The sequence below is a fragment of the Gossypium hirsutum genome, chromosome D06, assembly GCF_007990345.1.
Source record: "Gossypium hirsutum isolate 1008001.06 chromosome D06, Gossypium_hirsutum_v2.1, whole genome shotgun sequence".
NCBI classification, from domain to species: domain Eukaryota; kingdom Viridiplantae; phylum Streptophyta; class Magnoliopsida; order Malvales; family Malvaceae; genus Gossypium; species Gossypium hirsutum.
The window spans coordinates 8951137-9023225 of NC_053442.1; the positions used below are offsets into that span (position 1 = coordinate 8951137).

General features: G+C 32.9%; 3 protein-coding genes and 2 long non-coding RNA genes across 7 annotated transcripts; 3 read left to right on the forward strand and 2 right to left on the reverse strand.

Annotated features, from left to right (window-relative positions):
• Positions 1-3158: 3158 nt before the first annotated feature.
• Positions 3159-22310, reverse strand: LOC121202813 (uncharacterized). Its single transcript, XM_041095545.1, has 8 exons — positions 22257-22310; positions 18624-18876; positions 5447-5848; positions 4726-4790; positions 4523-4621; positions 4045-4301; positions 3815-3854; positions 3159-3485 (listed from the first exon to the last, which is right to left on the reverse strand). The coding sequence occupies exons 1-6, from the start codon at positions 22308-22310 to the stop codon at positions 4164-4166; spliced, it is 1011 nt and encodes a 336-aa protein (XP_040951479.1). The 3' UTR covers positions 3159-3485; positions 3815-3854; positions 4045-4163.
• Positions 22311-26647: 4337 nt separating this feature from the next.
• On the forward strand, positions 26648-27524 carry LOC121218282 (uncharacterized). Its single transcript, XR_005914475.1, has 3 exons — positions 26648-27044; positions 27179-27234; positions 27445-27524. It is a non-coding gene; the product is annotated as an uncharacterized lncRNA (long non-coding RNA).
• Positions 27525-27624: 100 nt separating this feature from the next.
• LOC107901291 (uncharacterized) lies at positions 27625-30613 on the forward strand. 3 transcript variants are annotated; one of them, XR_005914474.1, is made up of 9 exons: positions 27625-27709; positions 27793-27842; positions 27960-28000; positions 28452-28545; positions 29170-29227; positions 29462-29525; positions 29612-29675; positions 29802-29882; positions 30080-30613. It is a non-coding gene; the product is annotated as an uncharacterized lncRNA (long non-coding RNA). The 3 variants fall into 3 exon arrangements; XR_001685208.2 differs by having other exon boundaries at positions 29173-29227; XR_005914473.1 differs by lacking the exon at positions 27960-28000 and having other exon boundaries at positions 27663-27709; positions 28452-28471; positions 29173-29227.
• Positions 30614-31673: 1060 nt separating this feature from the next.
• On the forward strand, positions 31674-33204 carry LOC121218374 (serine/threonine-protein phosphatase 7 long form homolog). Its single transcript, XM_041095546.1, has 3 exons — positions 31674-31697; positions 32012-32086; positions 32197-33204. Exons 1-3 carry the CDS (start codon positions 31674-31676, stop codon positions 33202-33204), a joined length of 1107 nt encoding a protein of 368 aa, XP_040951480.1.
• Positions 33205-40050: 6846 nt separating this feature from the next.
• LOC107901290 (protein NRT1/ PTR FAMILY 6.2) lies at positions 40051-44099 on the reverse strand. Its single transcript, XM_041095244.1, has 6 exons — positions 43873-44099; positions 43644-43746; positions 41914-42131; positions 41275-41816; positions 40822-41168; positions 40051-40726 (listed from the first exon to the last, which is right to left on the reverse strand). The coding sequence occupies exons 1-6, from the start codon at positions 43873-43875 to the stop codon at positions 40179-40181; spliced, it is 1761 nt and encodes a 586-aa protein (XP_040951178.1). The 5' UTR covers positions 43876-44099; the 3' UTR covers positions 40051-40178.
• Positions 44100-72089: the final 27990 nt, after the last annotated feature.

Here is a 72089-nt window from a genome sequence, read left to right on the forward strand (position 1 = left end):
ATAATATTAATAAATTATTATTCTAATGTAGTTTAGTAATATAATTAACAATAAAGGATATTTTTGTCAGTTCAAAAGTTTTTTCAAGACTCGTGCTTTTATATATATTATAGATAGATATTTTTATGATTTTTATCGGAGATATGAAAGATTAAATCATAGCCTGTCATATTTCGTCATCTAATTGGTCTGTTAATTGATTTTAATGGTTAATGTAACGAAATATGAAAATTATTAATGTAAGAGCTTAATTAATTTTTCAGGTTAATGATAAGGGATCAACTGGGTTCAAATTAAGTCAAGGGGCTTAGTAACTTTTTTTGGTTTTTTCTTAAGGGACTATTATAGCAATAAGCCTTTGATAAATTTAGTAAATTTTTTTATTTAATAAACTATTCTCATCAAATTATCAAAATAATACTTAAAATGCGAATTAGTTTATACTTTTTTAAATAGCTTTACTTTAGTAAAATATATTTACTTTAATAATAAAATAAAGGGCTTTTATGAGTAAAAATCATAGATTAAGAGCTTATTTAACTACAAAAATAGGTTGAGGGCTTGTTTATTAAATAAAAAAGTGAGTTGAAGGGGAATAAAAAGAAAATAATAAATAAGGAGGGTTTAGAAGGTAATTAACCAAGTTTCAGCTTTGGCGCTGACACACACCAATTCACTTTCAAAATTCAAAATGGTAAATTTGCATGTCAGGTCATTGAAACTGCAGATAGTTACATTTTAGTCCTGTGCCGCCAATGGGAATGACACCACCGGTGTCGCCAATGAGAAAGGCACCACCGGTGCCGCCATTCCATTACCCTCCTTCAGCCGTCTTTTTTTTGTATTATTTTGGTAAATAATTTTTTTTGTATATTATTTTGGTAATTTTTTTTATTTCTTTTGTATTAGTTTAGTAAAAAACCCGCTGAATAGGCTGTAATAGGGGGGAGAAAAAAATCAAAAACAAAAAAGAGAGAATGAAATAGAAACAAAGATAAAAGTTTTAGTTTCCAAAACTTTTTTGTTCATTTTTTATTTTTACTTTTGTTTTGTTCAAAAATATATATGTATATACACATATGTAGCAAAAAAAATAATACCTTTTTTGAATTTTTCGGCCACCATGTACGGTGGCCGGCGCGACGGCGGCCATGGTGGTCATCGGCCGGGATCCAGGCCGGAGGTAGAGAGCCTGAAGGAGAATGAAATCTTTTTTCTTTTTCTTTTTTCTGGAAGAGGGAAGGGAAATGAGTATTTTTTTAAAAAAATTTACCTTTTATACTAGTATTGAAACGGTGTCGTTTCATTTAGAGACTTTAGGTGCCAAAACGGTGCCGTTTGGCATTTGACCCGTGACTCGGCCTGTCCGACCGTAGGATCCGCGTGTTTTCTGATTTGACGGGTTATTTGCGCAGGCGATCCCTCCGCTTTTGCAACATAGCGCGATCCGGTCCTTTTTGGTTTTTTTTTTCATTTGGGCCACGGATCTTGCTTCTATTTCGATTTGGTCCTTAGACCATGCGTCGTCCCCCGCGAAGCGCTGCGCACGGAGAGGCCTGGCATATTTGCTTGTTCGCCCCCTGATGCTTCTAGCGCATTATGAATCAGCCCTTTATCCCATATTTTTATTATTTCAAATGTATACCTTGAAATTTCGTTTAGCTTCAATCTAGCCCTCTATTAGTTATTTTATTACTAAATTAATTATTCTTACTATTGTTCTTATTATTATATAATATTATTACTAGAGTATGATTATTTTTATAGCCATGTATTTGCGCATACCATTGATTCAAAACTTTGTTGTATAAATATATACATGCATACTGTTAGTAATACACGCATACACACTTTATATTCCATATGCATACATACATTTTTGTGCTTTATAATTTTAATATATATATACATTTTATAATACATATGCACATATATTTTCATATTTTATAATCCTAAATACATGCATTCGTTCTTATAATACATATGTACATACATATATTCTTTTTATATGCATTTTATAATCTTAAAATATACGTATACTTATATATATTTTATAATACACATATGTACATATATCATAATTTATATACATATTCGTTATATTTCACAACTTTAAAATATGCACATCTTTGATTTATACACATATATTCTTATGCTTTTTATATTTTATAATTTATGTGTATATTATACATGTCTTTTATAACACACATATATACACCTATACGTACATATTTGTATAACCTATTTATATACATGCATATAAATATTTTTATATGTTTTATAATTTATACACACGACTATATATATCTACATACACATCTTCTTTTTCATAAATATATATATACCTATTTTTATATTCTTCATATTTTGAAATGTACCCTTTTTTATATATATTTCTATTTTTTATATATACGTATATCATTTATATATTTTACAATTTATAGACATACATATATACATATATATATACATATTTACGTATATCTTTGTTGTCTTGTTTTTATATTTTATAATTTCCACATACATATATATGTACACATTTATACTTTTATATTACTTTGTTCATGTTCATTTTAATTATTTATTCACGTTTTCACTATTATTTTTAAAAGAATATTTCAATCTAATTTGTTCATATGTTTGTTGTTCTACATGTTATTAATTTGTCCTCTTTATCCATTCATTTTTATTGTTGTTGCTTGTAACCTTTTTTACTATCACATTCAATATTGTGCTTTGTACGCATATTAACCTCATGTTTCATTTCCACTATTTCGAGTTAGATTAATTTGTCTTGACGCATAAGTTTTAACCACTACACCAAAATTGATTTTTAGCGGCATTTTTTTAGGCCTTTAGTGGCGCTTTTTAGCGTTGCTAAAAGTATTTGTGGCGCTTCCACAAGCGCCGCAAAAAACGCCGCTATTGACAACGTCGCTAGCACTAGCGGCGCTTTTATCAAACGCAGCTAAAAAGCATGACCTTTAGCGACGCTTTTATAGAAAACGCCACTAAAAGCATTTTTATTAAATGAATTTTTATAATAACAAATAGAATGGTCAATTTTTATTTTGAATGTATTACTTTTCATTAACAATAAAAGTAAAATAAATTATAGTAATAAATTTCAACATTCACCTATAATATGGCAATAAAAGTAAAAGAACATATATTCTTTTCATTAATATATAACAAAAATCAGTACTACAATACACGGTTATTATACATTCGCTTCCGTTTTCTTGCAGCGCTGAATTGATTGAACTGTACAAGTATATGTTACTTACAGGGAACAAAATTTTGGCTACATATTTAATTTCTCAATGTCGTCCTTATTTTTAGTCTAATAAAAAAAACATCACCTTAATTTTTCGTAGTGGTGAAACAACAAAAGAAAACTTTACTTATCACTCCATGTGTGACCAAAGAAAAATACATCCACGGCTTCTTGCAAATCCTCAGTAGCATCTGCCCTCTTTGAGTAACTACATGACAAAATTAGTATTATTTAAAAAGATAACTACAATTGTGTAGCAACTTATGCTTGGTGGTTTACATAGACTAGAAATTGCTGTTATATTATTATAATATAACTGAAATTCAGAAAGTTACTTTTTATTGGAAAAAAAAGTCTGAAAATAAACAATTAGTCTAGTTCTTCATCTGTAAGAAAAATTACTTCAACAACAATGTTCAAGAGGAGCATCCATGCACTCAAATGACCATTTTTGTGTGTGTGTGAGAGATAGAGGAAACGCAAATAGGTAAATACTATCTTGTGATTCTGCCAAATATGACAAGAAACAGAACTAACCTGAAAGTGCAGTTTTGTCGTCTGTTTCTAACCCAAGTTCCTGTACCAGAAAAAAAAATGAAATTCATTCCAATTTCTACAGAGGAAAGGTTGGAATAAAGAATAGAGACAAGAGTTCAAAGAAAATAAAATGATTATATGGGGGCATATTAGACTATATTTAAAGATAAATTGGTAAAAGCATTAGCAAGAAGAACATACATAATAATAATATATTGGAATAAAATTACCTTCTTTATTGCCTTGAGCTGCTCATTCAACGAGTATCAGCGTTGTTCACCACTTATCTTTTCCTCGATTGCTTTTGCAATTGAGTCCTAAAAGTATGCTTCAAATGATTTAGACCTACTCAAATCAAACAACAACAACAAAAAGGTTTAAATAACGTAGAGGTGCAAGGAGATTCAATGGCATCAAGTACCTGAATCTTGCTGATTTCCATTTCCTTTTTTACTAATTCCAGTGTAAGTTGCAACCGCTTATGCACCTAATGAAAACAGTACAGAACAGTTTAACAAGAAAAAAGGTAATTACTCCAATCTCCAAATATATAAAATCAAACAAACAGGTCAATGCCTATTCCAGGATAATTCACATACTAGATGTTTGAGACTTGTGATATCCTAATCAAATATAAAACCAACTAAACCAGAAAAAGATCTCAAAAAAGATCAGTAATCAATAATACATTGTATCCAGTGCACTTACATCCAACTCTTCAATAACTTGCTGGCATTGCAATTTGTTTGCACCAGATATTGCAGCTCCAAAATCTGCTAACCTTGGAAAATTGAAATCAACTATATGCTGCAAAACATTAAGAAGACAAAAAAGAAGAAATATTTCACAATTAAGTCGCTAAAGTTAATTGAACAAGCTAACAAATAGATTTTGATAGTGATATGATGTACATATAATTCATTAGAAGCAGGAAAAAGTGCTGCTAAAGACTTTGCCCTTGCATTGTCTCCATTCTCTGCCAGAATTACAGTCAAAATACAAGTATTATCATCTAAAGCCTTTTTTTAACAATACTAGAAATGAGCTACTGGTCTAACGTACACGCCCTCTAACTGGAAAACCTCAGAAGCGGGAGCAGTAGGTTCTGAGATTTCATTGCTGCATGGTAAGCAATGTTAATAACTTCTTTCTCTCAGCTGAACATTAGAAGAGTTACACTCAAAGGAAAATATCCATTCAACATAGAATTTTTAAGCCAAACTAACCTTGCTAAAGTTTGTGAAGTCCCTTACTAAAGTTTGCTTAATAAAACCTCCATGTTGTTTATAACAATTTTACTTCAAAATAGAAGTGTTCAGTAGGTATAACAGACAAGAAGACATAGTCCAGACTAAGGAGAAATATATCAGCACTAAAGATGAAATAAAAGACCTCCCTAAAATCCACCGAAATAGGAGAAAGGAAAATGAAAGAAAATCTCCTGGAAAGCACCCAAAATAGCTTACTGAACCCAAGAACCAAAAATAAATTATGAGATCCAAAATTGACGGGGGTGAAAGGATAAATTTAACATTAAACCAAGAACCAAAAAACAGAGATCTCAACAAAACCTATAGGTTAAAAGTGCTTTGGGGAAAAGAAAAAAAAGGGTCAAAGCTGTAGGGTTTATACCTTGTAAGCAATCACAATTCTCAGCCTCTTTCCTGACAACATCAAGAACAGAATCAATGAGCTCAGCTCCCTCCGTGTAATAACCCTTGGCCCAGTTGTTGCCAGCACCAGACTGTCCGAAGACGAAGTTATCGGGGCGAAAGGTTTGTCCAAAAGGACCAGATCTGATGGAATCCATAGTGCCCGGCTCCAGATCCATAAGAACAGCGCGTGGGACATACCTTCCACCACTGGCTTCATTGTAGTAGACATTGATGCGCTCCAACTGAAGGTCGGAGTCACCGTTATATTTTCCAGTGTTGTCAACTCCATGCTCCTCGCATATGACTTCCCAGAAATTTGCCCTGAGCTGGTTCCCACATTGACCACCTTGGATGAACGAACCATCCGATCTGCTCAAACCTCAAAGTGAAGAAGAAATTGGGAGAGGCGCACTTTAGGGTTTGGACTTGGTTGAAAAATGAAAGCGGGTTGTTTACGCGCTTTTTTTAAAGTAAAATGATTTTTTGTGGCGTTTTTAATAAAAACGCCACTAAAAATTAGAGTACTGAAAAGAGACAGCCCCGTTTTACTAAATTTTAATGCATAATTCTGACGTTTATGTAAAAACGCCACTAAAAATTAATTTATTGAAGATAAACTGTGGCGTTTTGATAAAAATTTTACCTAAATATCCATATCAATCTATTACATTTTTTAAACTTATTTATTAATTCTATTTAAACTAATATTTAAATATATCAAATGGTTTAGATTAAAATTTTTTTAAATATAAAAGCATTAATTAATTGTATAAAATTTTATCATTTAATAAATCTCAAGTAAACTTTAACCTTAAACCCTAAATTAACCATTCAATACATATAAAGTCTATCTATTATATATCTCTTAAATAATTTAAACTATACTCATAATTTCAATATATTAAATTTATTATTATCTCTTTTACAATTATATAAGAACATATTTAAAATATAAATTAAAAAGCTAATTAATCTAAACCCAAAACCCTAACTCGACCCCTGGGGCCTAAACTCTAAATCCTTAACTCTTAACCTCAAAATGTCTAACCCCTAAACCCTTAACCCCTAATTAACCTCTAAACCTTAAATCCCAATCCATAATCCCTAAACCAAACTCCATAAACCTTAAAATAGTAACTCCTAAACCGACCTTAAATTTTAAATTAATCATATACCCTAAACTAAAAACCCTAAACAAAGTTATTGTTATCTCTTTTACAATTGTATATATAAGAACATATTTAAAATATAAATTAAAAAAACTAATTAATCTAAACCCAAAACCCTAACCTGATCCCTAAATCCCTAAACCCTAAATCCCTAACTATTAACCCCATAGTGTTTAACCCCTAAACCCCTAAACCCATAACCCATAAACCTTAAATCCCAACCCTTAAACCATAACCCCTAATACATAATCCTTAAATCCATACTCCCTCAACCTTCAAATAGTAACTCCTAAACTGGCCTTAAATCGTAAATTAATCATATACTCTAAACCAAAAACCCTAAACTATAGTGATAATTAATTCAATATTTTAAATTTAATACTATTTCTTTTACGATTATATAAAAAAATTTAATATATAAATTAAAAAACAATCAGTAACCATATACCCAAAAAACTTTAAAATTATTTTAAATAATAGTATTTTAATTTTTCCATGTGTTCTATTTTCAAATTATTTCTACGTGTTATTATTTTTTTCTGAAGATTTTAAATATTCAATTAGAAATAAATTGAAATTTATTTAATTAATATAAATAAATCAAGTAAGATAAAATATTTTTAGCGGCACTTTTCTAAAAACGCCGCTAAAGCCCTTACCATTAGCTGCGCTTTTCCGAAAACGCCACTAAAGCCCCTACCATTAGCGGCGCTTTTTCCAAAAACGCCACTAAAAACCAGGCATTAGCGGCGCTTTTCCAAAAACGCCGCTAAATACCTGGGCATTAGCGGCGCTTTGCCAAAAACGCCGCTAAAGACTTGGGCATTAGCGGCGCTTTTCCAAAAACGCCGCTAAAGCCACGAAAGGTCAGAAAACGACGCCGTTGGGCTTATGTTTTTCGCGGTGTTTTTAAAAAAAAACGGCGCTAATGCTTATTTTTAGTGACGTTTTTTGAAAAATGCCACTAATGCTCAATCTTTAGTGGCGATTTTCATAAAGCGCCGCTAATTTTTACTGACATTTTTTGTCCAATCGCCGCTAAAAGTGCCACTAAAAGCCTGTTTTGGTGTAGTGAACTTTTGAATAAGCAAAATTTCGTGTTTAGATTTGAGAAGATTGAGCCCTAACGTATTGGGTTCCAATTTTCTTCGTTGAATCTAATAATCGAGAATGTTCTTTAATAAAAAAAATGAAAAGCTCATTATTGAGAATTCAATACGTTGTGTCCTAACGCATTGGATGTGACACGTTATTTTCTCGAGATGAAGATTTTTCTATAAATAAAGGCAATATTCAATGTTTAGTATTTTAAGAAATTGTACGCTACGTATTGGGTTGCAATTTTTATACGACTTAAATAATTGAATATCCTTTTAAATATTGTGCGAGCTCTTAGATAAGCTCATTTTTGGAGAGGCGAAATATCGTGCCCTAACTCAATGGGTGTGATATTTTCTCTTTTCGAAATGAGAGGATTTTAACGAGTATCTCGTTTCATATAAGTTTTAAAACAAAAGATTGTATTTTTAAATCTCTTTAAAGTTTTCAATTTTCAACACTAAGACATTAATTAATCAACTAAGTACCAATTTTGGGCGTTACGAGGGTGCTAATTTTTTCTCGTACGTAACCGACTCCCGAACCCATTTTTCTAAATTTCGTAGACCAAAACCGTTTTTTTAATAAAATTAAATTATTTATTAAAAACAACCACTTTACGAGGTGATCCGATCACATCTCATCAAAAAGGATTGGTGGCGACTCCCGTTTTCGTTTTCGTTTTTCAAAACTCAAGTCGACCCCGTTTTATACAAAAAAAAATGGTGTCAACAACCTTAATGTAATTAAATAAACAAAATGAGGATAAACATGAGACAAAATTGATCCCATGGAAGAATATTAATGCATATATAGTACCTGAATGAAATTCTCCCTTTAGTCTTCACTCCACATTTTACAGTTGTCGTTTTAACAGTCTCCGATCACTAAATCAACAGTCGGTGTTCTTTCTCAGAGAAAACAAACTTCAACCTCCTCATTACATCTAGGTAAGACGCTCAAAATCAATCCCCATAAGTAAACAACAATTATAACTTGCATTTTCTTAACCTATTTCAAAATAGAAAACAGTCAGACCTGAAGAAATTTAGGATTGAACAGAGATTAACACAGCTAGTCTTCTAGGCTTTTGCTTTCTCTACTGCCGAGGAAAATCTAAGATAAGATTTGGGTCTGATCAAGTGTAACATTTTCTAGACACCAAAGGGGAAAACTTAGACTATGAAAATCTTAAAAAAAATCCCTCCAAAATCATGAAAACAAAAAACACAAGTAAAGTCAAAAGAAAAGGAAGAAAACTTAGATTAGCATTTGATCTCTCAAATAATAATATAAAATTTCAACCTTAGTGAATAAACAAGACAAAGAAAGAACAAATGTAGAAAATAAAAATAAGGAAAGGAAGAAATAATATACCTAAATAGAAGGGCTTGAATAGATTTGATTAAATTACATAAATGAGACAAAATCTAATGTTGGAGTACGGTTCGGTGAGTGAGAGGCTTGATTTGATAAGGGTGAAGAATCAAAGAAAATGAGAAGAAAGATTGAGAGGTTCCTTTTTTCATAATCTCAAATTTAGTTTTTAATCTTTTTTTTTTGTCAATTTTACTTTTAATCTTTTTTTAGTTAAATTGAACATTCAATCTTTTAAAAAGATTCAAATTTAACCATAATTTTTTTTATAAAAGAATCGAAATAATGTTTTTTTAATGAAAATATTGATTTCATTGTTATTTTTTTAAACAAACAGTTTGCATGATAATCCACATGTATTTCATACTATTTTTTTTTGAATTTTTATGAACTTTTTATATTTTTAAAATTTTGATGTATTCTTTATTTTTATAATTTATGAATTATTTGTTCACAAATGATGTGCATATGGACTGCCATGTGAGTTGTTACACTAACAACATTAAAAATTAATGTTTTAATCAGAATTTCTATTAAAAAGTAATTTGACTATTTTTTGAAAGGTTAAGGGTTAAATTCATCATTATGTTTTTTTAATTTTAATTTTTTTATTTATTTAGGATTTTTTTACAACTTATTTAGGATTTTTTTAAATAATATAGTAACAATGGTGTTTGATTTCAACTTTTTTAAATGGGCTTTACTTTAAAATGGATTAGTCCAACACTAATTTTTTTTAAAATAGGTTTGTTTTATTTGATTTGATTTGGATAAATCAAGTTTTTTATGGAAAAATTGAATCCGAATCAAATTATTAGGTTTAGGTGACAACATGAATTTGAAACCAAACATAATATTCTATAACTCGAATTGAACCAAACTGAATGTATTAGTTTGAATCTATTTTTCTGTTTGTTCAGTTTCTGTACTTAGCCCTATCTATTGTTAACGCCGTTAGTGAATTTCTAAATCAACTAATGAAAATTTGATATGTAAATTTTTTTTCCAAATCATCAAATCCACGTTGAATAATATAACATCATGTGAAAAATTAAATGAAATAAAAAATTAATTAAATAACAAATAACAAAACATATAGTTAATAAAAAAGAAATAAATACTTACATGAAAGTACTTTCATGGATAATAAAAAATATTATTTTAAAATCAATTAAAAATATTACTTGAAATGGAAAACTCTTTGAAGAGATCACCATTTAATAAAATGGAGAAGATGATGTTTTTGCTTTTATAAGTTTTGTATTTACTTTTTTTTATTAATAATATGTTTAGTTATTTGTTTTTTAATTTAATTTTTTTTTGTTTTATTTAGTTTTTCACATAACGTTATATTATCCATGTGGAATTGATTTGGAAAAAAAATCACGTATCGAATTTTCTTGGTTGATTTAGCAATTCACTAATGGTGTTAATTCTATATACTATAATAAAACACATGTTGATAGTTCAAGTACTACATTATTAGACATTTTCAAAGTACAAATGCTACATTGGGTATTTTACGAAAGTGCATATACCATAAGAAATCACATATTGAAAGTTCAAGTACTATATTAGACATTTTCAAAGTACATATATCAAATTAGATATTTTATGAAAGTATGTGTATCATAATAAAACTAATATTAATAGTTCAAAGTACATGTACTACATTCAATATTTTATGAAAGTATAAGTAACGAATATGATATTATCCCAAAGAAAAAGTAAAAAATATATTTAATATTTATTTAATATAAAAATATGATTAAAATTAAAAATGAAATAAAGTTTTAACTTTCAATCCTGACACGTTCGACATGTAGGAGTTGAATGATTTTTATTTTGGAAGAATTTAAAAGTTTACGATTAGGTCATTTCCTACTTCATATATTTATACCATGGTCCTTAATTTGGTTTTAATTTATTTAATTTAATCTTTGACTTTATTTTATTTTATATTGAATTTCATTTATAGTTGATACGATGATTTGATTTATTATGCTCTTGTATGTGTTTAACCAAGATACCATTATTATATGATTTAGTTAGTTTGAGTTATATTTTGCATGCATGATTAATGATGGATATATAATTATTTATATGTACTTTAAAAAAATATTTATAAGGATAAATTACTTGGTTAATCAATTAATTTTTAAGGTGTTTTCATTTTATTAAAAAAAAATCCTTTCAATTTCTTTGTCGCTATTAGAAAATATTTTTATTTAATCACGTAAACATTAAATTCTCATTTTGCATGACACGTCCTCATTTTAAAATTATTTTCTTAACTCATTTTTTTTCTACGCGACTCTTTCACGCCCTTACGAAACTTGTAACTCATTTTGTTTGCTCATGTATGTAACTTGGCAACAAAATTATTTGGAATATGGACCATATGTTACTTCAAAAGAAGCAATTGCCATTTATACCACAACTGTGCATTGGTTGGAATCAAGAAATTTTTCTCCTATTCCATTTCTTCCTTTTTCTTACAAGTACGATACGAAGCTACTTATTCTTGCTCTAGAAAGGTTAAATGAACCTTATAGTGTGACGGTGGGATTAAACCAACTCCAAAGACAAGAATTGGGGCTAATTAAATAGGATTATGATAACCCTTTGTTGATATACAGTATCAATAGAGATCAAAATTGAAGGTCAAGATGGAGGGGATGGTGTTTTGATCCAGAAAATAGAGAAGAAGCCCCCTCAAATGAAATGCCTAAGGTTACTTAAACTATGGGTATTTTGAATCGGATAATCAGGTCGGATCCCGAGTGGAATTCTTATATACTTTTTTATAGTTGTATAACAATTTGTCCTCATCTTATCAAAGAAAGTTATAAAGTGACACAACTATAACAAAATATATAAGATCACTATTATGGGTAACTTTTATTTTGCATATGAACTTCTTTATATTTTATATCTTATTTGCAGGTTGGGATAGAGTTCATGGATTTGTGATTTAATTTTTATATTTTTATTTTTAATGATTTTATATTTTTATAAGAGGTGGGATCCAATTTATACTACTTTTTTAATATATTTTTTGTACAATTAATATTTTAACGATGCAACGTTTGAATTTATTGATATAATTGTACTTGTCATGCATGTAAATTTTCTAATTGATTCGATATCTCTATCATATCGATCTAAAATAATGTATAAATTAATATTTATTGAATGATTAAAGTTTTCTTTTACATAGAACAAATAGTTAGAAAATTTTAATTTATGTCAAATTTGACATACATAATCTATATGAATAGAATATGAAATATGACAGTTGGATCGTTAAAATATTAATCGTACAAAAATATATGATAGGATGTAAAACGTGTTTAGTTTTATATTGGTGTAAGTGGATCTCTTCCCTTCTTATAATGTTATTAATTAGTCAAAATAGTTAATATAATCAACTATTTCAATTAAATTGTTGAAGTAAAATTTTTAAGATACTATTCTAACAAAAAAGGTTCCATTTAGTATAATAAATGGGAGAAGTGTTTTTTTTTTCAATTTATAATAATAGAGGGACCAAATTAGGTCAAATAAAAATAAACAGATTAAATCATAAATTTAAGCATAGTAAGGTGATCAATACCATAATATAGTCATTGAATGTATAATAAAAATTTAATTATTCAATTTATTTTTTACGAATTTATATATTACATATTTGAATATTAAGAGTGTGTTTGGTAAATAGAGTTTTGAGCCTTTTTTTAGTTGATTTGGGCACAAATGGAGGATTGGGTAATCAAACTCTCTAATTGTAGTATTTGGTGAATAGAGGTTTATAAGAGCTTATTGAGCTAAAACCTCCAAATCAGAAAACGCAGGGATGGATAATTTTTTTCACAGTTGATAAGGGATGAGATATGTAAAATGACATATTTGACCATGCTTTCTAAAAAATTACTCCATTTACCACATGCTCTCAAACCTAATAGGGGTGCCAAGATATCACCAGCCTCTATTGTAAAAAATATTCACTAATTAATTTATATACTCCTAATTTATTTTCAATTTACTTGTATAAAATAATTTTTTATGCAACTTAATTCTTTGGTTATAGTGTTTTATTTCAATAATTTCACTCAATAAAGACTAAAGTATTATAAACAAATAAATACTTAACAGTAAAATGTGTCATGCCCTTATTTGTCATTTTACACATATCAGCTTTCAGTTATCAGCTAAGTTTTACCAAATATTTTTAAATAAACAGTTAATAGAATCAATTAGTCAAACCAACCATTGTAATCAACAATCAATTATCAGCTATCAGCCAATTGCCAAATAAAGCCTAAATTTATTATTTGGTATTAATTTATAGGGAGTAGGAATATAAAGCATAGACTATTAATTATTACTTAAATTTATTTTGATTTTAAAATAGAAGTTTGACAAATAAATTTCAAATATATAAAGAATATAAAGAATTAAAATAAATTGTACCATTTAATTTTTTATTCAATAATTCAACCAAAACAATTAACCTAATCCGAAGTTGAGAATCATATTAATCGTATTTTAAAAGAAAAGTTAATTAAAGTTACACATAAGTTGTTTAAATGAATAGTTAATTTTAATGGGGAGTTATTAAATATATAAATATAAATACCCTAATAATATTTTATTTTTATATTTTTAATTTATCATTCTTATATTATGTTTAATTATTGATATTTCCAACGTGATATTAAATTAAATAAAAAAATATTCTAATTGTGTAGATAAATAATAATATAGATTTAATATTGTTGAGGGGATTTATCTTTCGAGGGAGAAGTTTTCGAAGTATTGTTTTTCGAGAGTTGATGGACCTCTCAGTGTACTGATACTAGGCTGAAGGTGTCTACACTTGGTTTTATCCTTGAACTTTATATTCTACCTCCGCCAAGAACCTTGACGAGTTTACGAAGGGCTAGCACCTTCACCCACTAGCAAAATCACAAATTGGGCTTGGTGGGCTTTGAGCCCATGTCCTACAACTAGAATATAGGAGTTGAATGGAAAATTGGATACTAGCTCAAGTGGTAGCGTAATTACCCACAAGTGCCCTATATGTTGTAAGTACGAGTTCAAACCCTACCAAGCGCAAATGCTCATATTTCTTTGAAAGGAAGTTATGTGCTATGTACGGCCCAACCTGAAATGACACTCCCACTCTACTCAACCCCTTGCTTCTTTAGAAAACCTCAAGCACTCGGCCTTTCCACAAAGTTAGGAGGCAAAACCCTGATCAATGATAATACCAACACAGATGGATTCATATAATTCTTATATATATATAATTCATCCTAGGTCTTCCTGTTCCATTATTTGGCTTATGTTTTTCATGTAACATTCAGACTGAATGACTTTATATTATGGATAACATAGGAGACATCTCAATTTCCCCCCAGAGAATCTTTAGAATTACCTTTCAATTCGCCTCTGATTATCAAATGAAATGTGAATAACTCATCTTCTCTCTTTGAAACAAGGGGTGCTTTTGATTCTGTCAGTGCTTGAAACAATTTTGTCTTCTCCATATTACTATATCTCTAGAGTCAATAATTTTATATGAGAAACTATTAAACTCAATCACTTTATGTCGTTACTCTTCTATTTTTTTAAACATTTGTACTTGGTAAGATTTAAACCTGTACACATTTGTAAACAATTATACTACTCTCTACAAAAAAAAATGAAAGACAAAACCCGACCTAAGATAATATAACCTATTAAAAAATATATCAATTCTGAACAAACAATATGATTGACAAAAAGAAAACAAAAAACCACATAATCTTAAACATCCTTAAAAGGAATTCCCAAGATATGGCCACCCACTATCTATATCAGTGGCTGCAGTGCAGGCCATTAGACTAAGTGAAAGAACCCATTCCAAGATAATAATGTATCATCAACCGGCAAAGAAAGCAAATCAAACTGTCCATTTGTCAGTCGCTCTTTGTTTCACTAAAATTCAACAAAGCAGAATTTGTGTCATCATTAAAGTAATATTCAATGAATCTAACATTTTGAATATCAACCTCTGCACTCCATCCATTATAGGGTAATACAGATTTCATATTCCATGTCCCAGATGACTTTTTTCACATTCCATCATTTGAAATCATTAAGACAAGAGTAAACCAATTAAGTGAAATTGGATTCAATTCAAGGTGGTTTGAGTTGGATGGTCTTGAAGTTCAATAAGAACTTAAAAAGGGGGAGGGTTTAGTATATAGAAATGGTTGGATAAGCATGGCATCACCTAGATTGAGTGAAAAGAAAAACATATGTCAGCAAGAAGATCAATTTATTGGATTATTTCTTTTTGGCTTATGACGATTTTCTTAATTCGGATAACTTTTCTTTTTTGAATTTCGAGTAGAATCTAATGATTAAAACATGGTATGAAAGTAATTTTGTTTTAAATCAAAATATCATCATCTTCCTTTACATACATGCTTTTTTTTAAGATTAAATTAAGTTATTAGTCATTATACTTTCTAAAAATTATAGATTTAACCCTTATATTTTAATTTGATCAACTTTAGTCTTTATACTTTTCGAGTTAATTAATTTCAGTTCTTATACTTTTAAAAATTTAAAATTTTAGTCCTGACCCAAATAATAATATTTAAATCTGTTTGGTTAAATCCAATTACTAATCTAGTATATACACACAATTGTAGTAGATTTGGTCCATATTTCAATTGAATAATTTTAAATCCCTATACTTTTCAAATTTTAGAATTTCAATCTTAACACAAATGGCAATCATTAACCCATTAACTGAATTTTTAGTAAGTAATTTGTGGAAATAATAAGTTAAAATGGCATTACACATATAATGATATACTTAGCTCATCAGATTTTGAAAATAGTGAAGCTTAACTTAATTAATTTAACACTTATCGTTTGTTGGTGATTGAAATTTTAAAATTTAAAAAATAAAAAAACTAAGAATATTATTAAAATAGAAATATTAAATCTAATTAAAAAAAGTTAACTGTTTTAATTAACGGGTTTATATTTTTATTACGTTATTGTAAATTTTTTTATAATAATACGTTCTTTAAGATTTATTTTCTCAATATATATATTTTTAAGGTTAGTTGGAAAATAATGGATGCCATCACTTCTACACTTATGGACTCTTTGAATTTAAGTAAATTATTTGAAATGATTACATCACTTCCACACTTATGGGGTCTAATTCTTTTAAAAATATTTAAAATTTTTATTGTAACAATATGATATAATTTTTTAGCGGTCGGAATTTGATACTTATGGATATCAAACTCTTAGTAAAATTTAAAAAACATATAATTCATAATTCATAACCATTTATTTGAAGAAGAAATAGAAATTTTAATTGATCTTACCATATATGGGTGTTGAGATTATCTTAAAAATATTAATTTTAAAACTTATAAATAGGCCATCCAACTTCTTAGTTTTTAATAGAAAATCCAAAATATTCCTCCTCTACATTCTACACTATCCTACACACTTAAGTATTTCTAAACTCTAATTTCCAATCATATCGTAATGGTTGTCAACTTATTGAGACGCGAACAAGGACATGTTGCTCAGAATGCAACATAATTAGACTATTCTCTTATGGTTTGAGGTCACAATAATAAAATAAATTTGCCTAACAACAAAATATTCCCTTAATTAACACAAGTCGTTTTCTCCCAATCTAGCCAAATTGGACAAGTTGTTTTCTTGTCGACATTCATATCCGCTTTGATTGAGCGATAGAGACCTAGGGCCTATGTGATTCATCTCCCATGTTGGATCCAGTATGTCCAGTATGTTGGTTTAATAAAATTACCCATAAATTACTTAATACCCTTTATATATTGTCATCAATGATTTTTGCACGCAAAGACAAATGGAAGCAAATATTGGTTCACTGGTTATCTAATGTTTAACTAATACTAAACGATATTATATAGTTAGGTCGTAATATGGAAAGACAATTTATATTAGTAGATTGAACCTATACATGTTCTTAGCGTAATTGGAAATGAGCAAACCGATTGAAAGACTAATATGTCATATATCGAGTCCAATTAAAGAGATGTTTTATCTTGAGAATCGGAGCGGATGACTCCCAGAAGATAAATACATAAATGTTACTAACTAGACTAACAGTACATTGGATAGAACCCAAGTAGAATAGATTCTGAATCCGTTTATGGATTTATTCACTTGTGACGTTCATAGTGTGACATACATTAATCCTAAGTGGATGATGGACTATGTATGTGTGACTTGTATACTTTGGTGTAAGTAAGAGTCTGAGTTCAAATAGGTAATGAATCAAAAGTTGGTGCGTTAGGTATATGACTTCTGCAGTATATAACATCATTTAAAATAGTGGAATTCATAGCCCAAGAAATGGGTATATGATATCCTCTCATTGGCATTACATGATAAATGAAAAGTAAACGTGACCATAAGCCATTTGTCTTTGTAATAAATGATTTAATTACTATTTGATAGTAATTGACTTTTTATAAAGGAAGATGTAATGATTATCATGAGATAAAATAGGATCATATTGGGAGAATGGATTTATCCTAAAGAGATTAAGAGTATCCTATGAGGGTAACATACTTATGACAAGGTCATTGGGCGAATACTAATCGAGTAGCTTTTGTAATGATATGTAATTAAGGAGAGCTTAGTCACAATACTATAGTGGAATGACTTCGTGACTAAATAAGTTTATAATTCATAGGAAAAAACCTGGAACTTAATTAGAAATCATTTGAGCCCTAATTATATATGCCCAACCAGTCCCTTTGCTAGCTCATTGAAACAAAAAATGAATTGCATAAAGAATCAAATGAACAGAAATGGATGGAAACAATAGAGTTAAATAAATAGGTCACATTTGAAAATGAATGTGTTTTCTCACTAAGTAAAGAAATGACTTGAGAATTAATTTTGTAATAACCCATTTTGCCCGGGCCCAGAATTGATTAAACCCAATAATAATAAAAAAATAGTCTCAGTCCATTACAACTAAATTAGCCAAAAATACAAACGGCCCAAATGGCCCAATGACAGAAACCCTAGCTCGGCAGAATGGAAAACAAATAGCAAACCCTAAGCCTAAGCACCGCATGCCCAGGCTCCAGCGCCGCATGCCTCTGCCAGCCTCACGCACGCCGCCACCGCTCGAGATTCACCTATCACCGGCCATCCACGCGTCTGACATCTACAAAGCAAACCACACGCAACAACAGATAACTTAAATAGCAGGACGACAAAAAAGATAGAGACGAAAGGGCTGTAATTCGACTATAAAAGCCGAAATATATTCTTTGTATTTTCTTTTACACACATCAGGAAATTGAAAAAGCAGAAACCAAAATCAAAAAGGTTGATTGTAGTTATTTCTCTTCGTTTTTTTATCCTTTTATTTGTTTTTTAACCCTTTTTTTTAAAATATATCAAAGAAAGTGAAAAGAAAAGGGTTACCTGAATCGGCCCTTAGGCCTGCCGTCGATGGTCCTTCGCCGTCGCCAGATGTGGGTTTAGGGAGGGGCCAAAGCTTTTCTTTTTTTTCTTTCTTTTTCGTTTCCCTATTCCAGGGCCTTGATCTCTGAACGCGCTTCAACGCACTGATAGGAGGCGCCCTCGCATAACTTCGACCACCGGGCAGTGGGGAAGTGGGACGGCGACAGGGTTCCAAGGCTAGGCCTGGAACCCTAGCAGAGAAAGGGGAGCCTCCCTTTTATTTTTTTTGTGTTCTTTGCAGAAAATGAAACAGCAGAAAAAGTTAAATTTTTAGCTTTTATGGTGATTGTAAAACGGTGCCGTTTGAAGGAGGGAGATCTGCGCATTCTTGCCCTAATGGCTAATTTACGCAATTGGTCCCTCCAATTCTGCGGCACATTCAATGCATCCTTTTTATTTTACTTAATTTCAGCCACAGAATTTTGCTCCTGTTCCAATCTAGTCCTGCGCAAAACGATGCGCATAAGGGACGGGGATATTGCACAGTCAGTCCCTCATGTCATCAGCGCATCTTACTTCGGTCCTCTGTCACTTATTTATAAATCTGCAATTAAAGCCTCGAATCTCAGTCCATTTTTTAATTCAGTCCCTAGCCTGTTTATTTTTATTTTTATTTCATTTTAAAAAAAATAAACACAAAAAAGTTTTATTTAATATTCCATTTATTTACTTATTTATTTTCAATTTTTGGTCAAAATTACATTAGTTTTATTTTTAATTTGGCTTGTTTATTTTATTTTTGTCATTATTATTACAATTTTATTCCATCATTTATTTATTTGTTATTTTTAAATACTTTTCAGACTTTAGATTCATTAGTATTATATTTATTGTGGTTGTTATTATTGTTGATGTTATATTGTCATTTGCATTATTATTATTATTCACGCATGTTAACATTAGGATTTATTAGTATTAGTGCTATGTGTATATTTTATGATGCATATTATGTTATGGATTTTATATGTATGTTGTATATTCATTATAGGTCGTGTATGGCATCCTTTCCGTTTTAAACAATTTCTTTTCAAATATAATCAAAATTGCACGCATTTCATTTTTAAATATTCCATTAATTCGTACTCAAAATTCAAAAGGGTAAAATTTCGAAAATAAAGGCAATATTTCGTATTTAGAAAATTCGAGAAATCGTGCCCTAACTTACTGAGCTTCGATTTTTCTCGCGTTGATCCTAAATAACCTAATATCCTTTTAAAATTAAAACAAATGAGGTTTAAATAAAAAATAAAAGGCAAACTTACTCTCAAAATACGAGATGTCGGGTCCTAACTTACTGGATGTGACATCTTATTACTTCAAGATAAGGAGGCATTTTCCATTTTTGATTTATTCGAGTAATTTTAAAATAACACAATATAAAGAGGGATCATATTTCTAAATTCTTTTCGAGTTTTTAATTTTTGACACCAATACATTAATTAATCAACTAGATACCAATTGTTGGGCGTTACGAGGGTGCTAATCCTTCCTCGTACGTAACCGACTCTCGAGCCCGTTTTTTTTGAATTTCGCAGACCAAAAGCATTGTTTTAATAAATCTAAACAATTTATTAAAACAACCATTTTACGATGTGGCCCGATCACACCTCATCAAAAAAGATTGGTTGCGACTCCCATATTCGTTTTCATTTTTAAAATCCAAGTCAACCCTGTTTTCAAAAAAAATGGTGCCAACAAATTTAAGTTTTTTGAATTATTATTTAATCAAATAATTGAAATTCAAAAGTAGAATTTGTAACACCCTCACTCGATTGTTCGACGAATCTAGGTATGGAGTGTCACAAACAGGGCTTATTTGATTTGATGACCAAATTATTACTAACTAAATCAATTATAAGTGGTTTTATTAAATAAATACATATTCCACCCAATAAAAACCTTAAAGAAAAGTTTACTAGCTCAGTGGACTTTTTCCTATTCCCAATCCTAACCTATGGCAGATAGATTGTTTGGTGATTTCTTTCTGGCTATTTTACTAGCCATTAACCAACCTTGATAGTTCCACTGAGTGTCTCGCCATTTCTATGGACTCTACCATTTCCTTTACTTAATTTCTTCCTACCACTTGTACTCAATGTGGGTGTCTTCTTCCTACCATTATGCCCTATTAATGAGGCCTTCTGGCCTATCTTTCGAAGACTCTTGGTGAGTATTTTCAACATCTTTAGCCCGTAGCAGACTCTTTCCTTATCTTAATCCTGTATAACTTGCTTACCTTCCATCCATTGGTATGACTAACACGGTCCCACGCCAACCTGGTAGATTAAATTCTATTTGGATTAAATAGAGTTCAAATTCTTCTTCGTATTCTGCTTTAGTCGTATGACCTTTCCTTTAAGCGTAGCACACCTATCTGCTACGATCCACTATGGCCTTCAGTACTCAGCCGAATGCCGCTGTGTGGCCATCTGAGTTCACAAGTCATCTTTCTTACTGCATTCCCACATGGCTAGCCATTTAGCTGATACTTCCTCGATGGTTTTTTCCTTTAAGAGACATAGTCTTGACAGACACTTCTACTATCATGTGTGTTCTTCTTTGTCAATGGGTTCTAATCACCTGTCCCTTCTTTAGGGGCTAACCAGCGTACATATGATACACTACTAGTCTATACAGTTTCTCTGAATGCCCTCGGCGTTTCTTAATAACGGATCCTTATCTACAATCCTTGGTTAAACAATTTTTCATTTTCCTGTACATTAGGCACCACTAGTACGTCAACTTCCATGACTACTTTTCGCTGGACTAACATCCTTATGCCTTATTGATTTACACGGCTACTATTTCCAAAGTTCTTTCTAGCTTCTATTACATTTCGATTCATTAGTGGATTCTTTCGGCTCGCTGCTAGACCATTGCAAGTTCATACTTCTATTTTCCTTGTTTGTAAGTTATCCCACGATTTCTATTCTGATTTTTGACCCGTGTTTATTATCTCAACGAACTCTCTATGTTGCCATAGTTAACATATGGTCTTACTCGTCAAATTCCAGGTCTGCTGTCCTGATAGACTCTATTGGTTGCCATAGCCGAACTATGGTCTTACCCTCATAATCTTTGTGTTTACTGTCTCAACAGATTATCCCGTGTTTAATGTCTAGTTAGACTATCTTGTGTTTAACATCTCGTCGAATTATCCAGTGTTCAATGTCCTATTAGTTTATCTCGTGTTTAACATCTCATCGAACTATCTCATGTTTAACATCCCGTTGGACTATCCTGTGTTTAACTTCCCGTTAAACTATCTCATATTTAACATCCCATTAAACTATCTATGATGTCGTAACATCTTTCAGCTAGGGTCTTACACAGTATAATCCCCATGTTTACTGTCCCAGCAGACTATCAAAGGATGCCATAATGTCTTTCAACCATCGTTTTACTCATTTTCATCATGATGCCATAGCATCTTTCAGCTATGGTCTTACTAATTTCCATTCTGATGCTATAGTGCCTTTCAACTATGGTTTTACTCATTTTAGGCTTATAGTCTTCGATCGAATCCATGAAGTAGCCCTGATCTTTACTCTTCTCATCTCAATCTATCCATTCTTCCATTTCACTATCCTATACCTTGAAGCTCAAAAACCGCAGTGTCTCATCTACAAGGCCTAGAGCTTCACTCATTACGGGTGCGCACAACAACACCGTATGGAGGTATCTAATAGAATCATCCCATTTCCCTTCTGAACTTTGCCTAAACCCAACAATGTTTCTCATACATACATTATATACATTTCATGGACGTAATATCATGGAATTATAGCTAATTCATGCTTACTAGGCTACTTTAGAAGATACTCATAGACCCATGCAACCTTTCAACATACTTAACAGTGGGTTTGAGTATAGAAACTCATTTGATACTCCTTCGTCTTGTTTTCTTAGCTCTTCCAAACGTCAAAGCTTCCATTCTTCCAAAAACTAAGTAAGAAAATCAATTTATAGGATAAACTTAGTGTTTTTGCTTTAAAACCTCAAATTTTTAGAAACATGCAGAACCCTTAAAGTGGTTCTAAAAACTCTTAACTTTGTTTCCTAAGTCTTACGTACATTGAAGGGCTCAGAACCTTACCAGCTTATTGGGTTCTCTACTTTTCTGACTTTAACCTCACGATCATTGCTCAATGTAGAGCTTTCCAATACCTTTGCTTCCTTGGAGCAACCATGAAAGATGAAGAAGAGAGGAAAATGAAACAAATTGGAGAAAAAGTCTCTCAGGAAGTCACTCTCCAGTTATTTATAGCCCTTCTTGCGTGGTTTTCCACTGTATAACAACCATTCATCCATAATCATTTTATCCCCCCTAAGGAACTGATTGGTTCAAATCCAACCAAACCAGATTTGAATCTCAACTATGCTCAAACTAGCATCTATATTTCTCAAATTTTCTAGTAGAGACCGGTAGCTTACAGTCTCTTTTAATTTAACCCTTAAAGGTTCAATTTTTCAGGTTTTAAAGGAAACTGGATGTGATAGAATCGGGTTGAAAAAATTATTTAATATATTTTTTATAGATTCTATTACAGTAAAATTACTAGGATTTTAAGGGTATAAGAGGCGACAACCCTTGTGTATTTAACTAGGGTGTTTCACCCTTTTCTCCTAGTTAAACTAAGAGATTTTTTTTTCTATCAAATAAATATCATTCATGTTCTACTAATTCAACTAGAAGTTTTTTTATCTCTCCCTAAATTCACACATTATGAATTTAGCAAGTAAAAACACAACATTAAGGTTTTACTATTAAGATGCACTCATACAATAAAATTCCTCACATGAGTAGATTAAGTGCTTAGTTCTCTCTATACATTAACCCATACAAATCTCTCAACTAAATAGATTATTTTAATACTTACTAACATAAAATGATCTATCACAATCCCATTAAAATAGTAATAAGATAAGTTGAAGACAATATAATAACAAGTAATGTAAACATGGACACCTCTTTTGTTTTAGGAATCCAGATATATCAAGACTAATCTCGAGGTATTCTTGGATTGTCACAAAAGAGTTATATCGATAAAGTACTCAAAAGATTTGGCATGCAAGTTTGCAGACCAAGTGACACCCTTGTTGCTAAAGGAGACAAATTTAATCTTACTCAAAGCCCTAAAAGTAACCTTGAAATTTAGGAAATGCAAAAGATTCCCTATGCATCAACTATTGGGAGTCTAATGTATGATCAAGTATGTACGCGTCTGAATATTACATACATTGTTGGGATGTTAGGCAGACATTTAAGCAACCCTCGGATGGACCTTTGGATAGTAGCCAAGAGGGTTATAAGGTATCTTTAGATAACAAAAAATTCTCTGCTCACATATCAGAGGTCTAGTAAGTTAGAGATCATCAGGTATACAGACTCCAATTTTGATGAAATATTGATGCAAAATTTTGTCATTATGGTGCAAATTGTGACAATAATTGGTAGCTTTTATTCCAATAACAACAGGAGCACATCAAAATCAAAGCACATAGACTTTACGTTTCTGGTTGTTAAAGTAAAAGTTAAGAGTGATTAAGTATCTATAAAGCATATTTGGACAAACTCCATAATTGCGAACCCACTTACTAAGGGGCTACACCCAAGGTGTTATAAGAGCACACTGCTCATATGGGTGCAATGTCATTCCAGGATATTCAGTTTTAATGGGAATTTGTAATTTTAAATGCTTTTCTGTTACAGACACATTTTCGGTTATTTTAACTTAAGGTTATTTTCTGTAGAAATAAAATTTATTTGGTTTATTCACACTCTAATTTTTGCAAGATTTGATCTTACCAAGGCTAAGGAGGACCAGTTGGAAATAGGCATGTTTGGATCATATTGCATTTAATTTCCATGCAGCACATCCATACTTGTTCTATGTCATTTGGTTGTGTTAATGTATGTGGTCAAGGATGGATTTAACTACGATATATCTAACGAAAGTCGCCTCGGTTCTATGTTAACATAATTAATGGACCAGATTATTCGAAATACCTTTTGGACATGATAGTAAAGTTTTGAGCTCATAAGGTTATATAATAGCATGTCATTATAGAGTAATTAATATATATGTGTGGTCCAAGTGGAAGATTGTTGGAAAATATGGACATCACATATATAATAATAATAATTATATGTTATTATTTACTATCATAAAAGATTAGCCCAAATTCAAAGTGATCCAATTTGGTTAAGGTTTATTAAACTGTAGTTATTAAATAAAGTATGGGTCAAATACGTGTGGATAATTTCGTAATTAATTTCTAATTGATGATAGGCTGATTAGAAATTAGGGTTAATGTGCAAAAGTTATAAAAGTTATATATTAGGGTTATGATCTCCAAATTACACATACGTAATTTTTCTAAAATGCCATTTTTAGAAAAAAAGAGTCACATTCTCTGAATTATTTGTATGCTAATTTGGAAGATCAAAATCACAAGAGTGAAAATTTCAATAAATCAATGGATTCAGGTATACTTCTGCATATAGTTTTGTTCTTGACGATTTGATATGATAAATCCTGATTAATTAAGTTTTGTATCAAATCTTATTTTACGATTCTGACATTTTTATTATTTATTTATTTTTTATGTTTATATTTTGCATTAATTGATTTAAAGTCTTATGACGCAATTCAATTTTAAAAAGTATATATGTTTTAATGTTTATGATTTCATAATTCTTTGATTTTAAATTATTTAATCAATCTAATTAACTATAGAAAATATATTGCTTAATTAATATTTATTACTTAATTATTTGTTTTGGTACCTTTTACATAATTATTTTTATTTTATGTTTAAAATTATGTTATTTAAAGGATTTGGTGTGTTATATTTTTGCATGATAATATTGCAATTATTCAATATTAAAATTATGTTGTTGAAAAGGGGCAATTTACACAAAAAAACCCATTTTTTTAAATTACCGAAATGGGCCCGGTATTTAATTATTTATCGGAATGGGCCATTTTCCGACAAATCGCGTCCACGTCAGCGTGATGTCAGGGGACGCACCAGCAAGTTGCGGCCACGTCAGCGCACAACGGTCAAAAATTTGACCGTTGCCCCCCCAACGGTCAAAAAAAACTATAAATACCTCCACCCCATTTTTTTCACAAACTTATCCTCTCTCAAATTTCCTCTCAATTTGCTCTCAAATTCCTTCCAAATTTCTCTCAAATCCATATTTAATCTCAATTTGCTCTCAAGTTCCTCTTAAATTTCTCTTAACTCTTTTTTTTAAATAATTTAAAAAATTTTTGTTTTAAATTTTTTTGAACCGTAAAAATTTCTAAATTTCTCTTCATTTTTTTTAAATAATTTTAAAAATTTTGTTTTAAATGGCCGGAGAATTGACTCGTCTTGATAAGCATCACATATCAGTGGAACAAATGAAAATTGTAAGTGTTAAATTTAATTTCTAAATATTATTTAAGAATTTTTTATTTATGTATTTTTAGATCATTATTAATTTATTATTTCACTACACCAAAACAGACTTTTAGCTGCACTTTTAGCGGCGTTTGGATAAAAAATGCTGGTAAAAATAGAGCATTAGCGGCGTTTTAAGAAAATCGCCACTAAAGATCGAGCATTAGCGGCGTTTTTCAAAAAACGCCGCTAAAAATGAGCATTAGCGGCGTTAACCAAAGCCCAACGGCGTCGTTTTCTTACCTTTGGGGGCTTTAGCGGCGTTTTCGTAAAAGCGCTGCTAATGCTGGGGTTTTTAGCGGCGTCTTTGGAAAAGCGCCGGTAATGCTGGTGTCTTTAGCGGCGTTTTTGAGAAAGCGCCACTAATGTTGGGGTCTTTAGCGGCGTTTTTGAAAAAGCGCCGCTAAAAATATTTTATTTATTTATATTAATTAAAATACAAATGAAATAATTTTTGTTCAAAATGACCATAGCGGCGTTTTTTTTAGAAAAAGCCGCAAAAATCATTTAACTTTATAAAATCCCGCCATTTTACCACAATTTTCCCCCCTGAAATCCCTAATCTTCAGACTTTTCTTCGCTCCCATTTTTTTCAGACTTTTCATATCCCGCTTCCTTCTCATTATCTCTCTCTCTCTCGGTTTCATTTCAATATTTCCCCTCATTCTTTTTCGTGAGAGGGAGAAACCCAAAGATTTTGTCTGTCGTTTCTTTTTTTTGGTGATATTGAAATCCCCTGTTTTCGATATTTGTTTGAAATCTATTGTTGTCGGCCTGTCTGTTTCTTTTTGGTTTTTTATTTGTCTACTTTCGTGAGGGATAATCCCTAAGCTTTCTATTGCAAAACTCACTGTTTCACTCTTTGTTTGAAATCTATTGTTGTGGGTCTGTCTGTTTCTTTTTGGTTGCTTTGTCGAAGACTAATTTTAGGTATGAATCTTTACTTGTGTTTGCGTTTTCATTTCTGTCTTTCTCTTTGTCTTTTGCCTTTTCATTTCTATTTTTAGTTTTAGAACTATGTTTTTTTTACTTCTAATTCAGTTGGTTTACTTTATGATTATTAGTTTTCAGGTTTAGGCATCTGAGCTTTTGGAGCCGTTCGACCTTAACTCTTTGGATTGTAAGTACAATCAGATAAACATTTGAACTTTTTTTCATATAATTGGAGGGCCCGACTTCTACGAAAAAACTTGAGTATTTCAAGAAAAATGAAAAATCCGAGTCCCTTCTGTAAAAGAAGTCCAGCAACCATTGAATTTATAGCATAGGATTCTTTTTCTTTAGGTGACATTTTATGGTTATGAATTCTGATTCGATTCTTTATTTATAGGTCTGTTTCTTTAGACAATTCTTTGGGTCAGTCACAAAGGTTGATTACCTGACATTGAGGCATGGATTTATCATGGTAAGCTAAGCCATGGATTTCTATGGAGTTTTATGCTATTTTATTTTTCCTATTTTCTTGTTTCTAATTGAAACTTCAATCTGCAATACTTTCAGGCACATTTGGCACCTGAAAACGAAACAAAATTCGATTTCCAGAAATACATCAAGAGATCATTAGAGGATGATTTTAAAGTTGTTGTAGGGATCAGGTTGGTAGTCTCAAGCTAACCAAGAGTTCTTCAATTTTATTAGTTAAAACTTTACGATGCTAAGTTAATGATTGTGTTTGCAGTCCAATCATCTGGTTCATTGCTGTCTTGTTCTTGCTTGCCTATACACATGGTAAGTATCTCATCATATTCATAAAGAATTGAGTTCAATAGTGTCATCATATGAACATAGTGATGGATATTTTTGAGCTTACTAATGATTAATGATCAATTTGCTCTTCATCAACAGGATGGTATTCATATTTATGGCTACCTTTTATCCCCTTAATTGTAAGTACAATAGCATGTTTGATTCATTTGTACATGTATTTCTGGTTTGGGATTATGAGCAAATTGTTTGATTGCAAATTTGTACATGTAGTTCTTTCCTTTCTGTTGCGTGTTTCATATGCAATTGTTTGATCACCTTATCTAATAAGTCATTTTTTTCATCAAATTTCAGTATGAATTTACGATAAGATCTTCCTACCATGAACATATTGAACAGTTTGAATAAATGCTTATTTTTGCAAAAAAAAAAACTGTGGATATAATTTATCCATGTATTTTCTACTTTAGCATGGCCTTGCTGTCATTACTTTCATAACAACTAATTTACTTGTATTCCATTCATTAGTTTATTTTTCATAGAATGTTTTAGTACTTTCTTCCCTAGTTCTAGGTTACTACCGATTGTTCTTTGAAGCTCATTGCTAAAGCATAATTGTTGGATCTTTTTCAGCTGTGGATTTCTTCAATCAGGTGAATTTGCTCTATGGTACCCTCACTAAGTTTTGTAGTCCTGAGAATTGCCCTACAATGACTGCAGGACCTAAGTAAGAGATATAAACTAGATTCCTTTTGCCCTTTTCAATAAATTAGGCGTACAATTCCTAAATATTATTGTTTTCCCTCATGACCTCTGTCGTGTTTGGAAACAATGCATGTGTTCAGTCTCTAAGGATCTAGATAAATCAAAACTCCCTCAACTTGAATTTAGGTTCTTTATCTATTTGAGCTAGATGATACTGTATTAATTTATTTTTGTTAAAGTTATATATATCTACCTTTTTTTTTTGAATTTTGATGTCAAAATATATCATATAATCTTGGCTGATTAGTGGGATAAGAGTTTGACTTTATATCATGTTTTCTTTGATTTGATAGTCCTAGGTTATGATGAGATGATGTTTATTATTATTATTATTATTATTATTATTATGATTTGCCTTTGTCTTTTGTAATAATTTGATTTTTGCCATATTTTAAATGTCAGTAGAAAGACATCAAATATGTTAAAGCTAAAACTATTATATTATTGATATTTAAATATCTTTTGCTTTAATTATGAAATTTTCAAACTTACTAAATATGAGATTCGTATTGATAGCTTAGAATATTTGTCTTGTAAAGAAGAGTTTATGTATTTGTATTGATATTTAAATATTTTTCTTGTAAAGCAGTGCTTCGTGTGACAACAAACATCGCTCAGGAAGGTCTCGTTATTGGTTCCTAACGGTGAGTTTTATATCGACCATATATCAGTTTGTAGCTTTCCGTGTTTAAGAAATAAATTCAGTTAGTTACAGATTATATGTTGTTCTTTGAATCTGATCAATGAAGTTAATATAAACCATGCTAAGCAGTGGAATAAATTCAGCTAGCCTTGTGCAGACCCTTTAACCTTCTTTTTCTTTTTTATTTTGTTGTTTAATACAGTTTATAGGACTAATGGTTTTGGGTTTGGTGCAGTTTTTGCACTTGCAAAGCTTATGAATGTCAGTGAAGATGAGAGTCAACTTTCTGCTATAGCTAGGTATGGCCTTTTTTACTTATAGAGATGCAAGAATTTTAGTTGTAATTCAATTGATGATTTATTGATTTTTTAAAAATATTTTGTAGGCAAGGTTCAGGTAGTGCTTGTCGGAGTTTGTTTGGTGGATTCGTTAAGTGGATTATGGGAAAAGTAAGTTCTTTCTGTATGTGTTGAACGGTTCATTTCTGCATGTATTTAACAGTTCATCTTTCATCAAGAAAGGTAGTACCTTTGAGTAACCAATTCTTATATTTTCTTCTTTTTTAATACCTCTAGGAGGATGATGGAAGTGATAGTCTTGCAGTTCAACTAGTAGATGAAAAACACTAGGAAGATCTCTTCATCATTATTGCTGGGGTGAGTATTTTCTCCAATCCTCATGTTTTACATTTTTCCAACTATAGGTTTATAGTTGCTACTCTGCAGGGAGATAATTTTTTCCCCACAAGAACATGAAATATACTTACGATTAGATTTTGCAAGATTCTGTCTCAATTAATCTGCATCATTTCTCGTGGTTTGGTATTATTGATTGCTAAGAGATTGACTTGCAGGAGAGGTGCAGAGGGATAGAGCTGCAGAGCTTTTGGGTTTGCGTGCATGCAATTTTCGGCCACGACACTCAAGCAAACTTGGAAATGAGTTTCGGGTGTTCACAAACTATGACCCTGGGGAGAGATTAGGAGGATGGGAGCAAGAACAATAGGTGCCTTTTTCTTGCCATCGTTTGCTAGGAATATTTTCTCATGGATGAGCTTCATGCAACCTAATTTTTATCCATTATCAAGGCATTTCCAACACTTACCCTTGGAAAAATTAACCAGCCTTTCTATTAATTTTCCCAGAGAAAACATGAAAACATGTAGATGAGAAGACTTCCAAGCAAGTTCATCCTCATATTATGCATTTTGGTCTACTTTTTTAAACTAGAGCAAATTTCCTCACTTGTGTAGATTTCGTAATACATAAAACTATTTAAGGTTGTCTAAAGTTGAACTGACTCATGCCTACTCATTGACATTTTGAAATGTAATTAGGAAGTTGTTCCAAAACGCACAATACAGATGGAAGAAGCCATACAAGTTTCTCATATGTATTATTTAATTTAGTTTTGATCCTAAATTTTTATTTTTACTTTAATATTTACGACAACTTGAGTTTTAACTTTTGTATTTTAATTGTGTTATTAATTTATTATTTTAAATTCTAAAACTAAATTCATTAATTTTTATATTTAGTTTTAAAGTTAAAATTTTCACAAAAATTTAATTTAAATAATATTTTTTATTTATCCTTAAAAGTATATTTAAAGTTCAAATTTAGAAAATAAAAACATAATATAATATTTATCATAAAAATAAATATAATTTGATTAAAATAAATTTTTTAAAAGTTATATTTTTAGCGGCGTTTATGGGAAAAGTGCCGCTAAAGGTCATGGTCTTTAGCGGCGTTTGTGGGAAAAGCGCCGCTAAAGGTCATGGTCTTTAGCGGCGTTTGTGGAAAAAGCGCCGCTAAAGGTCTTGGTCTTTAGCGGTGTTATTTTCTAAAAATGCCGCTAAAGTTAGCGACGTTGTCATTAGCGGCGTTTTTTGTGGCGCTTCTAAAAGCGCCGCAAATAGAGACGCTAAAGGCCTAAAAAAGCGTCGCTAAAAGCCTGTTTTAGTGTAGTGTTTGTTATAAAAGTCTGTAGATCGGGTATTGGAATGCAATATCCGAAATATGCATGGTCCTCCATTATCGTTGGTAGAGAACTACCTGCGGGAAGCGGGTTTTTGGCACGTGGCGACGGTAGGCCGAGAATGCAAGGTGGACCCGAAACTAATCAGTGCGTTGATCGAGAGGTGGAGACCCGAGACGCACACATTCCATCTTCCATGTGGAGAGTGCACTATCACTCTAGAAGATGTCAGTTTGCAATTGAGATTGCCGGTGGACAGGTACCCAGTCACCGGGTCTGCTCAATCTAGCGATTGGGGGGCAGTGTGCTACAAGCTTTTGGGCGCTATTCCGGAGAAAATGGAGGGAAGTAAGATCGAGATGGGCTGGTTACGTGACACATTCCCTGATCCGAATGAAGATTCAACCGAAATTGAAAGAATCTGATATGCTCGGGTATACATTCTTTAATTAATTGGAGGTTATCTGATGCCCAACACGTCACAGAGACGCGTACATCTAAGATGGCTACTGAAACTCATTGATTTTAGAGGAGCTGATGAATTGAGTTGGGGGTCTGCCATCTTGGCAACGTTATATCGGGAGATGTGCGGAGCGACGCGACCGAGGAGAGCAAAAATCGGAGGTTGTCTGTCACTACTGCAGTCATAGGCACGATTTCGCTTTCCATTTCTACGTCCTCGAGTGGACCACCCGTATACATTCCCACTCATAACGAGGTAAATTTTATATTAGATTTTATAATTATTATTTAGATTTTTAAAAATAAAAGTATGCTAAAAAATTATTAAATTAGGTGGAACTAGCCGGCAAGTCATGCTCGATTACTTACCTCTCTTGAAGATATACAGCTTCTATTGGACCAACGGTCGGAAGCACAAGTAAGTATTAAATAAAATAGATATTTCCATACATTCGCTAGTTGATTGCTATTTAGTATTTAGTATTTAGTATTATGTATATAACTAATATTTCTATCATGTTCATATAGTTTCAATGGACACTATACGAGGATCCGGTAATTCGAGCAGTAATTCCGAAAGAGTTCTTACAAAATCTACAAGCTTGGCACGTGAAAGTCGTGTTGATCAACTACGCAACCGTGGAGCCGCACCAGTCAGACAGAGTGCTACGACAGTTTGGATATAGACAACCGAGTCCCGTAGATCCTGAGGTGTTTGATGATCAACACAAAGTCGACCTTCGGCAATTGAATATGGATTGGCCGAGATACTGGTCCGAGTACATGGAAATGTCGGAAGATCAGTATGAATATATACCAACTCGAGAACCAATCATCGTTCCAAAGTTAGTGTGCGTTCTAGAATACATGCCATGGTTTAGGATCCATGGCAAGTCATATTTACTGACGCCAGAAGAGAGGCAGCGACAAATACGTGTCGAAAGGGAAAGGCGCGGGCCTCTAAATCCAAGAGGACAAGACGACGAAGGCAGCCCCTCAACGAGGCCCAGACATTCACCCGGCTCATCATTAGCGGCCATGCAATCACCAAGCCCAACGAGTTCACCGACACAGTCACCCGACGCAGCAGTTCAACCGATGATACCCACGCAACCGCCTTTTCAGATGATGCCAGGTGCGTTTCCTAGTATGTATCCTTTTTCGAGTTCTATGGCAGGTTGGAGCCAAATGCCCGGTCCAGCTTCATTTCCTGTTATGCCGAGTGGACCGCCGATGTATAGGCCAGCGACGCACGAGGGATCGCAAGAGGGGCCGTCGGGGAGCTCTCCTTTTTACCAATCCCCACCAACGTATGGGTTTCAAACACTGTCCCTGTTCATGATGCAAACACCTCCACATACACTATTCTTTGAAGGTGGATCATCGTCCCAAGTCCGGCAACTAGATGCCGTACTGGAAGAAACAGAATCCCTGCCGGAAAAACAACTGCCGCTAGAAGCTAGAGAAAGGAGGAATCCAACGCGTAACTGTCAACGGCCGCCATGTGGCACTGAATCCCCCGGGCATAGACATTGATTGCCGTATTTAAATTTATTTGTACAAATATTTTGAATATTTTGATATTATTTTATGTAATAAAATAATAAATTTTTTGAGTTATTTTGATATTATTTGATGTAATAAAATAGAAGTTTATTTGATGTAATAAAATAGAAATTTTTTTTAGTTATTTTGATATTATTTGATGTAATAACATGAGATTAATTAATTTGTACAAATATTTTGAATATTTTGATATTATTTGAGAATTCTACTAACCATTAATACAATTATCAGTTAATATTTTTACATTCACATAATGTTAGATTTGAAAAAATGTTTTGATTGTTACTAACAATTAATACAATTATCAATAAATAATTGAAAAAATATAATTTATTTACAATTACATTCAACTATTCCGATTAGGGCATGATCGGCTTGTATGGCCTGGATTCCTACACCATCCGCATAACTTCTGTTGACTAGCTGTTTCTCGGATATCCATATTGTTACGTATTCTAGTCGAGCAAGGTTGACCCTTTGGTTTACGACGCAATTCCCTATCCGGTAACAACTTAAAAGGAGCAAGAGATACGGGCGACCACTTACGTTCATCTAGGACCGGTGGGAAAACGTGTCTCCAGACACTTACATGTTTTCTAATTTGTACACTTCGTCCACATAGCTCATCGGATCCACACGGAGATTCTGACAAGCTGCAATAACGTGAGCGCATAAATAACAAAGTGCATCAAACATCCCACAGTCACAAGTCCTATTTCGCAAGTGTACACGATATTGCCCGCCAACAACACATTGGTGCGGTCTGTCAAACTCTGTCACGCGAAACCATAAATTGTCTTGATCGTGACACACTGTGTGCATGGTGTTTGCCCTCGCCTTGGCTTTGTTAATTTCTTGAACTACCTTATTGCACCATACATGGCCTCCCTGCATCTGACCTGCATAACTTGCTGCTCGCTTTGGAAATAGTGCTGCCAAACGAAAATATGTCTCTCGCACAACCGATGTTATCGGTAGATGGCGCGTTCCTTTAAGAACAGAATTTATGCATCCAGCCAGGTTCGACGTCATATGGCCATATCGTAGGCCGCCGTCGTATGCTTGTGCCCACTGTTTGAAACATATGTTACAAAGGTAGTTCGCCCCTTCTCCGTTAATTGAACGTAAAATTGCCAACATCTCATGAAAACGATATTTATTTATTTCATACCTTGCAAATATAAGATCATAGCGAATAATTTATACCACTTCTATCAATAAAACTAATTCAAATTGACAAACGAAATAACACAGATATAGACTAAATACCCATGTTGGTCACTTGTCGTCGTTCGCTCTTAGATGGATATTGCTTGTAGTAGTTCGAAGCAACATGTCTTAGACAATATTTATGGTGTGTGCGCTGCCATAAGCTTCCCTATCGATCAAATGCAGCTAGTATACCGGCGCCCCGATCTGAAATAACACAGATATCAGGTTGGGGGCACACATGCCTACTTAACCTAGAGAGAAAGAAATCCCAGTCATCAGACGACTCCCCCGGTGTTATTGCAAATGCAATTGGAAGAATTCTCCCACCGTCATCCTGTGCCACCGAAAGCAATAGCCGATGAGTATACCTACCGAACATAAAGGTACCGTCAATTTGTACCAACGGCTTGCAGTATGGAAATGCATCTCGGCATTGCTTAAAGGTCCAAAACAGGCGTTTGAACACTTGGCATCCATGTAGCAATCGGTTGTTGTAGTACGCATGTTCTGTTTCAAGGTATGTGATGGCACCTAGGACGTATCTCTCTAGCACCTGACATCACTGCCATATTTCATTATATGAGGCGTCCCACCCATTATGTATCTTTTCCAACGCCTTTTTCTTAGCTACCCAAGTCTTGCGGTAAGAGGGCATGTACCCTATTTGGCTACGAATATTGGCAATTAACACCGGCACTGAAGTCTTGAGATCTGCTTTAACTGTGGGCAGTATTAAGCTAGCTAACATAGCTGAATCAATCTTGAGATGATCTTATGGAACACTTATAAACCGAGTACATTAAATAATGCAACATTGCATAATAAAAGTATTATTCAGAAACCGTCAATACTGTACCTGCAGCACATGTATGTGGACCTTTGTACTTTTTAATCTCCCACAACCCTGTCCTTTTCCTTAACGAGGCATAGATTTTCCATGAACATGTGTCGTCTTGGACCGCACACTTTGCCTCAAACTTATCAGATTTGGATTTAACGACGTGGTAGTTAACGCCGTTTTTGATGCTATGTTGTTTCAAATCACCAATAAAACTATCCTTGTTGGTAACATGATTACCAACTTCAAATTCACCGGAATCTACCCCCGAACTTGTACGATCACGCAACTGGTGTGGTAGATCTGGAAACTTTAATGCATCATCTACAGATAGTTTGACATTATGCATGTGGGCTAGAGGTGAGTATGCTCTGAATCGTGGATTTTCTTCTTCATCTGAACTCCTTTCAGCATCTTCAGGTTCTGTTGGAATAGGCTTTGGTTCAGAAAATAAGCCAACTTCTACACCATCCAGCCCGAGCTCTCAAGGTGGATCCACATCGGAGTCATCTTCTAACCCACAATCATCTGCAGCATACGAGGTCCCCTGTCATGTCCCAAATTTAAGGTTGTCGAAATAGTGGTTTCGTAACCACAAATCCGATGAAAAAAAATTATTTTTCTTATATTTTTATGGTCTATGATTTCACAAAATGATTTTGTGAAAATTTCGTTCGAAAATTTTGACGTTTGGGCACTCAATTTAGTCAAAAGAACTAAATTGTAAAAAGTGCAAAAGTTGAGTTCTACATGTTAGAGGTGTCCAATTGTTATGAAACTTTAAATTGGAGGTTCTTATATGATAATTAGACCATTGGTTAAGTTGTTAGACAAAAATGGACATGAAATAAGTGAAATAGAAAAATTTTAAGTTAGGGGCAATTTGGTAATCTAGTAATTAAAATGAATTAAAAGGGAAAAAGATGGAAAATTGTGCTCATCTTCTTCATTTGGATGAAATCAGCAAGGGGGAAGCCATAGTTAGGGTTTTCAAGCTACCAAGCTCCATAGTAAGTGATCCCAAGCCTTGTTTTTAATGTTCTTTACGTTTTTAGAGTCCCGGTAGCTTAATTTAGCTTATTCTAGCAATAATTTAACCTAGGGTTTATATTTGGAAAAACACCCATAGGTGAAAAGTGTTTATTTTGATGTGTTATGATAGAATATGAAGCTAGAAATTATGTTAAACAGCTTTTGCTAGCCGATTTTAAGCGCAAACGAGTAAGTTGACATAATCGATAAAAATCCCTAATGTACATAAGTAAGTGTTAGAGTGAGAATTTGATGTTGTCATAGAAGAGAAAAATGTTCATCATGTCATAAAACATAATAATATGAGATGAAATTTAATTTCCGAGCCTTGGGGCAAAAATGTAATTATGTAAAAGTTTATGGGCAAAATTGTAATTTTGAAAAAGTTAGAGTCGAGGGCTGTTTTGATGAATGTGAGTATTAAATAAGTTAAATTTGCTATTTTAGATCAAGAAGAATGAAACTCGAGGTTAGACAAAGGGAAGAATAAAGTTGAAGACTAAGTTGGTGATTTGGGCTATATTTGGTACCGAGGTAAGTTTACGGTAAATAAATGAAATATTTCAATAATTATTATTAATGCTGCTATTTTCCAGTAGCTATGAATTTATTCCATGAATTTATTTGATGTTGATTCAAGTATAAAATGATAAAGAATTAATATTAAAAAGTCCCGTTGATACATAAGGAAAGTACTGGATACAAACGTCATTACATTTGGGTAAAGAGATCCCATATAAGACCATGTCTGGGACATGACATTGACATCCTTGAGATCATGAGAGGTCCCCTATAAGACCATGTCTGGGACATGGCATGGGCACCGACATGAGAACATCCCATGTAAGACCATGTCTGGGACATGGCTTTGGCATGTTTTTACCAGAAGAGACCCGAGTATCCTTATTGTTCCAATGTAACTCAACGGGCTAATAAACGAATCATGTTCAGGAAAGTTCAGTTAAAAACATAAATGGCAAGCTCAGGTAAGTTATAGGAGTTAAGAGTTTATTATATTATCAATTGATATTCAATGATGCAGCAAGAGAAGAGTAAGTTATGCATACGAGTATACTAAGAAAACAAACAAGAGAACTAGAATGAGATTATCTAAAGAGTAAACTAGAGATATAGACACTTGAGTTTAATTATTTGTGTTTAATGTTGTTATTTATTTGCTAGTAAACTTACTAAGCTTTATGCTTACTTCTTTTATTTCTCTTTCTCTTGTAGTATTGCAAGGCTACTTCAAGGATCCTAAAGAAGTCGTTGATCGTCCACACTATCAACCACAACTGCTCGGTATTTTATGATGAAACTCGTTTGAGTTATGGCATGTATAGGGATTTAGTTATTTTGCATGTTTGTAATTATGATTTTGCTAAAGAATGAGGTGTAAGTATTTGATGATGAATGATTATTAAAAATGGTTAAGTATGAAGGTGTTTGTTGTTATAAGAGTCTAGGTGATAAATTATGCATGGAAATCATGAAATGGGTAAAATTTTGTAAAGAAACAGAATTTAGGCAGCACAGTGATGTGACTTTGAAAAATCACCTAGGATGGTATAAAATGAATTAGATAGTGAATGATATATGGAATTAAATATTGTTGAGTCTATTTTCATGGAAAAATAACGGTTTATCAAAATAAATTTTATATTTTGAGATGTGTGAATTTTAGTGAGACAGGGTCAGATCTATTTTTGGAGTCCCCTGTTCTGAGTTTAGAAAATCATTAAAAATTCTAAAAAAATGGTTATGAGTTATAGTTTATATTCTTAGATTCCTTAATGATTCTATTTTCTGTAGGAACAAGTAAGAACACCATATGAAAATCCTATAATGATAAAATTTATTTTTAGTAACAAGAGGTCAGAACAGTCGAATGGTGAAACAGGGGAGACTTTAACTAATAAACTGTACTAATTGGCTAAACCAAAAATTCTAAAAATTTTATGGTACAAAGATATACGAGTCTAATTTTAGGAAAAATTTATGGAATTAAATTTTGAGTCCTGTAGCTCGAGTTATAATCAATTTAGTAACTTCTACGTGATTGGACAGGTTTGCTGTAAATAGTGAAATTAATTTTCAAAGTAAATTTTTATGCTCTGAATTAGTAAGATAAGCTAAGTAATGCTTCGTGCTTGACTCCGAAAACGGTCTCGAGTAAGGGGTGTTACATCCCCTCACCAGTTGATGTTGTAGGGAGTACATCATCCCTTCTTCTGGGCATTTGATAACGTCCCCAATTGGATGTAGATTGCCCTCCACTAGAACTTGATGCCGTTCCCCAGAATGTATTTCCAGCATCAAACATCAAGCCACCGACGTACATGTCCCATCCACCGACAGAGTGTCTTGCAGGGGATGTGCATTCGACACCGCTACCAAACATGGGCTGTTCCGTATTTTGTAACCCGCTAACCGAGTGTCGGCCAAGGGTGGTGTATACATCTCGAACACTGGTTGCAAGTACATCATTTGGCGATGTAAATTGTACATATAACTCAATATAAAGTGCTCCACTAGCAAGATGAGTCTACACCATTGCCTCCAAGCTACGAGCACCTTTTATGTCAAACGAGTCATATGTCACCGGATCAACAGAAGAACAAAATCGATACGTGATAGACAAAACTTTCATTGGCGTCGTTCCGAAAATTTTATACCTAATTCTTTTACGAAGTTCTGTCAAATCTATATTCTAGTTAAAAACCAGTCGCACCGTATTCTCCGACAAAAAAACAACACCATTCTCGGTGTGGCAAACCTCACCATCGTAGTAAATAACAGCACTAATACGTTCACTCATATTTGAAACTCTAACCTTCTTAGCCTCTCTAAATTGTTTCTGCTGTGACTTCTGCATTCTGAGAACATTTTTTGCCTCATTTATAGCCTCAGCCCAAACATGCTACTGTAGCAAAAGCGCGTCCACGTGGGTGCAATTTCATAAATTCTTCTCATAAAGCATCATGGTAGAAGCGATTTTAAACTATTTGCTCAGAAACGTCAACTCGAAATTATTTCTTCCAGGACCAACTGTAGCAAAAGCGCGTCCACGAGGGCGCGATTTTAGAAATTCTTCTGAAATAGCATCCTGCTTGAAGCGTTTTTATACTATTTGCTCAGAAACGTCAACTCGAAATAATTTTTTCAGGACCTACTGTAGCAAAAGCGCGTCCACGTGGGCGCGATTTAACAAATTCTTCTCATAAAGCATCTTGTAAAAGCGATTTTATACTATTTGCTCAGAAATGCCAACTCGAAATTATTTCTTCCAGGACCTAAAAATCCTAAAAAGCCTGAACCCTAAACCCTAAAAGCCAAAAAAACCTAACATGGGAAAAACAGCAAAATTGCGTCCTCCGAAACGCACTACGTGGCATGAAGTCGCGTCCACGTCAATGGTCCATTCCGGTAAATAATTAAATACTGGGCCCATTTCAGTAATTTAAAAAAAAGGGTTTTTTTGTGTAAATTGCCCGTTGAAAAGATTTGATTTGTTTATTCTATTTCTTGGGATATATTTATATTTGTATTTAGTATAATTCGATGGTGCGGTAATAAATTACGTAGCTTAGTGTGCAAATGGGATAAATAGATTGAGTTGTTGATTTAGCATATCTTCATTTATCAATGTTCAAATGTTGGTGATGGGTGACAATAATGGTGGAAAATGATTTACTTGCGGAAAAGAGTAAAGAAGGTGAGCAACAATGATGAAATGTACTTAAAAATTTGCTTTTCTATTAAAAAGAAGAAAAAGAGAGAGAAATGGAACCAAATCTTAATACACAAAGGCGAAAAACAAGCTTAAAAAAAAACACCCATATATTGCAATCCCTGAAGTAGTTTAGCACTTATTCTCAGCAGTAGAGGAGCCATTAACAATGGTGTCCATTTGTAGAGTAGCTGGTTTGGATTTCCTGGGCTTGAACCATACTGCTGAAACAATATATAGAGCAAAATTTATGACCCCCAAAACGGCTAAAAGTCCATAGAAGCAGTCAAGTCTGCCGTGGTTTATGTTATCAGCCAGCCATCCTTGTCCACCATTGCTGCCTCCCATCACGCTTTTCACCACTGATACCAGCAGACTGCTGACGAAGAAACCCAGAGACAGTGTTGTGAGGAACAAACCAGTGCTCATGGTTTTCATTCCTTTGGGAGATTGAGTGATGAAGAAATCAAGCTGGCCTGTGTAAATGAAAGCCTCACCGGCACCCACTAGGAAGAACTGTGGGATCAATATGAACACTGTTACAGGCAGGGTTCCAGTCGTTGCACTTGCACCCGTGGCTCGAGCCACTTCCAGTCTTTTCACCTCGGCTACTGCGGCAGATGCCATTCCCATAGTTGATAGTGCTAAGCCTAAGGCAATTCTCTGTAGGCTGCTGAAACCTGTAGCACCAGAAAGAATTGAAATGGTAATTATATTGAAATAAATTATAGCATGATTTAGTATGTCATTTATTATTTTCCTAATACATACATACCTGGTTTTCCTTTCCATTTCTTCCATAATGGCATAACGAGACGGTCATAAACAGCCAGAGTGATCAATATAGCTGCCACAAAGAAGACAGTGAGGGAACCTGCAGGAATTTGGAAACCTCCAACTGATCTTTCCATGGTGGAGGCTTGCTCCACTGAAAAGGTCATCATTTGTGCGTAAGTGGTCCAAAATAAGATGGTTGTGGCCCATATTGGGAGAAGCGCCGCCATCATTTTCACTTCCTCGACCCTTGTGACTGGGCTAAGTTTCCAAGGATTTGGAGCAGCAGCAGGCCCAACGTTTCTCTCAAGATCACCTTCCCCAACAATGGCGGCCTTGTCCAAGAACCTAGGATTTAGCACATATGAACGAAACAAGGGGAAAAACCGTTAAAAGCAATGAAATAAATGATTAAGTTATGTATACAGAAGACTGAGTAGATTGGAAAACCCACCGAAATCGATCTGTATGATGGATTCTTGAAGTTTCAGGAGTGTCTTCGTATAATAATTCGACATTGTAAGGTAGTTTCATCTTCCTCTTATTTATTGCAGCTACAATAACTTGGAAAATCTGAACTATTGGACTTCCCAAGCTTTTCTTGTATCTGTATCTTTTGGTCCCTGATAAAAATATCAAAACGGCTACAAACATGGAGACTGAGCAGATCCCGTAAGCCCAGCTCCGACCAACTTCATCTTGTATGTAAACAAGCACTGTGACCGCCATCAAGGTTCCAGTACTGATGAAAAAGAAGAACCTGTTGAAAAAATAAGCCATTTGGGATTTCTCCTTTTCATCTTTTTCATCGAACTGATCAGTTCCAAATCCTGAGACACTGGATTTCAGGCCACCAGTGCCTAGTGCAATTAGATACAGAGCGATGTATAAAATCCCCATCTGAAATCCATTGGCTTGTTTGCATGTATGGGATCCATGGCATGGTGGTGGGCGTAGCTGTGGCAGCTTTGTAGCCAATGCTAATGTGCCAGTCCCCTACATCACCATATACATCATAATCACAGTCAAAAACTGATCAATTAAAGATTGAAATGAAAATTTTCTTTTCTTTGTTTCTTTCTTTAACACTTACAAGTGTTTGTATGATGGAAAATATGGCAATTGTCTTGTATCTGCCGAGGAATGTATCAGCAAGAAAGCCACCAAGCAAACACAAGAGAAAAGATGTGCCCATGAAATCTGTGACTACGTTGGCTGAAGTTGAACTTGGCAAATGCAGTGTTCCTCCCAAGTATGTCACAAGGTTAACTGCAATCCCCATTGTTGACAACCTCTCACAGATCTCAATCCCTATGAAATGGTTTCAACAAATCAGCATTATTACATGTTTCACAAATTATTTTATTATCAGCTTTTTTTTCTAGTGGGGGAAGTCGACGATTGTAATTTGATGACTAAGAAGCAGAGATTTATTAAGTACTTCAATTACATTAAATAATCAAAAAGGTAAGTGAACCTTTTTCTTTCTTTCTTAAAGGAATGTTAATGGTCAGCAGAAAGTGAAACCTATATAATAATGCTATAAAAGTGGAGTTATTTAATAACATAAAGAATTATGGTGGAAAGTAAATGGTGAAATTCTGCTATTATTCATTTTACTTTGCATAAGTTATAGATTTAATATATGTACCATAATTTGATTAAGTTTAGTTTTTATATTTTTTAAATTGATCAATTTTAGTCACTATATTTTTTTGATTTTTGAAATTTTAGTCTTGACCAAACAGTAACAATTAAACCTATTGGATTTGCTATTAATATTATATTATGTGCAAAGTTGTAGATTTAGTCCATGTTCACCAAATGGGTTATTTTTAATCGCTATATTTTTGGATTTTCAAATTTTCAATCTTATTATAATAAGTAACCATCATTAAATTCATTAATTAATTTTCTTGTAAGTAACATGTGAATATAACAAGTTAATAGAACATTACATGTACAATAATATTATCGCGTTGGTTTCTAAAAATAATATAACTTAATTAATGAATTAGTGTGAGAAATTTCAAAAATCTAAAAGTGAAGATTAAATTCACAAAATCCAACAAAAAGTAAATTGGGGTCGAAGACATTGCCCTCAGTCATAACTTTCAAGCATGATTGGCACTAGATATATGGAATATCTTCCTTATTCCATAATCCAAACAGAAAATGACATGAACTTTATCCTCATTGTAAGTATTTATGAATTGCAGCTCTGACGGGTCCCCTCTGTGTAACTCAAATTTTGGTAAGTGTCTGATAGAGCCAGGTGTCTAATTTGTTTTCCCATGTTTTGAGGACTAGCGTTAAGTTTTTCTCTTACTTGTCAAAGGCTTTCATGTATTAGTGCTGAATTTGCTAGTAAATTTTTGTGTTTAATTCCCCGGTTAAAAAAATTTGGACTTATTGTACCAGATATATATATATATAGGCTTAAAAGCCCCAACACCTTTGCATGAACTAACCACCTGTTGCTTTGATGGAATATCACCATCCCCTTTCACACATTCACCAGCAATATTTACTCTCTATTTATAATTTATACTTTTTTCTTGAAATACTCATTTTTAACACTAATATTCAATGGATATCTAAATATAAGCTATAAACATACTTCTGTTGGACGTATTTATGTATCCAACACTAGTAACAGAGATTCTATATGATAATATGATGTCACATGGAATGCTGAATGCTTGTCCAGCAAAATAGTGGTAAGCCAAAATGTGTAAAGCTGTCTTAAGTTCATCTCAAACCAGCTCAAGTAATAATGGTGAAACAAAATTCAATGGCGGATGGTATAAATAAGGAGCAAACCTAGAATGAGTGCAGCTGGCATCCAACCACCAGTTTTGGATCTGTCAGCCGGGAAACCCTTGTAGTCCACCGCATCCGCCACCGTCCAACTCATCTTCCCTTCCTGATCAGCGCATCAACAAAATATTTTAGAAGCATTGAACCAAATGATCATGTTCACAAAACAAAGAAGGAAAATGGGTTGTCAGCCATTGTTCATATATAGTGTGCATGGAAACTAAAAACCCACCATGTTTCTGAATATTTTAGCTGTTAAAGAAAGAAAGAAGCACCACAATACTGAAAAAGAAAGACAGGAAAAGGAGAGTAAGGTTGTAATAAATGCCTTTGTCTTTCTATGGTTGCTTAAACTCGCAACTTGGAAGTCTTGGAAATTAGCTTCCCTTTTTATAGGCAAGAAGATTACAAGTGTAACAAACAATGTTGAAGTTAAAAAACTAAAAAGTGGCTCTCCACTAAGTAAATAAGACAGATTACTAGTCTTATTTTATAGATATATATTATTATATTTGTATGTTAAGGGATTAGGTTTATCGCATTTTTTTTGTGTGGTGGAAGGTTCTGGCACTGATTAAAACCATCTTTTTCTTTTTGTTATTAGCAGATATTTTTTGAGAAAATATAAGGAAAATTGTAAAAAGGTGATGGTGATTGAAGAGGGTTAAAGAGGAAAAATGGAATCTGCAACATGCAAAATCACACCTTCAATCATCTCACCTATTCTATGTGGTAGTGAACGTTTTGAACAACAGCACCCTGGCCTACGCTTTTTTAGTGCCTTTGATGCCCCACATCCCGATACCACATATCCAATTTAATGTATTGTATTTTACTAAAGGCAAGCTTAAATTTCTACGTATATACCATAGCTGATATAGGAAACTATTGAGTTGAAAACATTAATATTATTACAACCGATCCAAAAAAAGAGAAAGCAAAGGTTTTCCTGGAAAAGAGCCAAAAGAGAGTGGGGTTAAAGGTTTCAACACTGAAATGAATTGCGATATGTGACCTTTTTTTGACATGAAAAGAATGTTGCAAAGGTGCATAAAGGATTATGTCTATCATACACCTCAAAGTAGTAGTTCTTTATGCTTTTCAACTGTCAATTTTGGTGAAAGAAAAGGGTATTGCCGACTTCCTTTAGTGTGAGAAGATCAGGTATGTTTCAATCATGAAAAGTTACAGTTGTGAGGTATATATGTTAGACCCTAAAAAGGATTAGAACCCTAGAGAGGCACTGGTAAGCCACAGTTCTGAGGTTTATATCTTTTAACAAAAATTAATGAGTGTTACGTGTAACGGTAATGATGAGATATATTATATTGCTATGAAGTAAATTCAAATTCAAATCCTAAAAACGATATCAGCAACTAAACTTGAAAAAGATACAAAGATGTCTTGATTATGTTAGACCCTAGAAATTTCCTTACCAAAGCCCTAGCAAATTAACCAAAGAAAAGTCCTTTCTCATCACCTGATATATCATACATATATAGCAGAAACTTGTATAGCAGCAATCAAGCAAAGAGTCTCCTGAAATCACACGCAATTGTCTGGATATACTCAATCCAACAGCAGTCTACCTTTTTATTGTACTTAAAAAGAGAACATAAGGAACACGAGTACTGCAATCATTTGAACAACATTACGAGTAACAAGTGTGTATAAGTTGATAATGTTTGTTCTTCTCTTATGGATTATTTAGCTCTTATGTTAATGGCCGCAAATATAACCTTTATTTGTTGTTGTTTTTTCCCGTAGAATAAAACTTTTATTAATAACAAGCAGTCAATTGCCATGTTTGTTAACAAAACCTAACATGGGAAGAACCCACAAATACAATCAGAACCATATTCCCACAATCAACACCCAAAACAAGTTTAGAGAGATCACCAATAGAAATCCAACAAGCTTTATTTGTAATAGGAAACTAGATTTACAGAGTCCATATATTTCGGATGTGTTCTTTCCTTTTATATGAGATATCAATCAAGTTAATTCTGAAGATTAAGGATGTGATCCAAGGATACTTTTAGGCAACACAATTCCTATTGTCAATAGGATGACTTCGTCACCATATGGAGTTGCATCGAAGACATTATTTAAGGGATCTTCATCCTCATTAGAAAAGAGAATTTGAGAGTGCACATTAATGTTCAATTAGGAACTTTTAGCCGTGCAATTCAAGAGCTTGATTCGCTCTTTTGAGAGTTAATCGGCACCTTCCGTAGGAAAAGTTTTGAGTTCTTAAATACATAACTCTCATATTTAGAGTTATATTACTATAGTTTTTATAATATTTTAGGAGGTAATGTTATCACTTAGTTTTATTACATTTTATTGTTTTTTAGCTAAAATATGTTTTGTTTATTTTTATTAACTTTAGAGTTAGCTTGGATTTACTTGGCATTTTCTTCTTTAAATTGTAGGTTTCGACTAAAACATGGAAGGCTTGGAGCATAGACTTTAGTGTGATGGAGCTCAATCTTCAATTGAGAATTTCCAAATAGCAACTAGTCCACTCCACCGCAGTTCTGCATTCAGTGGAATGGAATGATTAAAACCTTAAAAACAACGGGGGACCTGATTTAAAAGGAAAAGAGATAATAATAAAAAAAGAGTGAAAAAACCAACTTGGAGGCTAAGAAACAATTCTCTCACACCAAGGGAAACTTCAAGCATGCAAATACGAGAAGGAAAATAGATATGGAGTATTCGACATTAGTTTGATAACTAATTTTATCTCTAGATTATTTCTTTTTACTTTTTCTCAATGCAAGTTTGTTCTAAAATTCTTGTTATGTTTTCTCAAATCAACATGAACTAAACTCTGATTTCTTAGAATGATAATGGATCCTATTTTTAGATCATTTATTTATTTTTCTCTTTAACTGTTTCGATCCTTGTTAATTATTTATTCATTCTTGTGCTTATTTAATTTGCTTGTCTAGTGACCAAGTTGTATTAATTTGATAATCTAGATTTGTCTTGGAAGAGATAATTAATATTTAGAACTCGATTAAATGGATCAGGATTAAGTTTAGTAGCGTCGACGAATGAGTTAATTTTCGGTTAGGATAGGAATATACTTGATGCCCTGATCAACCAAATAGGTTTGTTCTTAGGCACTTCACCCAACTTGCCTAGCATTAGAATATAGCTAGTGGGAAAGGGGGATTCACTTAGCTAGATACTAGAAGAGTCTAATTAATGTCATTGAATCCTAGGTTAGTGATTACATAGCTTGAACGATTGAATGAGAGATAATCAATTAACTCAATTAGGTGAAGTTAAAGTTCCAATATCTTTAAAAATTGATTGAGAAGCTTAGTAATTTTCATCGCTTTACTTTATTAAAATCTCTTTAGTTCTTTCAGTTTAATTTTAGTTGTAATTAGAATTTATTTTATTGATCCGGATTAGATAATATTTGATATTTGATATTTAACAGCTTAGAATTTGGTCCTCATGGGAATGATATCTTCTTATCACTTTATTACTTGATTCAACATGTGCATTTGCATAACAAATTTCTACAATAATCCTCGTATTAATTGAGTTGTATTTAATAGTTGTAATGTTGACTTGTTAGTAGATTCAATCTCTAAGCAATACTTCATAGATGTAAGGGTGTTCACTAAACTGCTTTTGGTATTTACTTGTTCTCACTAATACTTGTTCATCTCGTGTAAGACTTCAAATAACTAGAAGTTACTTTATTAGAGTCTACCACCAAACATACATTGTGTGATCATGTGTTTAGTTGATATCCATGGAGTCCACGAAAAAAAAGTTCAATTTCTTGACCACCATTGTTAGATTGTTCTAACTATGCCTATTAGAAAGCTCATATTAGAGTTTTAATTAAAGCCCTTGATGAAAGGGACTGGAGACATGTTTTCACATAGTGGACAGAACCTGTAGCAACCAGTGAAGATGACACTAGATCTGTGAAGTTTGAAGAAACTTGGACCTTTAAGAAAGAAAAGATTGCAAACTAAAATTCTACATTAAATGTTATTTTCAGTAGCATGGATACTCACCAGTTCAAACAAATCTTCAAATATGTTGCAGCACAAGATGCACGAGCCAGTCTCAAAACCCAGCATGAATTGACCATATCTATCCAAATGTCAAAACTATAAATACTCACATCCATGTTTGAAATTTTTAGATTAATCAATTATTGAATTTTATGCTAAACTTTGTGACATTTCTAATGAAGCCTTTTCCTTTGGTGAACAATTTTCTTAGGTGAAACGAGTTGGAAAAGTGCTACAATCTCTTCTTGAAAAATTTGCCATCAAAATTATAGTTATACAATAGGCCAAAGACATCAACACTATGAGGTTGTATGAACTTATTAGTTCATTATGAACTTTTGATATGAGTTTAGAGAAAAGCAAAAGACAGAAAGTGAAAGTCAAAAATAGTGTTGCCTTCATTGTTAAAAACACAGATGCAACTAATACATCAACATGTACCTCAATAATGTGTGTATTCGATCTTAAGTTCTAGTCTGGTTAATAGGGGATAAAATGATTGTTATGATATGTAATGATGGTGGAACATTGATATGAACTATGAGTGATATAAAGAAATGAATTTGGTTTACTCAATTTGTATAAATGAAAAGGAGATCCAATAAGCATGTGAAATATCATGTGAAATATGAACTAAGAGCCTTGAGGGCCAAATGATAAAATTTATGCATTTCCATTCAAATGTCATTCTTGTTATGGTAAATTTTTTTATGCCTCATAACTTTACTCAAAACATTTACTCGATTGTTTAGTGTTATGCAAGTTAAGAATTCAAATTGTGTTAGCACCATTGAACTCCTTATGTTAAGTGTACGGATATGTTTGTTTCATGCACAGGTAACGAATAAGTTTTGATAGCTTGCGACACTTTAACAACACCAAGTTCCTCATATTAGCTTAAGCAATGTTTGTTTTACGTTTTTTTTAACTTAGTTATGTATTGACATGCACCTAAGCTAGTAGAAATGGTTAGTGCCACTCATGCTAAGTTTGTTTTTTTTTTATGTTGATGAATGTGTAATTAAGCCTAAAGTATGTTTTGTGTATGTTGGTTATGTCATGTAAATGTATAAGGTTTAAAGTTACGTATGCACTTATGCTATAACATTTATGGTTTGGGTAAGCTAGCATAATAATGAAATTTGGTATTTCTTATAGCATGAAAGAGTTCATTAGGTTAGTAGGTGTTATGTTGGATTAGATTCATCATATTTTATAAATATATCATACTTATAAATGAATGTTCTCTGAGCATGTTTCAAATTACTATGTTTGGAGGCAATTTTTTATATGCATTTTTGGTGTTCTAAATTTGGTTTTTAAGCCTTATTAGTGCAAATAGTTGTAAAACACTTTTAGGTACCAAAATAAGAGAGTTACATGATAATTTTTTTACTCTAATGGGCTAGGGTTTGATACCCTTACCTTAGGTATCGGTACTCAACTTGGTAAAATGCCAAAATATATAATACGCTGACCTACATACTGATACATATGCCCTAGGTACTAAAACATAGGCCCCTGAACAAGGCTATTATTCTGTTTTGAGCCTCTTTTAACCTCCAAAGACCATATTCGATCCTGGACACCTTCAAACACATAAAAATTGAATGTAAATGATTTCAAAATTATTTTAAAGTCATGTAATTGATTTTATTTTTCATAATTTTGTAAAATTGTTCTGAAAGTTGATTTCTTAACCCGATTACTGAATGAACGACATCTAAGTTGCTTCAGCAAATAATATGACAGTTCATACTTGGACTCACATTTCATGTCGAGTGTAGGCTGCCACAATCACTGTGATTTTCACATAATAAGCCAAGAATCATTCTCATGATGAGCCAGTCCAGTACATTGTTCTTCTAACATATGACCTTGTGTTGATATGATATCTCACACGCATGATAACACCTTGCCCTCAAACAACCGCTCATTGGTCTCAACATATTATTGTTGCCATAGCCTATAAAAATACTCAAGCAACGACAACCCAAGAATATTCATACTATTCCAGGGACTTTATTATTTATATGTTTATTTAATACACAAAATTTATGAATGAACATAGTAATGAGATTGTCTTTATTAATAAAATAAGCTAAATGGTATCTTTTAAAGTTTTCTCATGATTGGTCTTTAGGCATACTCTAATAATGCCTTTTATACTTCTTCCATCAAACCAAAAAAAATGTTGAAAAAGCATTAAAATAAGAAAGTTGGATCCATACAATGGAAGAAAAGCTTCAATAGTGTGCGAGAAATGATGTCTCAGAACTAGTATCTTGTTTATAAGGGTGTAATGCTATTGGCACCAAATGGATCTTCAATATAAGATAGATGAAAGTGGAAACATCATAAAAAACAAAGCCAAACTAGTAACATCGATGAAAATTTTACTCTTGTGGCATAACTGGAATCCATTATATTATTACTTGTAGTAACTAGTAGCCTAGGTATCAAACTATTCAAGATGGATGTATAAATGTCTTCTTCAATGAATTCTTAACTGAGGAAGTTATGTCACACCCCAAATCTGGCGAACCAGATTAGAAGGCGTGTAGATATGAAGATACATGTTTGATATAGTGTAGTCCGCCCATTTAGAGGTTATTAATGAATAAGAGTTGGCGTATGGTACTCGTCGTATAAGTAATTAATGATTCTATCTCGGGTTATTATGCTATTTAAGAAAAGAATGTGTCAAGTAAAGAGTAAGCTTGGTAAGAGTTATCGCCAAATGTATAGTGTGCCAAGTTTTCGCAAGTACTATACTAATTGTGTTTGTAATGTGATCTAGTTAGGAACCAACTGAATTGACTAGTCAAACATCATCTATGCAAGATTTTCATTTATGTTTCTCTCAGATCTTGTAGATCATTTATTGAGACAAATTTCGGTCATCATTAACAGTTGTCAAGTTCGAATAAAGGAAACTGAGGATATATATATGTAGTGAAAGAGTTCGTGTGGAGGTTTTTATTTCTAGAAAATACTATTCTCTGGTTCTTCTTCCTAAACTTGTATGTCATCTTCTTCCTTATTAAGATGGAGTTAAGGTTTTTGAGTTAACCAGTGAACATTTTACCTTTTGGTAAGTCCAATAGCTTTACATGTTAAAGTTTTTGAAAGAATAAGGTTGTTATTAAGCTTATGAAAAGTAGGTTATAAATACAAGGCCCTATATGAGGTCGTTTGAAATTGAGATGGTAGTCATTTGTATGAAAATGGGTTTTAATGGTGGTTCCATATTCTTTAAGTAGTTTTTGTTGTCGGTTCAAGACGGATGTTCAAGTTTTGGAACTCCAAGCTACAGTCCTAGTGAGTTTAAGGTGCGTCTCTATCTTGCTTTTGTCTGTGGACTGTTCAATTTAGAATATATATGAAGAAAACATCTAAAACAGTTGGTATGTATATGAATTGAGATAATGACATTGCATGTTCAGTTTAGAGATAAAAGTATCAGTGTATGATCAAAATGATGTGAGATATAATCGTAAATGAAATTGGTAGATCAATGTGAATTTTATTAAGAGAATACAATCAAATCAGGTAAGAAAATGAATTGTGTAAATGTAATCTGCATGAGATAAACCAATATACATTTGTGATGCCTCTGGTAAGGAAAGAATATTGCTAACCAGATAGACAAATCATGTTGAAAGATAACAATCATGGTGATGCCTCTAATGAAATGTAGACTGGACTGGTAGATCACGACATCAAAGTAAGTATAAGTCCATGTGGTGGAGACCCATGGTATTGCATGACTATGAAAATGCTCATGGTGATGCCTTCAGTAGTTTGTAGACTAGACTAGCAGATCACAACATAGGAAATATATAAGTCATGTGGGAGAAACCTATGACACCTTCTATGAAAGTCTGTTAGGACAGTAAACACGTGATTCAATGTGTTGCCTGTGTTGCGTAATCTGCTAAGCTTTGAAGGCGTATCCTGTGTCGCCTTTGTGGCAAATTATGAATGTCTATGTGTCATATTCGACCTATATGCACTTGATAGGGATTATAGACAAAACCCTCTTCACCAAGAAGATCGAAGGAGATATTATTTCTATGCATGTCTATGTTGAAAATGTTATTTATGCATTTACATCTTCAACTACAAAAGAAGAATTTATACAACTCATGAAATCTCCAGTTGAAATGAGCATGGTTGTAGAATTAATATTTTCTCTTTTCTTCCAAGTTAAACAACTCAAATATGGGATCTTTGTTTCACTGGAGAAATATGCCAAGAATATTAGGTGAAGATGGTTGGATTAGATGGTGTTGAACTAATGAGGGCACCTACTGGAACAAATGAAAAGCTATCTAAAGATAATCAAAGTGTTGCGACAAACCCAAAAAGATACTATAGCATCATTGGAAGCTTGTGTTTTCCACTACATGCAAGCATGCTATAAGTCTCATCTAAAGGTAATCAAACACATCATCAAATACATTTATAGGATGACTGACCTCAAAAATATGGTTTTCTAAAGAATCTAATATAAACCTAGTAAGTTATAGTAATGTTGATTGGACCAAAAGCAAAAATGATGGAAATAGTACATTTAGTTGTTACTTTTACCTTGGTAACAATTTGGTCTCCTGGTAAAATAAAAGAAAAGCTCCATCTTCTTATCAACTACTAAGGTCGAGCACATTATTGCTTGAAGTTGGTATACATGCTTCTCTAGATGAGATAGATGTTGTTGGATTATAACGTTAAAATAGGAATTGTAATAGTATTCAATTAAAACACCAGTGTGGTAAAAATTTCGTAGAATCCAACACTAGACTCTCACACTAAACGTATTGGCATCAAGCATCATTTTATCAGTAAGTTGGTTGAATTTAAATTTAATGGTGTTAGAATAAATACTAGCTAAAAAATAACTTATTGATGACTTTACAAAAAGACTCAATGCTAACAGGTTTGAAGGGTTGGGAAGTTTACTTTGAATATGTACAGTATAATATAGACTTGATTGTTATTTGAAGGGAGCAAGCAATTAATAAAAATATTTTATATTTATTATGTCATATTTTTCGGTGTTTTTCAAATATTTGTGATAATTTTGAAAGGATATTAATTGCATATTATAATCTCTAAAATTAAGTACTTTTTTCCCCAATTTTTTTCTGAGTTTTACATTCACTACTATATAAAGACCTAGTTTGATCTCTTGGAAATTCTTGAAATCATATTTGTTTCCTCTATCTCTTCAGTCAATACTTTTTTTTAAATGGCTAGAACTAGAAAGTCTAAAATCAATGCTATAAGTTGTTCTCCAACTCTAACTTTTAAAGCACAATGAACTTCCAAGATTGCTTATATAACACCTATCTCTATCATTGGATTTGAGTTACGGGATGCTACAACATGCAACAAATAAAAAACATACAATTCCATTCAAAAATTTAATTTAATTCAATTATCAATAATCATTCATTCAACAATCAAGTTATTTGTACTAAATCGTGATTTAAATCAAGTCTAAGATACTCTAAAAACAATTTGGGAACAAGCAAGGATTAGTTTGAAGCATCACATAAAAATGTTGGGAAAACATGTTTAGAAAATGCAGCGAAAAATAAATTTAGGGAAAGACTAAAGTTTTAAAAATTTTCCAAAACAAGATCTTGGTAAAGTAATAAACACTTAATCAAAATTTTACCTTTTCGATTCATCTAGGATGAGCGCTTCAACCGATTAATCTTCTCCACTATCCTCAAGCTCACATCTGCCGAATGTGGACTCGCTTCGAATTAGAAAATTTTTCACAAAAATTACCAGTGGGGTAATTTGCAATTTCTCTAAACTTTTGGGTCAAGTTTTAAATCAAAAAAATATCTCTAGAAATTTTTTAGAATAATCTCTTTAGAGAATTTTCTACTACAACTTTCTCTTAAGTTCAAGTGTGTGTAAATAATAACACGAGGCTCTCTTTATATAGAGAGAGTTTAAAGAGTTCAACTATGATTAAACTTAATCACTTTAATATTAAATTTAATCTGAATATTAGATTAAATTTAATATTAAATATTATTAAAATAATAGAATGTTTATCTTGTATATACATTAAATTTAATTTAATATTAAACTATTAAAATAATATTATTTTTGAAATGGTTAATCTGAAATCAAATTCTCTTGTAGAGTCCCAGCAAGAGTGTAACTCTTCCACTGCTCAACCACCGATGACCAACCGCCGCCGACCATCGGGACACCGCCATCACAGCCACCGACACTGCCATGTCCAGTGATGTAGGTGCAACACTCTCACAGCATCTCAAGCTGGTTCTGCTGCTGTTGGTTCGGTCTGGGTTAATGACGACCCAATTCGTTCGGTCTAGCCATCGGTTGGACCGTCAGCCCGATTTCACATACTAGGCCCGGTTCTATTTTTTTAGGTCTTGGTCTCGATTTTGGGCTCCTAGGCCCAATTTACGTCTCAGGTCCAATTTTGCAAGTTCAATTAACCATTAGGCCAATTGTCTGACTTGAAAATTAACTTCCAAAAATATCATATTAATTTTAATTGATTTGTTTAATTTAATTTTACTTGATCAAAGTTATTTTTTCCAAAAATCACTTAGATTTTCCAAATTAATTTTTCAAGAAAATTATTTAATTAAATTCTCTAGTTGAACAATTCTTATGACCACCTAATTTAATTCCACATTGAACAAATCGACTCAATTAAATTATTTCCAAAGTCATAAAATTTTCTTTTTATTCAAATGTAGTCCAATCGAGCTCTTTTTGAGCTAGTGGATGGACTAATTGGACATATACAATTAGGCTTTAGTGATTACAATTATGTCCAAAAGCATTGTTCCGATAATTCACAATTACTTAATCATGGAATCAGTCCACAAAAAGTACCATGATTAAAAACTCCTTATTATATACTCTTTACGAAAGCAATTCATCCAACTGCTATGTCCAATGACGTCGTCATGTGTGTGTTGCCCTCATGTGATATCCTTGATTCCTTTGAGTTAAATTCGTTCACTCAATACAATCCTATTTTTATCTCATTGTCACCATTGTGTCTTCTTAATGATTAATCTGACTACTGTTAACAAATGACTGAGATAAATTGCTCGTTCGAGAACAAGCAACCTGTGGCCATGTTCCATATTTATCAATCCACACAATGTCAATGAGAGGATATCATTAACTTTTTAATTGAGCTATGAATTCCACTATTGCTAGTAAAGCCATGTCATACACAAGTCATGTACCCAACATATCGGCTATGGGCTCGATCATCTTTAAAGCATAAGCCTCCACTTATATCAAAGCATATGAGTTGCATACATATGGTCAATGACTAACTCAGAATTTAAGTAAATCAAAACTTAAATGTTACAAGTGAATTAATTTAAAAACGGATTCAGAATTAATTCATCTTGGGTCCAGCCCAATATATCATTCTACCAATGAATATATCTATGTCTCTACTCGTGGAGTCAACTGCTTTGATAGCCAAAACTAGTCATCTCCCCAATTAGAAATATTGTAGACGACATAGTAATCCTTCTCCGTATTTGAAACAAATGCTCACTTTGATTCTTTTATGGGATTATGGACTCATTTATATTATCTATTGAAGTAAGTTGTCTTTCTCGCAATGTAAACGTTCTTTACAATGCCACTTATCTTCAGTTTGAACTTTAGACAATAATTGAGCTAATAATTTCTTGTCACAATTTCGCTATGCATGTAAAACATAAAAGACAGAAATACAAGACATAATAGTGAAATATGAAATTAACTTTATTTATTTATTCATCGTTCAAATAAATAGAAAATAGTTACATGTTTACTATAATATAGGCACATTTATCAACAATCTTCCACTTGCCCTAGTGAAGTAAATGTGTTATTTTTCACATTCTCATATCCTTGACGTGTTTGTTAAAACTCCTAGTTACAAGAGTCTTAGTAAATCGATCTGCAAGGTTATCTTCAGCAGCTCCACGGCCTAGAACGAATACATTTCCCTACGTCGATTTCCTAAAATCTTTATAGGTTTAGAAGTCTAAGTCTGTATATCCAACATGAGTAAGGTCTTCCCTAGAATAGATAAGCATATAATCCCTGGTTTTTTAAGATACCTTAATATATACTTTACAGCTTGCCAATGCCTGAGACCTAGATTCGCCTGATATTGACTAACCATTCCTACTACGAAATAGATATTTGGAAGTGCGCAAAAAATCGCATACATAAGGCTTCCAACTGCTAAAGCATATGGAACCTTACTCATATGCTTTTTTTCTTCTGCTATCTTAAGGCAATCATCTAAAGAAAGATGAAAATCTGATGCAGTCGGCTAAACGTCTGGCTTTGCATCGGTCATTGAAAAATGTTCCAGTACTTTATCGATGTATGAAGCTTGATATAGAGCTATCATTTTATTCTTTCAATCCCTAAGGATTCGAATCCTAAGAATATAACTAGCTTCACTCAAGTCATTCATGCTAAACTGTTGAGCTAACCACAGTTTAATCGATGACAATTCTCCCACATTGTTTCCAATAAGTAGAATATTATTGACATATAAAACGAGAAAGACCACCTTTTTGTCATTTATATTCTTCTAAACACAAGGTTCATCAGTGTTTTGTCCGAATTTAAAAGTCTTGATCGTTTGATCAAATATTTTATTTCATGAGTGGAACGCCTGCTTAAGTTCGTAAATAGATCTTAGCAGTTTATAAATTTTCTACTCCTTTCCTTTGACAACATAGCCAGTGGGTTGAGCCAAGTAAATGGTCCCATAAAGATAGCCATTCAAGAATGTTGTCTTGACATTCATTTTCCAGATCTCTTAATCAAAAGCAGTGACAATGGATTAGAGTATGAGGATAGACTTGAACATGGCTACCGGAGAGAAGGTCTCATTGTAATCGATGCCTTCTTTCTGTATGTAGCCTTTCCCTACAAGTATAGCTTTGTGTGTTTCCACATTCCCTTCTGCATATCTCTTCTTCTTGTAGATCCACTTACTCCTTATGGGTTTAATCCCAATCAGTAAGTCTACAAGTTCTTCAATTTATTACAAAAATTTAGGATTTCTTTTTTTATAGGTGGTCCTCTTGAAAAGAGTGCACTCATTAGTAATGGATGGTTTAACAAAGGATCCAACCGGGTGGTTAAGGACGGATAGGCCACCCATGAATAGGGTATTAGGCATGAGGGTAGTTGATCACTAAGTGATCATCTGAACAATACAAGGTAAGGGTCATTTTCAGGTCTCTCTGGTTGATTCTCGTGCTGCAATGTGTCTCAATCGGAATGAGGTTGGAAAAAGAGGAGGGGGTGGTGATGAGGGAGGTTGGTTCACCTATGTCAAGGTCAAGAGCCGAAAAAAATAGGTAGTGGAGAAGAGAATGGAAAGGAGAGGATGATGGCTTGACCTTTTAGACCTTTTTGGAAGGAAATGAGAGAGCCCTCCTTTATGTTGTGCTTTGGGGATATTTATAAGTGGGTGATAGTTCCCAAGTGGTTCTCTTGAGGAAAGTGCACTTGTTAGTAATGAATGGCTTAACAAAGGATTTGATAAGGTGGTTAAGGACAAACGGACCACCTATAGGGGAATACGAAGCACACGGGTAGTTTATCACTAAGTGGCCATCTGGACAGGACAAGGTGAGGGTTACTTGTGGGTTTCTCTGGTTGGTTCTCATATTGCCACGTGCGCAATTTGAAGAACAAAAATCTTTTTGTTTTGATTCATTGGGCTTCTATATTAGAAACCAAACCAATGTTGCTAAATTGAAAAAAAATGAAGCCCCAAAAAAGAAAGATTAAATGAAAGATTTAATATCACCAATGAAGCCTTGGCTTGTTGGTTAAGGCAAAAGTCTTAAAGCATTGAGTATTTAGATATGAGTCTCATCATGTACAATTGTGATATGTAGGTCTTGGTTCCATCATGTGCACATACTATGTGTAGGTTTTGTTTGATTCTTTTCGATACTCCGTCCACTATGCTTTGTATTGGTTTAATTTCACATTGTAGTTGATCAAACATATACTTATATTTGCATTTTAATAGTGAACTTTCATATAAAAAAGGCAGATTTTAATTAGGAAGCAGGCCAACTTCTCAATTTTTTTTAAACCAAACTGATGGTCAAATCGGTTAGGCCACCAGTTCGTTGGTCCGACCAGTCCAATTAAAAAATATTGAAAATTCAAAAAATTTCAAAAACACCGATTCAACCAGTTCATACTGATTTTTAATCTAACTGGTTTAAAGTCAATGTCCAAACCGATATCCCAGTGGTTCGCATTTCAACCAGTCAATCCAGTCCGATCCAATCCAAACAATACTGCAACTTATTCATCATAGAAGCATTGGAAATTTTGAAGAGGTTTTAACTTTTTTTTTAAAATTTGTATTTTTAATAATTGTTGAAATTTGTAGATTCTTTTATATATTTTAATGTACTTTTATTTTAAAATTTAATATATTTACTAACATTACATATAAGAGGATAACATTACTAAAATTTAATATGTCAACGATAAAACATGCTAAAACCATCACGTAAACTGCCATGTTAAGCCAAATTTTAAAAAAATTGTTAAAGTTGATAACTTAAAATATTATTTTATCCTTTTATTTTGAACATAAAAAGTGAATTATAATCATTCAAATTTTGTGAACATAGATATTGGAATAATAATTGAATGGGATTGAACAGGTTAAACAAATACCACTTATTTTACTCTCTTTTTTTCGTATTTGGGTGCTAATTATGAAAGTTGAATCTATTGAGAAAGAGATCCCTCTCTATCAACAATAAAACTATTCTATTTAGACCTACCACTAAATAAAAGACATTATATTGGGAATTTCATAAACAAAGTGAAGTTGACAAGAATAATAATGATTGCTCAGTAAGTAGGGTCAAGAAAGTTGACTATCAACTCCAAAACCTTGGACTACTCCCATACACAACAACAACATCAAAAGAAAATGAATAACCTGTAGTACCCAGCATTTCTCATTTCCTCCATGTGACCTGCACGTGCCACAGTGTTTTTGACTTCACACTTATCAAAAATGCAACATAGACACCACTGGAAAACTGATTCAAACCAAACCCACCGGACATTGCATCCCACTTGCTTCATCAAACAAATGAAAATCCCTTCCTACCTCCCATGGGCCCCTTTCCTCTCTTTTCACCCTCTTCAATGCCACTATCAATATTCTATTTAACACATGCTTGAACTCACATTCAATCTTCATATTGGATTGGTTTAAACTGTATCAAATAATAATTTCGGCTCAGTTTAATGTTTGATATCTGATCAGTTTAAAGTTTGAATTCAAAATTTATAACATGTTTTGATTTATTAACAAGAAGTCTATTGGAAGGCAAGCATATCAACCATGGAAAGCAAAATTACTATGGAGGTCATTATGTTAAGAGTTAGATTGCATTTTGCCCCTCTCTATTTAAAAAATGAGTAAATCAGTCCTTGTACATTAGATTAAAAAGTAAATTGGTTCTTTCTATTAAAAATTTCATCCATTTATACTGTTAAAAACTAGCGGGGTTGACAGAATAACTAGATATTAATATGTGACGTGCCATGTGTACATCATGCTGACGTACAAAGACTAATTTTTAACAGCGTAAATAGATGGAATTTTTAACAAAATGACATGTTTGCTCTTTCGTTTAATGTATATGAACTAAATGACCCATTTTTTAAGTAAAGAGATAAAATGTAATCTAATTATTAATAAACGAACCTCCATAATACTTTTATCACCATAATACTTTTATTACCGTAAAATGCCTGTCTAATAGGAGCGGGGAGTGGCAATTTTGGTTAAATACATGTTCATTGCGGTTAAAAACAAAACATGGTATTCTGACGGCTATTTTAAATTGATTTCAGTCTTTTGTTGTAAAAGGTTGGAAGGAATATTCTTTTGGATCATGTCATCCGTATTGAAATTTTTCTCAGCAACAGCGGCAAGCTAACCTCCATCAAGTTGCAATTTTCTTTTATTTTCTTCACTTCCCTTTGGTCCGTTGCTTGCATGCAATATCCCTCCAGATCCAGGATTTAAAGCTGCATTTCCAATCACATGATCCCATATAAAATTAGTGGGTAGTAATTATTTGTTGGTGATAGTGGCGTGCGGTATCAGCTGTATTGTAGATGTCAAGCATTAGTTTCATACGCATGTAGATCTTGTATGGGCCAACCAGAGCCACAAACTTCTCCATCTTGCAGCATGTTGCTATCCAAAATGGGAGAACCTCGAGATCAAAATGCTTGTCCACCTCTAATCTTCCTCTCAACTTGATAAACACTGAAATTAGGATATCATCATTTGACAAGTATCAATTGATGTTCATGTCTCATTTGATTACACCACCATGTTGTTTCACACCCTTGCTTAATTGAGATCAGAATGCTCCTCCACCTCTAATCTTCCTCGCAACTTGCAAACCACTGAAATTAGCATATCATCATTTGACAAATGCCTACTGATGTTCACCTTTCATTTGCTTTCCAACATTTCCAATAAAGTAAAATAAACCCAAAAGATTGCATTTAGAAATTAATTAAAAGGATATGTGAAACACCCAATTTAATGTTAATTGGCCTTAAGTGGAGTGGTTCACCATTTCATGAAAATAAATATCACAAGTATGCTTATCAGATATTTAACGAATTTTTAACCACTGCTCCTAATAAATATGGACTAAACTATCCAACATATAATATTTTAAAAAATATATAATTATATATGTCCTCCATTATTCCAACCTAAAATCAAATGATAATAATAAGTGAATAGATAAAAATTAGCTGCATTTAAGAATCTACAAAACCAAAATGAGGTATATGCTTGGCTTTTTAGTTATAATTGTAAAAGTTAAATATCCCACAAATCATCTTCAATTTCCTTCTCATCCGTATTGCACAATAAATAAGAATATCAAATCCCATTTAATGTTAATTAAAAACTTCCACGTTTTCACTTTGTAGAACAGCTTCGGGTCAGATTTTTTTTAATGAGATTTGCTCCTTAATGGATTCTTTCGTGCATCTTTATCATTTAGGATAATCATATCCATAAAGTTAAAGGATTCATGTTATTATTTGTTGATGTAAATTTTAATAACAAAAGAAAAAAAAAGTAGTGGTGGTGGTTTAAAAGAGGTTGATTCACATAAATAGATAGAAACGAAAAAAAGTAAGTGAACAAGGTAAATTGTTGTGAGGGTTAAAAGGCTGATTACAAGGAATAAGTGTTCAAGGTTGTTTAATGGGAAGAAGATCTTCTTCTCATTGTTTTGGAAGCTATTTATAAGAGATTCCTCTTGCTTAATAGTGGTGGCATGAAAAACTGGTTATCATCATGGATCATGGAGAACGTGAGAGATGTGTATGATGGGATCCATTTTGTTATTGTTTTTGAAGGACTATGAAGTTGTTATATTCAGGTAGACTCTAAGGATCCTTAAAAAGAGAAATATGAACACCAAAAAGCAGATAAAAAAAGACATTTTCTCTATCAATGAATAATCTCATTGTAAAAAATAGAATATCGGAAATGACAATATAACGCAAAGAAAATAGAAATAAAAATAAAGAACACACAGATTTTACGTAAAAACCCTTTCGGGAAAAAACCACGGGCAGAGGAGAAGAAAATTCACTATGTCGAATTCGAATTAATTACAAGAGGAGTAGACTATGTCTATTTATAGGCTTGTAAAACCATATTCTAATAGAAGTGAAACACCTTATTCTAATCAATATAAAATAGATGGAGTTTAATAAGGTTTAAAAAACCTTAGTCTAAAATAAAAGAAAAGAAGTATAATTCTATAGGAATTTTACTTTTATTTTATTTTACCACATATTTTATTTAAATAAGGATTCAGGTCACTTAATTCTAACAATTTTCACCTTGACACGAATTTTTAATGAACAAGTTCTTCATTGCGAACTCTTAACGAACAAGTTCTCCACCTCTTCCATAAAACCCCTTAAGGGTTTATCTTCAACACTGAACACCAACCAAGTCTAAGCAATGCTCAAACTTGGTTATAGGATGTGACTTAGTCATCATATCTGCAGGATTTTCATGAGTACTAATTTTGCTCACAACAATATCACCACGAGCAATAATATCACGAACAAAATGATACCGAACATCAATGCGTTTTGTTCTCTCATGAAACATTTGATCTTTTGTAAGGAAGATGGCACTCTGACTGTCACAAAATACTGTACTGATTTGAAAGTCTTCATTGAGTGCACTAAAGAGTCCCTTCCACCAAATAGCTTCTTTACAAGCCTCAGTAATCGCCATGTACTTAGCTTCAGTGGTAGACAAAGCTACTGTAGTTTGCAAAGTGGCTTTCCAACTGATTGCACAACCTCCGATTGTAAAAACATAACCTGTGAGAGATCTTCTTCTATCGAGGTCTCCAGCAAAATCAGCATCAACATACCCAATGACTCCATCTCTGGTTCTTCCAAACTGTAAGCAAACATTGGTAGTACCTCGAAAGTATCTTAAAACCCACTGAACTGCTTTCCAATGTTCTTTACCGGGATTCGTCATGTATCTACTAGCTGTACTAACTACATATGATAAATCTGAACGTGAACAAACTATGGCATACATGAGAGATCCCACTGCACTAGAGTATGGAACATGTGACATGTACTCAATCTCATCATCTGATTGTGGAGACAAAGTCGATGAAAGGCTGAAATGGGCTGCTAAAGGAGTACTAACAGGCTTAGCATTCTGCATATTGAATCTGCAAAGAACTTTCTCAATGCACCCCTTCTGACTTAGGTACAATTCACTTACTTTTCTATTGTACAAGCCTATTTTGCCCGGGGCCCTTACCAAAATACCCCGGCCCAAAAACAAGCCCAAGTTATTAAAACAGTCCCTGTACAATTTACAATTCAGCAAATACCCATTAACCCGAGGCCCAACTATCTTGAACCCAAAATTAATGGACCAAACCCGAGGCCCAATACCCAATTGGCCCAAAATCCCAACAGTCAAGCTAGGGTTTCAGATAGCGCCACATTTGCTGACTTTAGGGCTTCTGCCATCGCCGCCGGACGTCCCATCCGCACCAACTCCACCGCCACTGTCCCATCGTCCCACTTGCATCGCTAGTTACCTGCAAAGAGAGAAACAAGCAACAAAAAGTAGCAACAAAAACAAACAGTAGCAATCGGCTATAAAAGCCGAAGAAAATGTAATTTACATGGGCTTATTTTTTTTTTTGATTCCTTTCAACCTTTTGTAATCAAAGAGATATCAATAGAGAAATAAAAAACAGATTCAAGGTTGTTTTCTTCTCCTTTCAGTTTTGTAAATTTGTTTCTTCTATTCTATTTTATTTTCATTCACGCATATATACATATATAAAAGGCAGTAAATAAAGAGAAATGAGGTACCTTTCTTACAAAGCCGCGCCGGAGGAGGGGCAGCCGAGTGGTTTAGCCTCTATTTTCGCGTCTTCAGTCTGTTTTTCGTGAATTTTGGCCCTAGATCCATGGCCTAGAAGCAACCGGCCTAAAAAAGGAACCAAAAAGGTTCGCTTTTGCACGTCCGGCCGCCACCCACGGCGATGCTACGACAAAGGCACACCAGTGATCTAGGCTGGACCATGGCGAATTTGATAGAGGGGAGGGAGCCTTCTCTGTTTTTTTAAAAGAAAAAGGGAAAATAAAAAAAATAAAAAAGGAGCTTAAATAGGGAAAGGAAACGGCACCGTTTCGCCCCCCAGATCAGCGCGTCGACCCGATCCGACCCGGAGGGTCTGTGTGTTTTCGCTGGAGAAGATAATTTCATAATTGGTCCCTCCGCTTTCGTGTTGCTTTTAATACAGTTTTTTTATATTTGCAATTTTGGCATCGAACTTTGCTTTTGTTTTGATTTGGTCCTTGGACCCTGCGCTTGGATTCCGCTAGAACGGCACCGTTTCAGTGACGTGGGATTATTTCCCATTTGCCCCTCTCAGTTTTTCAGCGCGTTCGATGTGGCCCTTCCTTTTTAATTTTTTTCAGATTTGATCCCAAATTTTGTTTTAAAATTTCAATTCGATCCTTTCTCATTATTTTGGGTTATTTTACTAATAAATCTATCATGATTATTAATATTTTTATTATTATCAATTATTATCATTATTAGTTTTATCTGCCCTTTTATTTATTCGTTAGTTGTGTTTTGTTTTGTTTTGTTTATTATTTTTTATTATTCTATATCTATATATATGCATTATACTCGTACATATGTTTTTATAATTTATTTATATATACATACAAACGCATTTTTTATATTTTATAATTTATATATATGTCTATATATATCTATATACCTTTTTTATTATTTTCCTATATACATATACATACATACATGTATCTTTTATATTTATAATTTCCAAAATATGTATATATACACATATATTTTACAATGCATACTTGCTTGTACATACTCCATTTTCGTATATAAACATACATACTTTTATATACACATGTTTTCATATTTTCATAATTTTATGTATATACATACATATATAGTTCCCTTATACGTACATACACATGTCCATATTTTATAATTTTCATCTATTTTCCTTTATTGTATTTTTATGTTCACTTATGTATTTATTTATATGTCCATTTTTATGTTTTAGTTTATTTATTCATTTATTTATTTGTTATGCTATATACATGATTGATTTGTTTTTTATTATTATTCCTTTTTGCTCATATTATTTTTTGTTCACATTATCATATTTATTATTCCATTATGCATATTAACACCATACTTCAAAAAAGGAAAGTTTTTCTAAATGAGGCAATATTTAACGTTTAGAAATTCGAGAAAACGTGCCCTAGTGTGCTGGGTTTCGATTTTCTCGTTCAACCAAATAACTAAGTATCCTTTTAAAATTTTTAAAATAAGGCAATGTTTTCGTTTGGAAATTCGAGGAAACGCGCCTTAATCTGCTGGGTTTCGAATTTTTCTCATTCAACCAAATAGCCAAATATCCTTTCAAAAAAATTTTCAAAGTAAGACTATATTTTGCGTTTGGAAATTTGAGGAATGTGCCCTAATGTGCGGGGTTTCGATTTCTCATTTAACCAAATAGTCAAATATCCTCTTGAATTTTAATCCATGTCATTCGAGTCTTTTAAGTATCGCATTTTAAATTTCTTTAAAGTTTTAAATTTTCGACATTAAGACATTAACTAATCTACTAGGTACCAATTTTGGGCGTTACGAGGGTGCTAATCCTTCCTCGTATGTAACCGACTCCCGAACCCATTTTCTGAATTACGTGAACCAAAATCATTGTTTTAATAAAATCAAATCGTTTATTAAAAACAAACACTTTTCGAGGTGATCTGATTACACCTCATCAAAAAAGATTGGTGGCGACTCCCACTTTCGTTTTCATTTTTCAAAACCTAAGTCGACCCCGTTTTTCATTAAAAAAATGGTGTCAACATCTATCTCTAAGAATCTCCGTACCAAGTATCTTCTTTGCTGGTCCCAAATCTTCCATCTCAAATTCTTCACTTAGTTGGGCTTTGACCTTTCTTATCTCGCATTTATCTTTCGTTGCTATCAACAAGTCATCAACAAGCAAATATAGTCATAAAGGACCATCACTATTTTTCTTAAAGTAAACACAACTACCAAAGCTACTTCTTTTAAAATCATGAGAAGTCATAAAGGAATCAAACCTCTAATACCATTGTCTTGGTGATTGTTTCAAACCGTAAAGGGACTTTCAGCAAGCAAATATAGTCTTCTTTTTCTGAGACTGTAAAACTCTCTGGTTGTTGCATGTAAATATCCTCCTCAAGTTCTCCATGCAAAAATACAGTTTTTACATCTAACTGCTCAAACTCCAAATCATGCATGACCACAACACCAAGCAAAACTCGAATCAAACTATGCTTCACAACTGGAGAGAACACATCTGTGAAGTCCACTCTTGAAATTTGACTGTAACCCTTTGCAACAAGCCTTGCTTTATATTTAGGTTCTTCAACTCTTGGAGTCCCCTCCTTCTTCTTAAACACCCATTTACAACGAATAATCTTTTTACCTTTAGGAAGTTTCACAAGATCCCATGTTTTATTTTTGTATAGTGATTCCATCTCCTCTTGCATAGCAAACATCTACTTTTCTGAGTCTTCACAACTAACCGCCTCAGAATAATTAGATGGCTCTTGGTTTGCATCTATGTCTTCAGCCATATTTAAAGCATAAGCAACTAGATCAGCCTCAGCATACTTCTTTGGAGGTTTAATTTCTCTTCTAGTTTTGCTTTTGGAAATAGAGTATTGTGGTGAAGAAGCAACTCTATTTTGAATTTTTATACTGGCTTCAGTAGTCGACTCTGTTGTAGATTTTGTATTAATCTAATACTCCACCTGTTTTTTATTTTTTTTATTCGAAGATTCTTTAAGAGATAAGTTAGGTAGCATAGCATTTTCATAAAAAACAATATCTCTACTAATCACAACTTTTCTATTTTCAGGACACCATAACTCATACCCTTTTACACTAGCTTTATAACCAAGAAAAGCACATTTAATGGATCTCGGTTCCAATTTTCCATTATCAACATGAGCATACGTAGGACAACTAAAGATCTTTAAATCAGAATAGTCAGCAGGATTACCAGACCATACCTCTTGTGGAGTCTTTTTCTCAATGGCAAGAGATGGAGATCGATTGATCAAAAAACATACAGTAGAGGCTGTTTCGGCCCAAAAAGACTTTGGTAAGTTGGCATTTGAAAACATACATCGAACCTTCTCCATGATCATTCTGTTCATTCGTTCTGCAACACCGTTTTACTGTGGAGTATGACGAACTGTCAAGTGTCTCATGATCCTTTCTGACTAGCACAGTTTATTAAACTCATTAGAACAGAACTCTAAGCCATTGTCTGTGCAGAGATATTTTATTTACTTTCCCATCTATTTTTCAATCATGGTTTTCCAGGACTTAAATGTAAAAAACACATCACTTTTTTTGCTTCAGAAAGAACACCCACACTTTTATAAAAAATCATTACTAAAAGTTAGCATATAATTAGCTCCACCTCTCGAAGGCACTCTGGATGTCCCCCATAGATCAGAATGAATATACTCCAACGTTCCTTTCGTGTTATGGATTCCTCTAGTGAATCGAACTCTCTTTTGCTTCCCAAAAACACAGTGCTCACAGAACTTCAGTTTGCAAATTCCTTGCCCATCAAGAAGTCCTCTTTTGCTCAATCCTGTCATGCCATTCTCACTCTTATGCCCTAGGCCCATATGCTAAAGTTTAGTAATATCATCATTTGACAAGGAAGAGGATGCGATAGCTACATCACCAGTAGCAGTAGAACCCTGCAAAACATATAACTTGGTAGTCTTTCTCTGCCCTTTCATCACAACGAATGAACCTTTGGAAATCTGCAAAACCCTATTTTCAACTGTGTATTTGTTCCCTTTTAAATTAAGAGTACTCAACGAAAGTAAATTTCTCTTCAATTCAGGAACACGTCGTACGTCACTAAGTGTTCTGACAACTCCATTAAGCATCTTAACTTTAATTGTTCCAACACCTGTAATTCTACATGAAGCATTATTTCCCATCAAAACAACACCTTCAGACACTATTTCGTAAGTTGTAAACTAATCCCGATTGGGACTCATGTGGAAAGTGCAGCCCGAATCAAGGATCTACTCCTCGCTCACTTTAAAATTGTTGACAGAAGCGACTAGAAGTTCACCATTGCTGTAGTCTTCTACAACATCAACCTTACCAGAATTTTCTGTTTTTTTTCCATTTTTATTCACAGCTTCCCTTTTGATCTTGTTCTGTAGCTTATAGCACTCAGATTTAATGTGCCCTTTCTTCTTGCAGAAGTTACAAGTTTTACCTCTGTTTGAATACTTCGATCTACCCTTAGATTTACCGCGAGGATTCCATTCCTGTGTCCTTCCACGATCATCATCAGCATTTCGATCTTATCTCTTACGAACAATGAGACCCTCTCCTTGAGAATTGGTTTTAACCATAAGATGTTTCATTTTATCATACGGGGTTAAAAAATCATAAACCTCATCAACTGTGAGAAAGTCTTGGCTATATAAAATTGCATCTCTAAAGGTTGAATAAGACGGAGGCAACGAACAAAGTAGAATCAATCCTAGATCTTCCTTATCATACTGAACCTCCATGGCCTCCAAATTTGAGAGAATTTCTTCAAACACTATCAAGTGTTCGTGCACAGATGCACCTTCCTCCAAACGATGAGCATAAAGACGCTGTTTCATATGCAGCTTACTAGTTAGAGTTTTCGACATACATATTTGTTCCAACCTCTTCCATAATCCAGCGGAGGTCTTCTCCTTCATCACATCCTGCAAAATTTCATTAGACAAATGCAGATGTAACTATGTTAACGTCTTTCGATCCTTGCGCTTCTTCTCTTCCTCCGTCAATGTTGAAGGCATCTTATCTACCCCTAGCAGGGCTTCCTCTAAGTCCATATGTGTAAGAATTGTTTGCATCTTCATCTGCCACAACACGAATCTAGTGTTGCGATCCAACAGCGAAATTTCATACTTCAAAGACGCTATTACCATAATTGAGATGAACAACCCGAAAGCTTTGATACCAATTTGTAAAAAATAGAATATCGATAATGACAATATATCGCAAAGAAAATAGAAATAAAAATAAAAATAAAGAACACACAGATTTTACGTGGATACCCTTTTGGAAAAAAATCACAGGCAGAAGAGAAGAAAATTCACTATGTCGAATTCGAATTAATTACAAGAGGAGTAGACTATGTCTATTTATAAGCTTGTAAAACCATATATTCTAATAGGACTGAAACACCTTATTCTAATCAATATCAAATATATGGGGTTTAATAAGGTTTAAAAAATCTTATTCTAAAATAAAATAAAATAAAAGAAGTATGATTCTATAGGGATTTTATTTTTATTTTATTTTACCATAATATTTTATTTAAATAAGGATTCGGATCACTTAATTCTAACACTCACAGTAATTAATTAATTCGGAAGGTCGAAAATTCAAAAACAACCTGATTGACAAGAGATGAAGAACAGTTTTTAAACATTATTTAATACATTTTGAGAGTGCTACATACCTAGTCTGAATGTGAAGTATTGCATAATAAACAAGAAAATCAAAAACCCATTTAATTTTAATTAAAAGCTTCCACTTTTTCACTTAGTAGAACACCTTTGGGTCAGATTTTTTTTTAATAAGATTTGCTCCTTAAAGTTAATGGATTCTAGGATCATCGTTTGCGTATAGAATAATCAAATACATAAAGTTAGGGGACTCATGTGTTATTAATGGGATTGGTTCCTCAAAGCAGTGTCAAATGCAGCCGTTCATGAGTTCCTATTTTATATTTTCACGTCCGTAACTTGTAAGCACTTATTGTTGTTGTTATTATATTTATTTATATCAAAAAAATATTATTATATGTTAGGATAAGCTTGATTGAGTAACGAATAAGTAAAATAATAAAGAAAACGTAAAGATCAAACACAAATATTTTACGTGAAAAAATACTTTCGAAGAGAATAAAAAAATTACGAGTAAAGATAATCTATACAAAAAAATATATCAACTTGACGGTGCATTTATACGAAAAAAAATTTGAGATGACCAAAATTAAAATAGCCCTTATTTAGAGTGACTAATGTGAAAATACACTGTTTGGCTTTTGTTACTATTTAATGGTGAAGTGATCAATTTAGTTAATTTTTAATGGTGAAGTGACCAAATTAACTAAAAAAATTTTAAGATGACTAAAAAAGAAATGATTATTTATTTAGAATGACTAATTTAGAATGATTAACGGGATAATTTATTTAAAAATGCATTCTTAATTTATATTTTCATATAGTTTCTCTAAAACTCGATCTAGTCACCTTTGAATTTTATACTAACTCCTTGTTTTTCATATTTTCTAAAAGTTTTTCACAATAATTTTTCATGTTAAAGTTATACATATACCTTTCAAGTCTCTTATGGTTCCGTCCCTATCGATACGGATATACTCGATTCCCTTTTTTAGTATTCTGACAATACATTGAACATTATTGATGTGTAAACACACACACACACACAAATATAATGAGAAACCCGAGAGTAAAATAGGTTTTGGTGTTGTTGTGGCGACCGCACTGCATTTGTCGTTAGTTCGCGTATTTTGTTTGTGTATGAATCTGCGCATCAAAATGGCACATCATAGAGATTTGAGGGTTTGTATTTGCAGGTGGTGCTGATTGAATAGATGGTCCAAAAAAGAGTGATTTGTTTGTGTGAGTTTTTTAGTTGAATAAGGCTCAACATCCAACAAAATGGAAAAATGGTCCCTCCCAGTCCAACCCCAACCACATTTCGTCATCTCTTCCAAACCTTTGATATAGTGGAGGGGAGCTATATGAATAACATTATTATTAACAAATTTATTTTATGATTTGTTTATTATATTACTAACTAGTTTACATACTAGCGTGATGTATGGGTTAGTTGGATTAATCAATTTATATGTAAATTAATTTTGTAATTTCTCATAAATTTTATGAATTTTTTTATAATTAACTGGAAACATACTATATAATAATTTATTTTTAAAAGCAATCAATTAAATTATTGGGTGAAAATTAAAATAGATAGTTGAAGATTATAATAAAAGATTATGTTTTTTTTTAAATTCATGAAATAGATAGAACAGAAGCATATTGCATAGAACAAGTGATTCTGAACCATTTGTTAAATATCATACATAATTGTAATAGGCCAAATTTGCACGGGGCCCATTCTGAATAAAAAAAGAAAAAAATCAAATCAAATCAAAAACAAAGAAAATAATAAATAAATTCAGTCCAAAAAACAGTCCATTTACAATTGGCCCAGATCAGTTTACCAAAAAATAAATGGCCCAGTACAAACCCAAATCCTAGTCTAAACACCTGATAGCCTAATTGGCCTAAACCCAAGCGGACCAATTACAATGGCCTGATACACCTAGCCCAGAATTGAAACAAGCAGAAACCCTAGGGTTTCTAGGGTCTTCAGCCACCGCCTTCCCCGAGCCACTCCCTACGCACGTAGCACCACTCGCACGCGGTCGCGCCCATCCATACATGCTACGCCCCAAACCCTGCACTCCGTACCTACAAAAGATGCACAAACTAGCAACGCAGTAGACTCTAACAGCACACGAAAAGGAGCAGAGAGAGAAAATGAAATGGGACAGAACGGGTGATATTTTTGATTTTGTCATTATATTTTGTAAATAGAGACTATAAAAGACAAGAATAGGCTGTAACCTTTACATTTTTTTCGCAATCAGAATACAAAAACACCAAAAAAGGTGATTTCTGGGTTCACCCTCTCCTTTTTCTTCCTCGCAGTTCATGTTATTTTTATTTCTTTTGTTAAGTGTTTACTAACGAAATATAAAAAAAAGTAAAAGGAAAGGAAGGCGTACCTCTCGTCCGGACCTATTGCTCCTTCTCCGTTGTCATCAGAGACTGGGGTGGTTTGGAGAGCCTCGGAAGGAGGCAATGAACTGTCGAGCGGCGCCGAAAGAGTGAGAGAGCTTTTTCTTAAAAAAAAGGGGAAAAAGCAAAGTGTTAGGTTAAAGTTTTTTTTTTTAAGTTTTGACTGCTGGATTTAAAACGGCGTCTTTTGATGGCCAAACCGAGCGGTGACCCGACCCGGGGAAGGATCCGCACATTTCATTTAGCTTGGGGATATTACGCAAATGACCCTCGTAACTTTACGGGGTGCTGCAAATTAATCCTTTTCATTTCTTTAGATTTTAACTTTGCATTCTGCTTTTGTTTCGGTTTGGTCCATTTTGCAGTGCCGCGTTTTGGAAGGTGGGGAATATTCCCCTCCCAGTCCCCCATGTCGTTCGCACCTTATAATTTGGGCCTTTCTTTTCATTTATTTTACATTTTGTCCCTAAAATACTGTTTTGACGCCGATTTCGTCCTTCGTTTTATTATTGTTGGGCTTGTTTATTACCTTTACCATGGTTGTTATTGGCATTATTATCAACTTAGTTTATATATTCATTTATTCATATATATATACCTATACATGACTTTATATTGTTAGATACAGTTGCTTTAAATTTTTTATTCTAATACATTAGTACATATTTTGTGTTAATTATTATTATTTATACGTTTTAATGAGTCTGTTTTAAAATAATAATAATAATACATTTTTCTTAAATTTTTCTTTTCATATACACTTTTGTGCTAAAAAATCAATAACATCTTTATA

What these genes read in the sequence shown, in the direction of transcription:
- LOC121202813 (XM_041095545.1), bottom strand. Translation starts at nt 22,310, where the DNA reads ATGAGTGAAGCTCTAGGCCTTGTAGATGAGACACTGCGGTTTTTGAGC. An exon ending in TGCGGTTTTTGAGCTTCAAG is followed by an intron (nt 18,877 to 22,256) that starts GTATAGGATAGT and finishes AAAAAATAAAAG; the next exon opens with GGAGGCTCCCCTTTCTCTGC. An exon ending in CTGCTTCTAATGAATTATAT is followed by an intron (nt 4,622 to 4,725) that starts GTACATCATATC and finishes AATGTTTTGCAG; the next exon opens with CATATAGTTGATTTCAATTT.
- LOC107901290 (XM_041095244.1), bottom strand. An exon ending in GCCAGCTGCACTCATTCTAG is followed by an intron (nt 42,132 to 43,643) that starts GTTTGCTCCTTA and finishes ACCATTTCATAG; the next exon opens with GGATTGAGATCTGTGAGAGG. An exon ending in CATCATACAGATCGATTTCG is followed by an intron (nt 41,169 to 41,274) that starts GTGGGTTTTCCA and finishes GCTAAATCCTAG; the next exon opens with GTTCTTGGACAAGGCCGCCA.
- LOC121218374 (XM_041095546.1), top strand. Translation starts at nt 31,674, where the DNA reads ATGCCCAACACGTCACAGAGACGC. An exon ending in CCAACACGTCACAGAGACGC is followed by an intron (nt 31,698 to 32,011) that starts GTACATCTAAGA and finishes AGGTGGAACTAG; the next exon opens with CCGGCAAGTCATGCTCGATT. An exon ending in ACCAACGGTCGGAAGCACAA is followed by an intron (nt 32,087 to 32,196) that starts GTAAGTATTAAA and finishes ATGTTCATATAG; the next exon opens with TTTCAATGGACACTATACGA.